This window comes from Tachypleus tridentatus, chromosome 13 (assembly GCF_004210375.1).
Source record: "Tachypleus tridentatus isolate NWPU-2018 chromosome 13, ASM421037v1, whole genome shotgun sequence".
In the NCBI taxonomy this organism is placed as follows: Eukaryota; Metazoa; Arthropoda; class Merostomata; order Xiphosura; family Limulidae; genus Tachypleus; species Tachypleus tridentatus.
The window spans coordinates 215111699-215183787 of NC_134837.1; the positions used below are offsets into that span (position 1 = coordinate 215111699).

The 72089-nt window shown below is 33.8% G+C and overlaps 1 protein-coding gene and 2 long non-coding RNA genes across 3 annotated transcripts; all 3 read right to left on the reverse strand.

Moving 5' to 3' along the window:
* Window positions 1-3361: 3361 nt before the first annotated feature.
* LOC143238262 (uncharacterized) lies at window positions 3362-47216 on the reverse strand. Its single transcript, XM_076478349.1, has 6 exons — window positions 47132-47216; window positions 44867-44945; window positions 44111-44476; window positions 42976-43347; window positions 4376-4544; window positions 3362-3678 (listed from the first exon to the last, which is right to left on the reverse strand). Exons 1-5 carry the CDS (start codon window positions 47156-47158, stop codon window positions 4384-4386), a joined length of 1005 nt encoding a protein of 334 aa, XP_076334464.1. The 5' UTR covers window positions 47159-47216; the 3' UTR covers window positions 3362-3678; window positions 4376-4383.
* Window positions 6165-9746, reverse strand: LOC143237155 (uncharacterized). The gene is made up of 3 exons (XR_013019891.1): window positions 9676-9746; window positions 6808-6880; window positions 6165-6519 (listed from the first exon to the last, which is right to left on the reverse strand). It is a non-coding gene; the product is annotated as an uncharacterized LOC143237155 (long non-coding RNA).
* Window positions 47217-57648: 10432 nt separating the features above from the next.
* Window positions 57649-71419, reverse strand: LOC143240813 (uncharacterized). The gene is made up of 3 exons (XR_013021969.1): window positions 71351-71419; window positions 66774-66904; window positions 57649-58046 (listed from the first exon to the last, which is right to left on the reverse strand). It is a non-coding gene; the product is annotated as an uncharacterized LOC143240813 (long non-coding RNA).
* Window positions 71420-72089: the final 670 nt, after the last annotated feature.

Consider the following 72089-nt stretch of genomic DNA (forward strand, 5'->3'; position numbering starts at 1 on the left):
TAATTTTTAAATTACACTTTGTTTTTAACATGATTCCTTTTAAGAATTAAAGAACAATTAGTTCGATACGAAATTAGAAAATTATTTTTATATGTTATTATTTTTCATGTAAGACTAACAAGTGGAGGTTTAGACTGATAGATAGTGTATGCCCATCAAAATGTGCGCCCCATTTCTTCAATCACCTCCAAAACTTAGGGTACATTTTATGTCCCAAGATAAAGCTTGTATCCAATCTTTTCAATTGGTGGAGCGTTTTTTACATTTCTTTGTACTTGTTTATGTTTAGTACAAACTGATATTAGTCACAGCTTTGGATTTGCTTTTTTAATGTAGTCGTTCTATTTGATTTTGTTTTAGTTTATTTCACTAAACTCTTCAGTATTAAGGTTCTATATATGTTCCACGAATATGAATTGTTGAACGTTATGTCAACAAATATTAAAATATTTATAAAATAAATTTTCTATACAAGAATACCTTTTTCGTCACAATAGCAGTATTTCCCAAACAATGTCCCACACAACAAGGATGTTTAATTTCATTTAAATAGTTAAGTTGATACTTTTTGTATTGTAACTTATTATGAAATATTTTCCTATGTATTATAATTAAATAATAATGATTTTACATTAAAGAACAATTATAGATGATGCTGTATCTATTACATATCTTGGTGTTTATTTTTTGAATTTCTCGCAAAGCTAGTCATCACAACTCACCGCCAACTCTTGGGATACTCTTTTACCAACGAATAGCGGGATTGATAGTCACAATTGTAACGTCCCCATAGCTGAAAGGGCGAGCATGTTTAGTGCGAGGGGGATTTGAACCCGCGACTTTTAGATTACGAGTCGAACGCCTAAGTCCACCTGACCATGCCTGGCGTTCCTGAACTGAGGTGTTTACTGAAAAACAACAACTTGTGTTACAATATATTCTATTTAAGAAGCAGTACATGATGTGCAGGCATACAGAAACAACTACACTGGATTTTGATCAACAAATATATATTAAAATTACGGAACAGATACTGTAAGTATATTAAACGTTAATTATTAACATTCACGTAAGTATGCCAGAAAGTTATTTACAAACTCCAATTCTGAGATAAAAGACAGCAAGATGATTATTAGAGAATACTCTAGTTACAAGACCTTGAAAACCAAGAGCAAAACCAGAACTAACAGAATTTAGTAGATGGAAGTAAAACCACAGTTTCTTTTGGTTTGCAAACGTACGTTGTGAGATGATTTGTATTTAGTTTTTGATGGAGAAATGTAAATTGTGACAAAAGGTATAAGGTTGTGCACAAAATGGTCAGTTGCGTTGAAGGTTCTGTTATAAATTGACATCTTTGTTGTCGTTGGACTTCACACACATTCTCAACTTTCCGGTACCATGTCTATACCAATTTGCATTGTTTGAACATCAAGTCCACATCCCTATGTTTACTTTAATTTTTTTCTCAGAACAAGAAACAAGTATGAATTAGTGCTGAAAGTGTGTTTACCTTTTTTGAGACACCCTTTTATGTTGGAATTGATTTTGGGGGTTAGTTTTCACAATTTAAAGCTAGTAATGATTATCTTGTTTGATAACATCACTGAAATTCTGCTCCTGATAAAAGCTCAAAATTGTGTTTTTCTTTCACTAGAGTTTCATTTCGTGGAATAATGTCAATGTCTAAGCTGCAGCAGAGTTTCTAAAGTTTAAACTTCTTATGAGTTAAATCTTCTTGTGTACAACTGATACCAATTGTTAGTTACTGGAATATTGTTCTCATGCATCTATTACAAAGATAGAAGTCTGAGGCAGAAGAAATCTCTTTATACAATTGTGGCACAGTGGCTGGAATGGAACCTGTGAAACGTAAAGAGAGCCTTAACAACGAAGGCAACTAAGTTGTTCTATAAATCTCTCATCTGAGATCTTCAAGAAGGTGTAGTCTTTTTTCTGTGGATGATTGTTCTTCGTGGTATTTGCATGTGAAGTTGTTGTGTGAGACGACGCTTCTGTGAGTGTATCTCGTGATTCAGAAGGTTGTTTGCTGTAAGAAATCATGGTGTTAGTGAGCTTACCTTTTTTTTTTTGTAAAAACATGCAGTAAAGGTTTATGAGGTTTGGTATAGCTTTGCACGTGGCACAGATAGCACTAAAATGCTATAACTGGTCATGACAATTTGACCATCTCAATGGGATATTTTGTGAATCTGAGGGAGAACTGTTGGTCACCAGGTTATCCACTTGGTTCGAGTCCTAAAGGGAAAGTGTAAGGAAGTGTATATACCTGTTTTATAAAACCTTGTTCATTCAGTTAGGCCGGATGTATGACCAGATTAAGCTAGTGCGGGGCCTGTAACATATTATAAAGGGGCCCTAAATTCAAAGAACAAACATAAATATTAAAATATAAATTTTTTAACTTGCATAAAGAATTGTATTTTTTCATTTGTTATATAGCCAGATAATACCAGAAAAATAGCTGACATTTCAGTAATAGAATTACTTACATGTAGAAAACAGTTTCAAACGTCAAAAGTAACAAAATTGCAATAACGTGGATAATGTTTCTCCAACAATCGGTAAACCGACTGTTTTTACTATTATACTATAGCTACGTTATTTATTATGAAGGCCTAAACTGCAGTTTCAACAACAAGTCTCCTTTTTAAATATGTTTTTGCCTGTACGTCCTATCGGAAATTTTTTGAAGTTCCTAATCGATCTATGGTTCATAATAAATCGCGTTTCGTTTGGAGATGTGATATAGTTATATGAATAACTGTTAATACTCAACACCCAATTAGAATGTATCAAAAGCTGGCGTTGTATGTTGTTGATTAGTTGCTTTTTTCTATAATCTTTGACTTAACAATTACGTACCATTAGTGCTGCATTCCAGTAGTCTTGTACTAAATTCAATAAATATTAACAACTCTGCCCCTAGTGTTAAATCACGTACACTTTTTACGAAGTGTTAATCTTGTAAAAATTAACAAAAATAAATCGTTATTTATATGGGTTCTGACAATAGCAACATACAAACTGAACCTTTGTATATTTTCTTCTGAAAATTTTGTGACGATCTAGATTTTTTTAATATAATTTGTTTATGTCTGTAGTGAAGTGTGTACCACCAAATATACCAATAGGAATTGAGTGAAAGATGGTGCTAATAGATTGCGTTTTATTTTTAAAATAAAGGTGAATTTTAGAAAATCATAATTGAACTGATATTCATTATGTTAAATTACAAAATAATATTATCAAAGTTAGGGTTAAAATATACAATTCAAACTTTAAGTGAAACTAAAAGCAAAAGGATTTATTTGATTAAAAACTGGTTTTACAATACCTTAGCTCTTTAAAATTTCGTGGTTTTCTGACCAAACAGAAAAGTATTGATATATAATTGCGATTAAAACGCAAATATGTTCCATAAAAAATAATAAACAGTTATTGATAACAATAAAACAAATATATTCATGAACAAATAATCATTTTTAAAATTCTTTTATTTAACACTAAAAGTTGACAAATAAATTCCCGCCTCCAGAGAAGAAGAATAGATTTTTACGATATCTGTGAGCTATCTTTCCTCACTTGGGTTGATAGGTTATTGTCCGAAGACGAAAGTATAAAGGTTACAGTTTTCCATTTTTGGCATGCAAGACACTATGAAAAATAAATAGGCTGATAAATAGAATATGTCGTTATCATGAAAGAATAAATTTTCTATTGTTAACATTAACCATGCTATTATGGTTATGAAATATTATTATAACATTAACAACAACAACAACAAATTTAATACCTCAATAAATTATATTTACTATTAACAACACTCAACTTTCATGCTATTTCTAACAACTAATACTGAAATGTATTTGTAAAATAAGTGCTTCAAATTTCAAGAACCGACATTTTTTTATGTTTATATAACTCTTAAACATTGAATTATACAGTAATAATCATCCTAAAAATATCGAAAACTATAATTAACGCTCTAATGTCTTTATAATACAGATTGCCTTACCTACTTTAGAAGTGTAATATTAATGAAACAGAAAGTAGTTATTATTTTACAATCTTAGGGATAACTTGGAGTTGATTGACGAACCAAATAAAACTGACGAAGCTGTTTGCTTCTTGTTAAGCCCGAAGCTACACAATAAGCAATCTGTGGTGTGTCCATCACGGCGATATCGAACATTTAGTTTATAAGTACTTGAGTTTATCATTGTATTATCCAGAGAAGATGTGTTTCCTTTAGCAATAACGAAAAGTTCACCTGTTAAGCACTTTTTTTTAAAGTTCAAATGCAATCTCTACTTTCAAATATCTCTTTAGAATACAAAACAAAAAATCTTACCAAATGTCTCAACTCCTATATTTCGTCTGGAGATTCTGAACATAACTGACGAATTTCTTCCACCAACCTTTGCGATATCTACGTAACCAGCCCTTCCGGCCTTTACGTTTTCCACGACAACCTTTGTGTTTTTTACAACTTTCTTTATCATTATTTTCAGTCGGTTCATCTGGTGTGATGTAATATGAAATGGATAATAATTCGTTATATCCGGTCTCTAGTTTTACATTCAACCAGCTTCGAAATATACAACTTCGTATCAAAATTCTTAGAGAAACGAAACAATATACTTTAAAATATGAACGCTTCCTCATGAGCACTTGAATAAAGGGTCAGGTGTCTGTTTATTTATTTTAGCGCAAATCTAAATTTCTGACAAAAAATCAAGTAAACTGCAGGTAGCTTGTAGGAGACAAAATGATTATGTTATATTCCATTTTTACACGTTTTATATCGAATCTCAGATGGAAAAATTTTTAGAAATGTATTATTGATCATTTTTTATAAATACCAAATCAAACTTCTAATAAATTTACTTTACCTTAACTTAACAATGATATTGTTTGTTTTCTATTTTTTCTGCCTTATTCTTCTATTCTACTGGTTTTCTTTTCAACCATGTATTTACATATTTTATTGTTGATTGTATAAAGTATATGTTATTTTCAGGTTATTTTATTTTATTTTCACACACATACACTTATTGAAACAACAAGCCTCCTCAGAAAAATTGTCCTACTTCAAAGGGATTTAAAATAATTTCAATTACTAACATAATATTTAATTATAATTCCAAAGTAAGAGATAGTGACCAAGTTTAATGTGTGTTTAAATAAACTGTATCACTAAAATAGCAGTACTGTCGAACATTATATAGTTTAAACTAACTTTAACCAGGGGTTGAGCTCACACACAGAAGATTTTGTAGTTCATACCGACCTTATATGAATATCTCACACAGAGGATACTGTAGTTCAAACTAACTCTTTCCTGAAAATGGATTTTTATAAAAGCCACTCATCACGATTACCGATTACATTCCGGTCTCTGGCCATTAGAACTGTACCACATTATATCAGTTACATTTAGGAGAATTGTGTTATTATTAGAACCTGAAGCCTACATTTTAGATCTAAATTGTAGTAATATTTAATAACAAATTGATTGGATTAAGTTTGAAACATAATTCTTTACACTCACGTGAATCTCAAACCTCAAGATAACAAGAAAGTAAGAGTTAACGAATGTTGAAACGATCCTGTTTATAGGCCCGGCATGGTCAAGCATATTTAGGCGTTCGACTCATAATTCGAGAGTCGCGGGTTCGACTCTCGGTCGCACCAAACATGCTCGTCCTCTCAATCGTGGGTGCGTTATAATGTGATGGTCAATCCCTCTATTCGTTGGTAAAAAGTAGCTCAAGAGTTGGCGGTGGGTGGTGATGACTAGCTGCCTTTCCTCTAGTATTACACTACTAAATTAGAGACGGCGAGCCCAGATAGCCCCCTAGTAGCTTTGCGTGAAATTAAAACAAACAAACAAACAAACAAAACAATCCTATTTATAACTTATAAACACAGTGTAAACACTACAGGTATATGATTAGCATAAATCTCGTGTATAAAACTAACAGTGCAATTTAATACAATACTCTATGTAACAAAAATATTGATTAAACAATGAACTAAACTAAAGACTGTCTAGAATTATCTAAGTATGTTATCAGGTCTGTTTCCACTCGAATCACGTAAAGATACCTTAAGTATATCAGGAGATAATACCTCTGGGAATTTCGCAGAGCGTCCCACTATTGGTTTCCGCATCGGCTATTTCCCATCTGAAACCGTATTCATTGCTCATTCTGACCACTCCACGTTTTACTGTTTGTGGTTGGGACTCACGCCAAAGATTACTAAAAGCTGAGGAATTTACTGTCTCTTCTTGAGACAGACCAAGCCATATTTAGTTGTTATTCGTTATCGTCCTGTTGGCGAAGTCCATTAGAAACTTCGCTGTTTCTTCGTCTGACGGTTTGGCTTTTGTCATTCCATAACGAAAACATGAATTTATATATTCATACCACGACACTAAATCATCTTCATCAGTTTTTATGTTGTAGCATGTAGTGTTGATACAGTCCAAAGCTGCAATGGGAACAGTTGAAGGAAAAAAACATAAGTCTGTAGTATTGATGTAATATTTAATTTGTAACTACTTCAAATATTCCTGTAAGTCTCTTGTTCTTTCTTTCACTTTGAGAAAATATTATCACAAATTACTATCATTTTATTTGTTTGTTTATTGTTAAGCACAAAGCATCACAATGGGTAATATATAAAACAACTGTTCTAATTCATGGACAGAAATCAGTTTACTGTGTATCTAAACCAGTATAAATATTTATAGTTGTTTTTGAAAACAGACAGACCTACCTTTTAATCGTTCTTTGATAACTGCATTATCCGGCAACTCCAATATCACATTTAGGATCGGACACAATAGTAACTATGGAAAATATCAAGAATTAGGTATTTGTACAAATTGTGTGTATGTATACATATATATATATATATCCGACGTGGTTCATTTGAAATATTATTGCTAGTTAGTACAAAGGAATCATATAATGTACCACACACTTAACAGGATTAAAGATGCAATGTCAATGTCTCTTAAGTTGTTGAAGTATCTTGGTCAAGACGAATACAAGGATATAACCTTTTGTCGAATGTCTGATGTAAAAACAAAATTAATTATAATTTCTTATTAAGGGCAGCTGTGTATGAGCCAAGCCTAAAACTTTCAAAATCTATACTATTCTTCTTTAACTATAGGCAGTTGAAGGTCAGAAACCAGTGCGCATGACCATAATAAGAAGTAGATTTAATATCTCGTAACCAAGATAGATTTTTTTTGGCAATAGTTTAACAGTAGAAGACTGAATGATAAAAGTAAATATTCCCAACTCTTTTACCAATGAAAATGGGATTGATCGAAACATTATAACTCCTGCACGGCAGAAAAAGCAAGATTGTTTGATTTTAACGGGTAATCGAACTCATGACCCTCAGATAACGAATGAAGTGCTCTAATTTCCCCTAGTAATGCCGGATGTAACCTGCAGAAAGATGTTTAACTCAGTATTTAACTTATCAAAACAAATCCTTACCAAAACATATGTATATGTATAAATTTATATTAGTCCGTATTATATATTTAGTTCCTCGTTTGTCCTCTTCAGACATTAATAATCTCTACAAGGCAACTTGGTACGCTTTCGACAAAATTATTCATATAACATGCCGAAATAGCATTCCATCTAAAAGGCGATGCAACTCAGTTGCAATAGTTTGTTTTTGGACGTGGTTAGCAAGTATCTGGGTCAGTCCTGCCCAATAATCCTCAAATGTACTGCATTCTGAAGTTATATCTGTCAGTGGCAATCTTGTAATATCTTCCTAGTTACAATAATCCTGTACAATACACGGACTGTGTGCAGTGGTATTGTTTTGGTTTTGTTTGTTTGTTTTTAATTTCGCGCAAAGCTACTCGAGAGCTATCTGCGCTAGCCGTCCCTAATTTAGCAGTGTAAGATGAGAGGGAAGGCAAATAGTTATCACCACCCACCGCTATCTCTTGGGTTTCTCTTTCACCAACGAATAGTGGAACTGACTGTCACATTATAATGCCCCCCGGCTGGGAGGGCGAGCATGTTTGGTTTGATTAGGATTCGAACCCCCGACCCTCGGCTTATGAGTCTAACGCCTTAACACGCTTGGCCATGCCAGGCCTATTGACGTTTTCTACGAGTACATAAATAACAGTTATTTTCATCATTATTAATAGCTACACAGATGCGTATTGCACCACCTTTTAATAAACATAATAATGAAAAAGTCAATTTTTACTTCTGGCTTCAGACAGACAAAGTTGATAAAGAGGTGGGACGTTGTAGGCCTTTTTGATTTTAAATAATCAAGGCCAAAGTAATTGAGATAAAGCCAGGTGGATGGTGTGGCCCTTGTGAAAATTGTGATCTACTTTCGCCGTTACCTAAAAAAAAAAACAGGGAATTTTATTTTGTAAATTAATTTTTGTTGGCAAAAGAAAACTGTAGTTAGCAATAGATTAATGCATCCTATTTTTATGCCACGATGTTGAAAGTTTGTTTTATTGCTGCGTTTTCACTGACTTGGGTTTATCTTGTCAACAAAAGTAAATTAAACTAGATTTTAAACTGTAATCACTTGTACATACTATTAAAAATCCCAATATTCAAAACATTAGTACTTCCACTCGAAGTTCGAAATCACATTTTTTTCTATCAATGTTAGCACAATAGAAAAAGAAATTTCTCCGTGTGTTTTTTATAATAATTGCACGTGCATGGACTGCATGAAGTTGTTACTAACTGAAAAATCAGAACTTATCTACTGATATCTAGTAATATAGTATATCACCCAATCCCGTACATCACAAGTTATAGAATGTCACAACTTGATATCAGACATGCATGAGTTAGGATAACAAAAAAGACCAACAAACTAGAAACCATGTAATATTGTTTCAAAGAATAACAAAACAAAACAAAAAATTAAATATGATTTTCTTATTTTAGGGGGAAAGTGAGGTAAGACAGTCTTTGGTAAACCTATATATGAGTTGTTTAGTTTCTCAGGTGAATAGCCATAAATTTTCTCTTTTAAGTGTTTTTATTCATTTTGGTGTTAATGATTTCTGATCTATTTGGAGAGATTGTATTATAGGATGGGACAGAAGGTACTGTACATGTGCACTTACTTCATTGAGAACAGGTTTAATTACGTACAACTTTCTTTGAAAAGCTCAATAGTTAAGTTACTTTCACTTGCCCTAGTAATAGTTCATTTGGTATCATCCAGTACTATACTAACCATTTCAAGTATATAGTAAGATGTAACCAACCTGTATAATTTACGTTTTGGTTTGAAGTTAAATAAGACAATACAAATACGTACAAAAGGGTGACAGGAACCAGACTGCAAGACCACCAATGTAACTAACAACACTATACAATATCGGTTTAACATTTTTATTTCAACAATATAAAATATTGACACAATATTGAAACTTTAACTGGCGACAGTTACCCAATTGCCACAATTGTTGTCTTATATGGAACGTTTAAAAAGAAGAGATTTACTGACATTGTAATGTTTACTCTAGATACTATAGTGAGAAGTACTTTAATATTATGTCACATGTGCAAGACATTTCCCAAAATCCTACATAAATATCAAAACTTTCAGTGGTATACTTACACATAAAGTCACACCGTAACGCATCATGTGCACCAGCTTAATCGAGGTTGGAGTTTCTTTCCTAAAGAAGTTCAGTCGGCTTCTTAGAGCGAAATAATATTCTAACCTCACGTATATTTATATACTGTTGAAATATGTATTGATAATTATCAACAGATGGGCCCTGTTAATTGGTAACAGCTGTTCGAGGCTAATTTATCAGGGATCTTGTTCTCGGAAGTAAAACACCGCCCTAATATGATTCACTAGTGTATTTGATTGCTGAGAAGGGCCAATGATGTGGAGTGGGGTGTACCAAAACTGGCTGAGCGTTGCCAAAGGAAATGAGAACAGAAGTCATCTGGTGTTCAGCCATTGCAAAATTTCTATTAAGAAACGGCAAGTATCCTGTTCCACAGAACATAAAACCTTTTATTGTTTAACAGTAAAGTGAACAATAGTGGGAACATTGTTATTGATTATAAAATTCACATTGTTTTGAACACAATTACGAGAAGATTCTCTATCCAGTGACGTAAATAAGTGACTTTACTAAAGAAATGGTACTGTTAAACATTGAAATATTTTAAACATATGATAGTACCAAATTATATATTTAGATACGAATTTCAGTTTCGCACAAAGCTAAACGAGGGCTATCTATGCTAGCAGTGACAGACTACTACCAACTTTATAAAATTTAACAAACAAAGTCTAAAAGAGTGAGTATTTTCGACACTGGGTATTCGAATCCCCGACATTTATATTGCGAATCGAGCGCCATAAAAACAAGGGTTTGGTTGTTTTTAATTTCGCCCAAAGCGCCACTCACCGCCACCTCTTGGGCTACTCTTTTACCAACGAATAGTGGAATTAGCGTCACATTATAACGCCCTCGCAGCTGAAAGAGCTAGCATATTTGGTGTGACGAGGATTCGAACCCACTCCCTCAGATCACTAGTCGAGTTCTTTAACCACCTGGGCATGCCGGACGAAGAACAAGGGTATGGGAAGTCAATGATGGATGTTTCGTAATTACTTTAAATACTATAATTAGCGTTAAAACCTCAAAAAGGTAGCTTAGAATATTTTAACTACAAAAATAATATTAGATGTTAAACAAACAGTATATTTATGTGATCAAAAATTTATAAAGAACAGAGTTAAATGATAGCAACATCATGGAATGTAAGGTTATATGTGCAGGATATGTGTGATAACATTGTGAAATGAAACTGTTTTGAAAAAAAAGCTTAAATATAAGAATAAACACATCACCTTATAATAATAATAATAATAATAATAATAATAATAATAATAATAATAATAATAATAATAGTAATGAAGTCAAAACACTAAGAATCTGGAATGGTTTAATCCAATGACAACATGGAAGGTTTGATGTTATTATTTAGTGTTAGAAGATCATTGAAAATGTTTAGATTCATTTAATAAAATCTTCATGATCTCTGGTTCAAGAGTGTAGAATTTTAAAGTTTTCTATTAATATGGATGAAAGACTCGAATGGCATATGTTCACATCACGCTGGAATTTCCATCCTATTGGGCCCGATATAACCAAGCGTGTTAAAGCATGCGACTCGTAATCTGCGGGTCGCGGGTTCGCATCACCGTCGAGCCAAACATGCTCGCCCTTTCAGCCGTGGGGGCGTTATAATGTGAAGGTCAATACCACTATTCTTTGATAAAAGAGTAGCCGAAGAGTTGGCTGTGGGTGGTGATGACAGCTGCCTTCTCTCTTGTCTTACACTACTAAATTAGGGACGGCTAGCACAGATAGCCCTCGATTATCTTTTTGTGAAATTAAAAAAACAAAACAAATATGCTATCGTGTGTCCTTATTTGAAAATGATAAAGTTTCATAAATATAGTTAGTTTACAGATGCACAAATGATTTTGTAGCACGTGTAGCTGAAAAGATACAATAATGTACCCTTCAAAGAAAGAAACGCAAAAGGCAAAATTTGAGACAAATTGTTAACACGTTTATTCCGGGAAGTTCTGTATGACATGTGTGAAACTTTGCACATTCACTGCTAAACATCCAACGTCTGCAAAGTCGAAGTCCACGCTCACTTGTTGAAGTTTAACGTCACTCAATGTCAATAACGACTATGACCCCGTGAGCATCAATAACTACTTGGCATCTCCTGCCCATGGAAGCGATGAGATAACAAATCCCATCCTGTGGAATGGCTGTCCACTCAGCCTGCAAAGGTGCTGCAAGCTGAGGTAGAGTCTGCGGTTGAGGTTGTTGCCGTCGCAGACGTCGATCCAACTCGTCCCAAAGATGTTCTATGGGGTTTAAATCTGGTGATATGGAGGGCAAGGGAAGAACGTTGATTTTGTGGTGTCTCAAGAAGACAGTGGTGAGTCGGGATGTGTGAGGACGGGCGTTGTCATGTTGAAAAATGTCGTTGACGTTCACCATGATGGGTTGCACATGGGGCCTAAGAATCTCGTAGACGATTGCATACAGTTTGATCGGGAATCTTACGCAGCCCTGGTATGGTTGAGGCAGTAGACGTTGCAGTGGTGGTCCTATCACAAAGGTGACGAAACCGGATGTAGCAATCTTGTGCGGGCGTGGTCACACGAGGTCTGCCAGATCGTGGACAGTTACGAGTTGATCCATGTTGTTGGTGACGATTTCATAGCCTTGTGATGGTGCTTGGGTGGACATTCACAGCTCCAGCAACATCTAGTCGAGATTTGCCTGCTTCCAAGCGACCAATGGCGTTATTGCGTTGTGCTTCAGTCAGTCTTGGCGTAACTGTATTGCGTGTCGGTGGCTTAACACTGAGCTATGGAAACCGAGAACTTGTCACTTTTATAGGGATTTTGCACTTGTTGCACTTTCAGGACATGCAGATCTCTCAAACAAATTTATTGGACACGAATGCGTCTTGGCGAAAAATTCGATGTTTTCCTCCGTTTTCAAAGTGCACAACTTTTATTGTCATTTTGGTCTGACAATCAGTGCCTTAACACGTGTAGCATCACATACTCTAAGCCTGTAACGTTATTACATGCATTTCTTTTTAAAATAAAATAAAATATTCCTTTTGCGTTTCTTTTTTTGAAGAGTATAGTGAACTTTAATCTTAAAGGTTACTTTAGTGGTGGGTAATATTTCTTGATTATGTTTCCTATTTGAGATCTGAGTTTAAAACTTTGTTTTAAGAAAGTTATTAGAACATTGGATGTCTTGAGACAAATGTGTTACTTCTTGGTAGGTCCTATTTTGTTTGTTTAAAATGTTCATTTGATAGAGTGTAAGAGGGTAGCCATTAATTTGTAATATGTTAAAAAAATTAGGATTTTTTAATGAAAACACACGTAGTCAGAACAGATACCATATCATATTTTTAGAAGATTTAGAACCAGTTTATGTTTCAAGGAATCTTACATAAAAACAAAGTTATTGTTTTCTACATGTAATATCTATACATTACTGTTGTTAAGTAGCGTATTTAAGTAAGGAACTAAAGGGGGCTCATCCCCAGGGTCTATGATCATAATGAAGGCCCACTGGTAATTTTATTGTAAAATTACGCGGGATTTAGGACCCACAAGTATTATTAGTCCTTTGACCCACGCAACCAGGTGGTAAGAAAGAACGGATAACCATTACCATCGTATCACCACAAATCTGTACAATGGTCTATCTGTGCTCTACCAACCTCAAGTATCTCAACCCGGTTTATAGTAGCGTGAGTCCCCAGACATGGTGCGTGCCAAAGGTGGGGGGAGAAGGCTTTAAATAGTCCAAGCTACTTGAGTTACATACATGTAGTTAAAACAATGAGACATTCTTATCAAAAATACTTTTATCCATACATATATACAGGTTCAGCTGAGGGTTTAGTCCACATCTCTTGCACAACCTTTATTTGATCAACAAAACGTACATTGTTGGCCAAAATCTTAAGGCCAATAAACATAAAGATGAAATATGCATTTTGCGTTGTTAGATTCAACCACTTATTTGAGTAGAGCTCCGAAAGATGAAATAAAAAAAGGGAAAATAAAAATAAAAACTTTTTTAGCATTTAATAGGGAAAATGTGAACAATATGAAGTTAGCCTAAATACTAGTTGTTCAAAAATTTAAGACCATACTGAAACGAAGCGTTAATCGGTAAACACGTAACGACATTTAGTCATTGGTGTTCTTTTATCAACGAATAGTGGGAATGACCGTCTCATTATAAAGTTCCCACGGCTAAAAGATCAAGCATATTTGGTGCGACCGGGAATCGAACCCGCTCCCCTGAAATTACGAGTCAAACACTTTAACCCACCTAGCAAAGCCTGGTCCGTAAGTGTTGTATACACTACATTATATTATTAGCTGACATTAGTTACTTGAAAATAAACAACTCGATGTACGTAGTTTAGAATTAAACATACTAAAACTTTTAACTTTAGCAGCTGTATGAATACACAATCCACCTGTTTCAAATGTTACAAGCTTTTCGTACATTGGTCTTATGGTTCTTCTGAATGTTTCATACATATCTACTTTACAGATGAAATACACAGCTGGACAAAATATTAAGGGCAATGCATTTTTGCGTTGCCAAAAGTTAGCGGTGGGTGGTGATGACTAGTTGCTTTCCCTCTAGTCTTACACTGCTAAATTAAGGACGGCTAGCGCAGATAGCTCTCGAGTAGCTTTGCGCAAAATTCACAACAAACAAACAATAGTTATCGGTTTCTTGGTAGAGCCCTGCTAGATGTTAACGTAACCATCTGACTGCACGTGTATTTCAGGTGGTTCTGAATGATGCTTCCTACATTTGCCTTACTTTTGTCTACTCTATAATGTCCCACTTTGTACCTCTGTTTTCTCTTATTTTAATACTTGTTTCGTCATGCACGACCACGGATCTGCCGAAATAAAACCAACATTCTAGTAAGAAGAATTTCCGCTATTCATGGGTGGTGATTTAAAAAAAATAAAAAACAAGTACACTTACTCTGATACTAATTTAAATAAACCAATACAGTTAAAAAGACATTTATTTTATTTCTCCCAGTGAAGTTCTTCACAGGGTCAAAGGTAAATTTGTGGACTTACAGTGTTAAAATCCGTGGTTCGATTACTCTCAGTGAACTCAACGCAGAAAATTCATGGTTGTGATTTACGCTCGAGCCATAATAATTTCTCTCACGGTATCATCGCTAAGTCTGTTGTGCTTAGAACAATGAAAATCGGTTTTCTCTACCCACTGTGGACTGAACTTAGATAAACCATTTATACAGCTTTAAGATGAACAACAAACACGCAAAAAAAATTTAAAACTGCTAATATAAAGAACCATTAACGTTTAATGTATGACAAAGACATACAGCTTGTTTGTATTACGTTCTTGATCGTAAGGAACAAAACACTGCTTGAATGGCTTTAGTGTCTGGTCAACTGTTACAGCAATATCATTGTCTTTCATTGCACTGCTAATGTTATTTCCTTCCAAATTATACTTATAATTCCATTTATTAAGCCCTATTTTCATACCTATTACTGCTGGTCAGAAAATTTAACAAAGTTTGAATGTGCATACAGGATACCTGTGGTACCATGGTTAAAAGAGCTTTTTTAACAGGACACGTAATTTAGTATTACTAGTAGTGATTTTAAATGTATTTGATCGGAATGACTGTTTCACTGTTTAGGCTCGTTATAATTGTGGTAGAGACGCAATATAATCTACCTTGTGTAAAATAATTGAAACAAATGGTGATTTTACAATATTTTAAGCTTGGCGGCCGGTGTAGGCTCGCTGGACCCGTTCATTTCCTTTAATAGCCATTTCTTTCACACAGATGGAGTCATTAGCTGTATTTTGCAGTACGGTCGATCTATTTTTGGAATATATGACGAAATTTTGAGGAATATTACGTCATTCGAAATTGCGTTAGAAGAGCAAGGAGACCAGTCAGAAAACAACTTCTTAACAACTCAATGAAGAAAAAACGGTATCAATGGGGTCTGAAATACAAGAACTGGATGCATGAACAATGGAAGAAGGTGTTATTCAATGACGAGACTAATTTCTTCGTACAGGGTCAAAGACGTCTGCATGTTCGCAGATCTCCAGCTGAGAACCTTTGAGAATCTCACATCAATCAGTTTGTAAAACATCCCTTGAAGAAGATGTTTTGGGGCTTTTTCAGCAACTATGACGTCGAAGGCTTACACATCGTAGAAGGAATAATGCGAGAACCACAGTACATCGAAGTTTTGCAAAGAAGAGTCGTTCTAGAATTGAAAAAGAGATTTCCAAATGGATCTGACAATTTCCAGCAAGATCTGGATTTGTGCCACACTTTAAAATTTGTGAAGAATTTTATGACTACAACTCGAATAAAGGTGATGGACTGGCCTGGAAACTCTTCGGGCTTAAATCTTATTGAAAATCTTTGGGCAATTTGTAAAGAAAGACTTCGAGAAAAAGACTGTACTACGAAAGATAAGCTAATTGAGGCCATAATTGAGGTGTGGTACCGCGATCCGAAAATTAGTAAAGATTGCAGTCAACTACTGAACTCGATGCCAAAGCGGATTAATGATTTTCTGAAAAATAAAGGCGGTCATACCATGTGTTAATTTGTGAGTAATTTTTGGACTCCCAGAAAGAAAACGCAAAAAAATTGAAAGAATCGCAATTTTCCGTCTTGTTTCAATTAATTTGCACAATAATGTACGAGCTGAGGTCTGCTGCCTCATTCATTGGATGTATAAGTGTCAGGACGTGATGGTTTGAAGTAGAAAAACTGACAAAAACCTCAAATAAAAGAAACTAAAGATGGAATTCAAGCCGTTAGAATATAATGTTATCATTTTCAATTTTAGGTAAGTTACTTATCTATTCACTAGTAGTTTATGTGTATCATAGTACTATTAGTATTTGTGGGCCTAATTTATAGAGTCGTTGTAATAGTAGTACGCTTTATAAAACAAGAGAGAATTCTCAATAGCCAAAGTATTAATAATGTAGTGGAACTTGCCTGATGAACAATTTGCAGATCCGAGTTTTGTCTACGCTTAGTAATGAAAATTGAGTTACATACTTCACTCACTAGACCAAAGTGGACAAAAATTAAAATAAAATTCTTACATTTTCACCTGTTATCTTTGGAGGTAACAGGCGGAACCGTCCTTTTAAATTGAAAGAAATTGAAACAGCTACACCTAACCCATCTGTATCGATTATTTTACATCACCACGTCGTAACACGGCAAAAACCTCATAAGAAAACACGACTGTAAAACAGGTCTTTAACACAGCCACACACCCTTTAGATTAGGTTATAATTTAAAGTAATGTAGCTCGTACAACAAGGAAAGTAAGCGTTAATAACGAAATATATATATATATACCACTCTCTAAGTGGTAATTAAGTCCACTCTCGTTTTGGTCACTTCCGTGAACCTTGACGTCAAGAGAGAGGTCTACGAATGACATTACAGGTAATACCATAGGTGAAATCTTGACCAACGTGAGCTACGTTTAACGTATCTGAATTTTCTTTCTGTGAAAATTTAAGCTTGTAAACACATTCTAGATTACTTTCATTTAATAATTAGAGTTTTAGCACTATATATTCTGTAGAGGGTGTTTTTTTTCTTGTTTCTTTTAACTTATTTTACTATTTGGACGTTATAACGTTATATAAAAATAACTTTTAGCTAGAACGTGTTTCTGCACTAATATTTCTATCAGTGTTCCCTCAGTGGAAGATTGATAAATATGTGGATATATTAGCTATAAAACAGGGTTTCGATACTTGTAGTTAGCATACCACAGATGGCCTGTTGTGTAGCTTTGTGCTTAAATAAAAATAAACAAACCATTACAGATTTTGTTCCATAGTGGGTTAGCAGTTGTTTTCAGCATTTCTTACACTAAAATACAGGAGTAAATTCCTCTTGAACGGAACGCATACGGCCATTATGCAGCTTTGTGTTAACATAAGTACAATTTCACATTTTAAATATTGTGAATTTTTTAAAGAATCATGTTTATTTTGTAATTTAATGTTTTGTTAAAGGTTTTTATTAAACTTGTATTAATAATGTATTATTATTATTATAACTGCTTGTGTAAAATATACTTAGGTTATCATTTGTTTAATATCTTCCACTTAACCAGTATGACGTTGTTCTTTTTAAAATTTTTCTATATTGTAATATTTTTGTTTGTTATTTAAATATGTTTACTTGATTTATATTGAAGTTTATATTCAAAACATGTTGTTTCATTATAGAGAAGCTACACAATAAAATGTTTGTAATAATTCCATCGACGGATGTCGAACTGTAGATTTTTAGACTTTACGTCTGTAAAGTTTGCTTATTTTTTAATTTTGCGCAAAGCTACAAGAAGGCTATCAAACGTAGCCGTCCATAATTTAACAGTGTAAGACTAGAGGGAAAGCAGCTAGTCATCACCACTCACCGCCAACTTTTGGGCTACTCTTTTACCAAAGAGTAATGGGGTTGACGGTCACAATGGAGTGGTCCCACGACTGAAAGACCGAGCATATTTGGTGGATAGGGGTTCGAATCCGCAACCCTCAGATTACGAGTCGTGCGTCTTGATCACTTGGCAATGCCGAGCCGTCTCTAAAGTTTGAACTGACTCACGCGTAATGAAAGTTGTTATAGTCAACTTGACTTAATAGTAAACTACAAATATATAAAGTACATTCCAGAAAACAAACGTTCAGTAGAATATCTTAGATTTGCGAATAGATAGGTTCATTTAAGACTTTTAAAAATATGGGGATTTCCTCCTTCCGTGGGAAAATCCTGAATAAAAAACAACATGAAAACCTGATATTTTATGGAAGTGATCCTTTGTTTGCAAACTTGTATAATATTTGTAGTGAGAAAAAAGACGTCTGTATCAGTATTAGTTGTGGAACTACATGGTTTCTAGAGAAACCATAGACCTAGAGCAGAGAATTAACCATCTTTAAATATTGCATCTTCTAAGTTTTGTTACAACATTTTTGTGGAATAGAGAAATAACGATCTCACACATGGGACCCCAAGAACATCCATTCCAGGTGTCGACCATACGTAATATCGTTTAACAACTTACAAGTAACACGCCTGCAGTGTTTAAGAAATTGGATAATGCATTCTTTATCTCATTTTTCTCGATGTATTAATTGCTCGATACCTGTTTGAATGTGAGAGGTTAAATATTTAGTGATATATTTCCTCCGGATATATCCTTTCAAGTTTTGATAAGAATCCTATTTATGTGAACTACTACAGTTTGTTTCTTTTCTTAACAAAACAGCATTTCCGTCGGTTCTGTGAACATTGATATATGTGTGACGTCGTGTTTATCGCTAGTGGATACAGCAGCATCTATCAACAGAGATTCAGTAGTTATTACAAAACTCTACATGTTTCGGCGAATTAAATTAACTTTGAGAAATGTTTCCCTATAAATCTAAATTATTTAAAGTACTGTTACGTACAACAAATACTGCAGAATAATATAGACCCTAAACAATAAACTTCTAAATAAGTGCGATATACGTGAATTTCATAAAACTTCAGAGTTAATCAGAAGTAAAAATAAACCAGTACAGCGAACTCAACAAAAAAAGTTCCAGTTTTAAAAAAAGTACATTGCGTCTTTCTCACCTAATGTATTATTAAACAAGTAAGCATTAATATTTCTGTGTATATAAGTTTACTTACTTCTCATGAAGCATACAATGTGAATATATACAGACTGTTATTGACTTCTATTGCAACATTGTGAAAATATTGTTTTTGGAATTTCGCACAAAGCTACTCGAGGGCTATCTGTGAAGCCGTCCTTAATTTTGCAATGTAAGACTAGAGGGAAGGCAGCTAGTCATCACCACCCACCGCCAACTCTTGGGCTACTCTGCTACCAAAGAATAGTGGGATTGATCGTGACATTATAACGCCCCCACGGCTGGGAGGGCGAGCATGTTTGGCACGACTCGGGCGCGAACTTGAGACCCTCACATTACGAAGCGCACGCCTTAAGGCGCTAGGCCATGCCAGGCCCTCAACATTGTGAAACATGATAAGATGATATTTTTCTTTCGTGGAGGGAAAAATTCTTGGGGCCCTGAGTCTGAGATCGTCACTTCTCGGTTCCATTAAAATGTTATAACAAGAAGACTACTCAGAAGAAGCAACATTATACGATATCTAAGCCTTTGATATAGATGTTTGTTTTTCCTAGACGGGACATGAATCTATAACTAATAGTTTGGTATGTACGTGATGAGCACATTATTTTATTAACTGAAACAATTCAACATCCGACGTGTGGTTTTTTAAAACAAAAATTACAGAAGTTTTTAACATCAAATATTACTCTTTCATGTCCTTTAGTCGTGATTTTCCAACCTTTATAGACCTTTCTGTAATATACGTCTCAGATCTGTTTTCTCTAATGTTCTTTATATCTCTGTGGTTTACTGTTTAAATCAAATTGACAATAACCAGTTACATGTTGGACAGGCCAGTGGTAAATTTACGGGCATAAAGTGTTAAAATTTAGGGTTTAATTCCTGCCATTGGAAAAATTACAAACCCATCATTGTGTATCTTTCCTCTAACACTTTTGAACAACAAATAAAATGAGACAATATAGAAACGTTTAATTTGAGCAGTGTAATACTGACTGGAAGTTTATATATAAATAGATATCTAATAATCCTTTGCATAAGCAATTACAGTACTAAATAAATAAAATCCTTAGAAACATATCAACTATAAAACAACTAAAACCCTTTAATCCATTATTGTTACAAGCCAAGAGGAAACCTTGAACAAAATATCAAATTACAAATAAACCCGATCCTTTCAACAATCAACATTGTTTCAAAATGAAACTGCTGTCTATGGTACTACAAAATTATATAATGACCACCTGCACACTGTTCACTATGAGAAACAGAACTCCATATTTTAGTACTTGAAGTCATTATGATGACCGTAAAGCGACAAGAGAGAAAAGTTTCTAATGATTTCTTTATTTTTAATTGAGCACAGCCAACACGATAATCATATGTAGTATCTGCTACGGATACCGTCATCTGGTTTATAGCTTATAAATCCACAGATTTACCTCTGGCCCACTGAGTGGTGGGAAAGGTTGAGTAACTGTAATATAAAAATTCATACTTTTACAGAAACAGATTCCAGTAATAGGCTTTTATATACAAATACGCAAAGAGCAAATTAAGAAAAACAGTAAGAAATTTAAAACTTTACAGATATTGTTATATAAAAACTATAATTGTAAGATGAACGTGCTTATGAATTTTCAATATTTTCATAAAAAGAAAAGTCAGATACCTCGCTTATGTAGGTCACCGTTTCACCTGACTAGTTTAAACGTCGCTTGTTGATCTTTCTCTTGCCGTTAGGGGTCACGGTATTCGGGATCTGAACTTGATTTCTTAAGCACACATACATTGTTTTTTTGTTTGTTTTTGAATTTCGCACAAAGCTATTCACGGGCTATCTGTGCTAGCCGTCCCTGATTTAGCAGTGTATAACTCAAGTACAGTCATGTACAGTCCGTTCCAATACCAATTTATTTAATCTATAATTGTAAAATGTAAGCCAAATAGTTAATATCGTTTTCTTTTGATCCTTTGCATTACAACAAGAGGAAAATCAATTTTGTACCCGATAGAAACAACCGCGCACACTACATACAAAATAAAAGATGGCGCCACCAGTCTGTGTCTTCTTATGACATATTTTGCTTTGAAATAATGTGTGAGTTTTAGAAAGTCATAATTCAACAATTAAATAAGAATGTAAAATTATTCAAGTTAGGGCTAAGGTATAAAATTTAACGTTTAAGTGAAACTAGAACCAAAAAGAGGTTATTTAATTAAAAACTGGTTTTACAATACTTTTTTAACTTGACGGTTCCCTGACCACACACAAAAACTGTTCAAATATAATTGTTATTAAAGCACGAACATGTTGTACAATGAAAAAGGTGAGCAATCATGTATAAAAATGGAAAATAGATATTCATGGCCATACAAAGTAATCATTTTCTATTTGCTTTTATTACACATTGATAGCTAACAGATAATTTCCCGCTTCCAGAGATAAAGAATAGATTTCTGCGACATCTTTAAATCATCTCACCTCAGTTCAGTTGATCGATTATAACCTCAAGACGAAAGTTTGAAGGTTATAGTTTAGCGATTCCTTTACCAGCGTAGTAAACTATGTAAGAAATAAATAGACTGATTAAACAAAATATGTTGTTATGGTGAAAATATTTAAGAGGACTTTTATTTTTTCATTTTTTTCATAACAATATTTGTAAAATGACATCAAAACATCAATATAAATCTTTAAATATTATAATGTTAACATTCAATACGCTATAATGTTTATGAAATGCTATTACAACATTACAAAAAAAAAACATTTTTAATACCCAGTAAATTATGTTTACTATAAACAACACTTTGCTTTCATGCTATTTCTAACAACTAATTGCGTTAATTATGAAATGAGCTTCTTTTCACTCACATGAACCTCAAACCTCAAGGTAACCACAAACTAACATACAGACATTATTGGAACGGTCCTGTTTCTTAGTTAGGAACACATTGTAAACATTACGGATATGTGATTACCATAAAACTCATTTATAAAACTAACAGTGTAATCAATACACTATGCAACAAAATTATTAAAGAAACAATGAATTACACCAAAATCTGTATAAAATTATCTCAATATGTTATCAGGTTTGTTTCTAGTTAGAACTTGCTAAGATACCAGAAATATATTAGGAGATTTTGAACATAATGCCATTGGGAATTTCGCAAAGCGTCCAACCAACGGTACACAGATCGGTTATTTCCCACTGTCTTCATCGCTCATTCTAACCACTCCACGTTCTACTGTGTGTGGTTGGAACTCACGCCAAAGATTACTTAAAGCTGCCAAACTTACTGTTTCTTCTGAAGACAGACCAAGCCACACTGGGAAGTTATTCGTTATCGTCCTGTTGGCCAAGTCCTTTAGGAACTTCGCTGTTTCTTTCTTTGATGGTTTGAGTGGTGTCATTCCATTAAAACGACAGGAGAAAAATATATATTAATACCACTACATTGTATCATTTCCATCAGCTTTTATGTTGTAACACGAAGTGTTCGTACAGTCCAAAGCTGCAATACACTTGAAGGAGAAGAAATAAGTCTGTACCCCTGGCGTTATGTTTTCAGTTAAGTATTTTTAAAAGTTTATTAACACCCCAGAAGAATTTGAATACAGATATGTTGATTTTACAAATAATTATATTTGAATAATAATATAATAGTGATAATAGTTTATAAGTCATCAGTTATATGGTTGAAACATGGAGGGGAATGTTCTTGGGGTTCTCAGTCTGAGATCGTCACTTCTGGCTTTCATAAAAATGTTATAACAGGAAGACAGTGCAAAAGAACCAATATTTAACTATGCCTAATTCTCTAATCTATGTCTATCGTTTTTTCGGAAAAGCACTTGGTCCCACAACAAATAGTTTGCGATAACACATGATTAACACGTTATTAACAGGAAAAAATGCAGCATGGGATGATTACAGACATTTTGTTTCTCAAAACAAAAATTATACAGTGATGTCGAGAAAACCCACTTCTAGAGAAATATATATGTAAAATCGGCTCCTTTGGTTTGAGAAAATATTTTACATAGAAGAGCGAACAACGTTTCGACTTTCTTCAGTCATCGTCAGGTTCACGTTGTTCGCTCTTCTACGTAAAATATTTTCTCAACCCAAACGAGCCGATTTTGCACATATAAAAATTATACACGTTTGCCAACAAAGGGTCACACCCGTAAAACATTACAATTTTATGGGTTTTTTCATTCGTGCTTTTACTTCTGAGAAGGGCAATCCCCACATCTATAGAAGTGATTTATGGTCCTTTTTGCTCATAAATCTCAGATTTTCTACGGAACATTTATTTTCTGCAATTTTCTATGTATGTTTATAATTTATTATTTATTCAAGTTGACAATAACAACTTACCTGCCGAGTGGATCAGTTCTTTAGTGTACACGAACCTCGGATGTGCTAACTGATCATCAGGCATGTTCTGTTACAGGGAAGACTTCAATTACTTTACTGGTACTGTGTTAACCAGTTGTTGTTTTTCTCGGTAAATGTGATAACGGTCCAGAACTTCAATATCCCCTAGGCTCAAACAAACATGTATGTCTGTCACACGTGCGAATTTTACTTTTTTTTAGTTTACAAGGATAGGAGATCACACTGAATTGTTAAAAAGATCTGTTTAAAACGTTTTCCATTTTGGTAAGAAAGATATATTAAATGTTTTCCCATACTCTTCTTTACAGTCACATTCGTACACAATAAAATCTTACACTTGTGTTATGATTGTATATTATAATTTTTTTTCTCTAAAGCAGCATGAAAGAATTACATGTACTGCAGCTATTGAGAGTTCCCTCTTGTTTTATAAAGCGTACTACTATTACAACGACTTTATAAATTAGGCCTACAAATACCAAGAGTAATATAATACATATAAACTCTTAATGAATAGATAAGTAACTTACCTAAAATGAAAAAAAAAATTATTGTCTTTTATCAGCTTGAATATAGCGGACACGGTTATGGAGGCTACTGTGTGTACGGGGGACATGGTGGTGGCTATGGTTATCACTAAAGAACCAATAGATTTAATCGGGTATTAAAAATACAAACGTATAAGGTAAGACATGTACGGACACGTCACTTTATCTCTTCCAGTTTTACTCACAAAGGTTTTGTATACAGGCGCCAACATTACTATTTGTAAATCAGTATATTATCTGTTATTTTGAAATAACTTCAAGTACTACCGTTTTTGTAAGAAGTGGTACAATCGATTTTCAATATATATATGTCAGAGAAAGCGTGAATGTACAAAGATAATACAGTTAATTTTACAACACTATCATGCCATAGTTATTCATGTTAAAGTTTAATAACATTGTTTATCTTCTTGTTGTCATTTCATCAACTATTGTTTGTTAACCATACATTGTTCTTGGTTAATAGAGGTTTTCATGTTTTTTTCTTCAAGGTTCCGTTCACGAGTGAAGAACAGTGCAGGCTGCCTTTGAACTTTACGTCACGTGAGAGAGACAAAATACGTGTTTCTTAATAGAGATGAATTTTACTTACAAATATTGTTCTTATAAGGACAAATATCTCTGTATTTTTTTTCAGATTTTCAATAAATTTTAATTGCTTGTGTATTATCTTTACCTTTTCTGATATTAACATACATACTGTATTCAAATGGATATTCTTAGTTTAACTCCAAAATTACATTACATTAGGTTTAAGTTATTTATTCTAACAACACTCAATACAAATAACAAACAAACCGAAGAAAAAAACAAATTTGGTTGTTTTTGTTAACGTTCAAAAACCTGGTTAGGCCAAAAAAAACGTCCCCAGTATCATGGCGGTAGGTCTTATGACAACGCTGAAAACTGTGGTACGATTCTCTTGGTGGGCAGAGCATAGATGGCCCATTGTGTAACTTTATGCTTAAACAAACTTTATGTCCTATAAGCAAGATAAACAGTGAACTTTGGTTGTTTTGTGGTAATATCTTGTTTTCGGATTAGACCAAAAATAACAGATAAGTCTGGTTGCTATTTGGTAAAGTGTTGTATGTAATGATATTCCTTTCTCTGCTTTCAAGCTTTGATAATAATTAGATTCATGTGAACTACTATAGTTTGTGTCTTTTGTTGACTAAACAGCATTTCAGTCAGTTCTGTGGACATTAATATATGTGTGACGTGTTTATCTCTAGTTGATACAGCAGCATCTAACAATAAATCACAAAAATCGACATGTCTCCGTTAGTTAACTTTGAGAAACGTTTCTTTGTACATCTCTATTATTTGAAGTACTGTTACGTACTACAGGATAATGGAGACCCTAAACAATAGTCAGCGTTAAACTTCGAAAGAAGTACGATATACGTGAATACCATAAAACTTGAGTGTTAATCACAATAATAATCCAGAACAGTACACTAAACAACAAAATTTTGAGTTAAACAATGTACATTGATTCATTGTCACATTTTTTAATGTATTATTCAACAAGTAATTAATAATATTACTGTGTATACAAGTTTCAGTACTCGTAAGAAACGTACGGTGAAAACATATAAAGATTATTAGTTTAATTCTTCTATTTGTGTTATGAACCTGGTACTTAAGGAACTCGATTCTGGTGTGAAGGTAAGGCCTAATATTCGTTGATTAAATGGTAGTTCAAGAGATGGTGTTGGGTAATGTTTACCAGCTATCGCAGATAGTCATCGAGTATATTTTGTGAAGTCCAAGTAACAAACAAACACACAAACGTAGTTTCAGTGCTCTCTGATCATCATATTCGTGTAAAATATTTCAAAAAGGAAGATAAAATATTATATTAAGTATAGTTTGTAATACTTTATAATATTTATGGCACATGTGATATCTGAAACAATTGTTATATATTTATCTAAATGTAATCATGATTATAGGTTTCATACCGCTGGCGCCATCAGGAAAGACTAAAATACGTCATTCAAGAACAGATATATAAAACATCTTGACGATTACAATCAGAAATGTAGATACAAACTAACAGTATGTTTTTATTGTATATAAAAAGTTAATGGTTCTTAATGTTTGATGTATTGTGTATAGTTTGTTTGTTTGTTGTTAATTTAAAAGCCGCAAAAATTGCTAATCCATGCTCTTTCCATAACGTGTAGCGAAAACTGATTTTCACTGTTCTTAGCACAAGAGACTGAGCGATGATCCTCCAGAAGCAATTGTTATGGCTCAAGCGCAAATCCCTATTGTTAATTAACTCTTCACCAAGAGAAATCTAACCCAGGATTTTAACTGCGCAAACCTACCGCTGACCCATCGGAAGACTTGAATGAAAGAAATAGAACAAATGTATTTTTAAATGTGATAGATATTTAATTAATATCAGAATAAGTGTACTACATTCCAGTGACAAGTGTTTTCAGTTTGAAGCTTGTAACAATCTAAGCTATCAGAATGTAGGTTTTAATTCTGCAGAACCGTAATCGTGCATATCGAAACAGGTATTGAAAAAGAAAAAACCTCAACAGTAAAGTTGAACAGTATACAGTAGAAAAATGTTAAGGCAAATGCAAGAAGCATCGTTCAGAACCACTTGAAAAACACGTGCAGTTAGATGGTTACGTTAATACCTAGCAGAGCTCTAGCAAGAGATGTGTGTGTTTTCTCATAGCGGTGGGTGGTGATGACAAGCTGCCTTCCCTCTAATCTTACACTGCTAAATTAGGGACGGCTAGCGCAGATAGCTTGGCCATGCCGGGCCCTACGTATTAGATACTTGAGAGCCATGACGTTCATGAAGTAGCACCAGAAGGCTTGTTACAACGTAACGTCATTACTTCGCGAGCTAACATTAGAGGACGTTGCTATAATCAGGGAAGTAGTTTCAGTGTTTCCTGACATGTTGTCATGTCATTAATATGTAGATTTACTTACGTGTCCTACAAAGCTACAAGTAAACCCATTATTTTAAAAGATAACTATTATAGCATAGGGTATTACATACGTCTCACATACTGTCTTAATTTGTTCACTATTTGAATAAGGCATATTGGTGCAGAGCCAGTAATTTACTGTTAATACTTTTAATACTTTTATCTGTTCTGAAAGGATTTATTCATATTCAATCTTTAGTTTGTATAAATACTGAAGAAGAGAACAGTTATATTATTATTCTACAGAAGATTATTTTATAATTTAGTACACACTTAACATACTGCAACATAGATTCCTATACTTAATTTGTATAACTTGCTTTTTATTAATATCGTCTGAAAAATATGGAAATTTCACCGTGATATCTCATATTATATCAATCAATTTAATGTACAATTTACTGTTTCACTTTATTTATACAGTTCTGGCCGAAATGATTCCAAATTGTTCTATGTTAACGTTATTGTGTAAGTGTCTAAAGTGTTGTTGAGTAAGCGCTCGTGTGGTTAATGAGATGGTTGCGTATGTACGAGCTGTTATTCTGATTTGTATAAGTTGTTTTGGACCTTTGTTCGTCAAACACACGTAAACATCACTTCAATCACTTGTCTGGAAAACAGCTAAAGACAGGCTGTCTCTATATTAGAGAACAAATAAAAGGTGGGGAAGTACATGCTTGGTCAGATATTTGTCATGTTGGAAAAACTTTTATTTCGAAAAATGGTTTAGATATACAGCAAACTAATTTCTATCCATGAATAAGAAAGGTTGTTTTATCTTCCAAACACTTAATTATTTACATTTTATTATCAATAAAATATATTTATTCTTATTCAAATCCTTCTAGTGATGTTTAAAAATTTGTACTACGAACTTATTTCTTTTCCTCCAACAGCCTTGGACTGTACAAACACTACGTGCTACAACATAAAAACTGATAGAGATGATTTTGTATCGTGGCATCAGTACATATAATCCTCATGTCTTCGTAATGGAATGACACCAACCAAACCGTCAGTGCGATAACGAACAACTACCCAGTGTGACTTGGTTTGTCTAGGGAAGAGACAGTAACTTCGTCAGCTTTAAGTAACGTTTGGCGTAAGTCCCAACCACACACAGTAGAACGTAGAGTGGTCAGAGTGAACGATGAGAAAAGTTTAATTTGGGATATAACTAAGAAATGTGTTATAATTATCATTAAAACCCGAATACGTTCTATAAAAACCAAAAAGAGAAAAACGTAAACAGAAAATCACAATAAATAAAAACATGATTACGTGTTCGTATCGATTTATTTTGTGTTTTCTGAGTTTGTGCAAGATAACAATGTATTATTTTCTTCGTTTGTTTTCTTATGAGCATAATATGCACATGCATATATATATACACAAGGAAAAAGAAAAACTAAAACTTTAAAAACCTGCAAATAGCAATCGTAAATAGGATAATGACACGATGCTGGAGATACTGTAGACATTATTATTTACTATTTATGTTTACTTTTACAAGTCCTTATTTTGGCTCCATACTGTTACTTTGTAGCTAATACCTAAATTATCTCTAGTATCGTTTCCTTACGTTTTTTACAATCTCTTTTTCAATTTTTAATTAATCTTGTTTCAAGGGTTTTCTGTGCTCCTATTATTATGAATCAATATCGTGATTAGTGAGATAAGGGTTAACTCCCTAAAGACACCTATTGTATAGTGTACAAAACATCAAGTATATCTTTGTTATAGTCACCTAATGATCGTTTATTATTGACTGTCTAATACTGTACTTAAGTTCTTTAAAAAAATTCATAATTTGTAAAAAAAGCAACTATAAGGGGTAATGATAAAAGTTAAAAATAGAATTCTAATATTTTCTAGCTTATGAAACAGAATGAACCAATCAATACCACCACAACTTTCCCAGTACCTTGTGTAGTATTCTACAAGAGGTTTGTTCGTGTGCAAGTTACCAAGCTTCAGGCTCGAATGGCTTGTAAGAGAAATTTGACAATAAAAAACCGATAAGATCACTCCTTCTCCTTCAAGAAATAATATAAAAATAGATATATGACATGCGCAAGTATGATTTGTGTAGGTTTAAGGAAAATAACATAACAGTTTTTTCCTGCAGGCTTGTGAAATAAGAATAACATGAATTACAATAATGATAATATGAAGAACACGTGGATGACATTTGTCTAATAATCGGTAAACCGGCTGTTTTTGCTGTTATCAATACTATAACTACGTTATTTATTATGAAGGTCTAGAGTGTTGTTTCAATAACAAGTCTTCTTTTTAAATATGTTTTTGCTCCTAAGTCCAACTGGAAATTTTGTGAAGTTCTTAAGTGATCTTTGGTTCATAATTAATGGCGTTCCGTATTTTGGGACGAAAGATCGTTAAATGAGTAACTATGAAAACCCACTATCCGATTAAAATATATCAAGAACTGGCATTGCATCATGTTGATTGGTCTCTTTTTCTATAATGTTTGACATAACAATTAAGTACCTTTAGGTTTGCCATCCAATAGTCTTGTGCGAAACTCTATAAATATTAACAACTCTGCCCAAATACCTTCTATCTAGTAGTAATATTGTAAAAATTATCAGAAAAAAATAGTTATTTATGTGGCTTCTAAAAATAGTAACATACAAAGTGAACTTTTATGTTCAAAAAAATTTTCAAAATTTTGTAGGGACCTAATTTTTTCTTTTCGAAATATAATTTGTAAGTTTAAGCTTCTAGTGACGTGTATACCCAAGTACGTACAAATACCAGTTTATTTAATTTGTAATTGTAAAATGTATGTCAACAACAAGAGGAAATAATTTTGTACCCAGTGGAAACAAAATCATATTCGACTTACTAAATACAAGATGGCGCTACCATATTGTGTTTTCTTAGGCTGCCATTTTATATAGAAATAAGATGTGTGAAGTTTAGAAAATCATAATTGATCTGATATTGATGATATTAATTATCCAAGTCACAAAAGTAAAGTTTGAAGAAAAAAATAAATATTTTCTGTTAACTTTAGGCATAAACAATTGGGAAATAACACTTTCTTCTCAGTTACAAAAAAAGTAAAAAATTTCATATATAGTGTAATTGGTCACAGATCACGATTACCGCTTACATTTTGGTCTCTGTGTGTTTTCTTATAGCAAAGCCACATTGAAATATCTGCTGAGTCCACGGAGAGGAATCGACCCCTTGCTTTTAGCGTTGTAAATCCCGAGACATACCGCTATACTAGCGGATGACTTGTGGTTTCTCCCCATGAGAATTGTATCCTTTAAATAAATTCCACTCCTGTTGTATAAAAAAATCTACTACACAAAACGTAACCAACTGTTTAGCCACTTCAAGGTTTTTAAGAACAGCGATCTTCTCCCCTGCCTGTTCACAAAATTTATGAACTGCGTTATCGTCCTGAATTCTTGTGGATAGCAGGTGTCGCTATTGCATTACGTAAGGTTGGCTGTAAAAACAAAATGAATTAATTAATTAAGTTACATTTAGCAAACCTATGTTATTATCAGAATCTGAAGACTACATTTTAGGTCTAAACTGTAGAAACAGATAATAATAAATGGCTTTCACTGGGTTAATTATGAAATAAGCTTCTTTTCACTCACGTGAACCTCAAACCTCAAAGTAACGGGAAATTAAAATACAGACATTATTGTAACGGTCCTGTTTCTTCGTTGGGAACACATTGTAAACATTACGGATAAGTGATAACCATAAAGCTCATTTTTAAAACTAAGAGTGTAATTTAGTGCAATGCAACACACTGCGCAACAAAATTATTGAAGAAACGATGAATTACACCAAAGTCTGTGTAAAATTATCTCAATATGTTATCAGATTTGTTTCTAGTTAGATCTTGCAAAGATACCATAAATATGTCAGGAGATTTTGAACATAATGCCATTGGGAATTTCGCAAAGCGTCCAACCAACGGTACCCGGATCGGTTATCTCCCAACGTATTCATCGCTTATTCTAACCACTCCACGTTCTACTGTTTTTGATTGGGACTTACATCAAAGATTACTAAAAGGTGACGAATTTACTGTCTCTTCTTGAGACAGACCAAGCCACACTTTGTAATCGTCCACTTGGGCAAGTCTATAAGGAACTTTGCTGTTTCTTTGTTTGATGGTTTGACTAGTGTCATTTCGTTTAAGAGTATATGAGGTATATACATATTTATAACACGACCGTAAAGCATCTCTATCAGATTTTATGTTGAAGCACGTAGTGTCGGTAAAATCGAAAGCTGTTGGAAGAAAAGAAATAAGTCTGTGGTGCATACGTCACGTTCTCAGTTAAGTATTTAAAAAAATTTTCAAACATACAGGATTTGAATACAGACAAACTGGTTTTATTAATAATCATATTTAAATAATGTAGTTCTTTGGAGTTTTCGTTATAAAACACTGTAAATATTCTTAAATATTTGTAACTACTTCATAATATCACTGTACGTCTCTCGTTCTTTTTTTTACTTTAAGAAAATATTGTCACAAAATACTAACATTTTGTATGTTGTTGAGCACAAAACATCATAATGGGTAATATATAAAACAACCGTTCTTACTCATGGATAGAATTTAGTTTACTGTATATCTAAACCATTATAAATACTTGTTTTTGAAAACAGACAGACCTACCTTCTAATCGTTCTTTGATAATTGCATCACAATCTTCCAACGGGGATTTGCGACGCTACAATCAGTGATTCGTTTCACCTTGGTGGACTCAGCAGATAGCTCAATGTGGTTTTGCTATTCGAAAGCACACACACATCTTCGGGCGGCCTCGATATCCCTTATACAAGCGAAAACAATAATAACTATTGAAATATGCTTCAAATAGGTATTTCTAAAAATCGTGTGTGTACATGTGCGGAGTGTTTCATCACTGTTGAAAGTTCGAGCACGTTCGATGTGAGGGAAATTCGAACTCGCAAATCCAAGATTATGAAACAAGCTATATAACCTCTCTGACATGCTAGACTTCATTCGTAGAAAGATGCCCAACTCACAATTCAACTTATCACAAATCCTTACAAAAACATATATATATATGTATACACTGCAGGCCAAAATCTTAAGGCTAATGAATATAAAGAAAAAAATATGCATTATGCGTTTTTAGACTCAACCACTTATTGAAGTCGACGTTGAGCAGGAGGATTCAACGGGTTGTTCGGCAAGACACCAGCCGATCGTCGAACCAAATTAAGACCCTTCCGGACGCCAAATGAAGCTCAAGAAAAATAAGACGGTATCTAAGAGATACCGTAATTTTTTAAGGCTTTAAAAAACGTAAACTTCACCAAAGGCCACGTCTTCTTCCACACCACGAAACAGCTCGATAAAACTTTGATGAGAAGCACAAAACATGGGACGTAGAAAAGTGGACGAAGGTTTTCTGATAAGAAAAACTTTAACCTGGATGGTTAACATTGCTTGCAATGTTACTGGCACGAAAAGGATATTCCACCGGAGACATTTTCTATACGACAAAATGGAGGAGGCTCCATCATGATCTAGGGTGCTTTTTCCTTCCATGGAACAATGGAGCTTTAGGTTATACGGGGGCGTCAAACAGCAGCTGCAGCTGGCTACATTAGCATGTTGGAGAGAGCATCCTTATTGACTGTAGGCACTCGCTCGTGTTGAAATGACTTTGTCTTCCCGAAGGACAAGGTTGCAATCCACTATGCCTGCAGAACAAAGGACTTTTTCATGGCGAATATCGTGATTCTCTTGGATCATCCAGCGTGTTCGCACGAACTGAACCTCATTGAAAATTGTTTGGGGAGAATGGCAAGGGGATTATCGAAATGGACTTCAATTTCAAATAGTGCATGATCTTCGTGAAGCCATCTTCACCACTTGGAATAATATTCCAGCCAGCCTTCTGCAAACGCTTATATCGACCATGCCAAACCGAATGTTTGCAGTTATTCACAATTATGGCCGTGCAACTCGCTACTGAGACCTCTTGTTGGGCATTTTCTACCTTATTTAAGTCTTCTTTTTCGTATGGTTTTAAACTTTTGACCAGCTAATATTTCGGCTAATTTCATTGTTCTCACATTTTCCCTATTGAATACTAAAAGAGTTCATTGGCCTTGAGATTTTGGCCAGCAGTGTATATATAGCTTTATATTAGTCCGTATTACATATGCAGGGCCCGGCATGGCCAGGTGGTTAAGGCACTCGGCTCGTAATATAAAGGTTGCGGGTTCGAATCCCTGTCGCACCAATCATATTCCCCTTTAAACCCTGAAGGCGTTACAATGTGAAGGTCAGTCCCATTATTCGTTGGTAAAAGAGTAGCCCAAGAGATGGCGGTTGGTGGTGAAGAATAGCTACCTTCCCTCTAGTCTCACATTGCTAAATTAGCGACGGCAAGCGAAATTCAAAAACAAACAAATTATTTTTATTAACTTTCGGTCTTACACTTTTAGCCTATCGTCGAAAACTATTTATCTCGGTTACCAGTCATTAATTCTATTTCTTATTATGGTCATGCGCATTAGTTACTGGCCTTCAACTGGCTATGGTTGGTGAATAATAGTGATGTGTGTGTGTGTGGTTATGTGTGCAAAGCTAAATCGGGCTATCTGCCGAGTCCAACGAGAGGAATCGAACTCCTGATTTTAGCGTTGTAAATCCATAGACTTACCGTTATACCAACGGTGGATGAAAGATAATGAAGGATGTGACATTTGATAAAGGGTATATCCTCGTTGTCGTGTTGATGCAACCAAACAGACACCTCTATATCTTAAGATACATTCTACTTTTAATCCTATTATGCAGCTTGTAGTAAATTATAGCATTTCTTTGTATTACCGATAATATTTCAAATGAACCATTTCTCACATATACATACACTATTTGCCTAAATACCTAATTCTTGATATTTTCTATAGTTACTATTGAGTCCGTCGGAGGCGTGTGTGTGTTTTTCTTACAGCAACGCCACATTGAGCCGTCTACTGAGCCCACCGAGAGGAATCGAACTCCTAATTTTAGTGTTGTACACCCGTACACGTACCGGAGGCATCAAAAGATGGTAATGCAGTTATCAAAAAAGGTTTCGAATGCAGGCCTCACCAAAGGGGAGTCAGAAAAGCTACAGTCACGGAGCACGGGGTCAATTAGGGGGCACGGGAAAATATGGGATAAATGACAGCGTTGGCCAGGGAAGGCCAGGTGGGTTAAGACGTTCGACTCGTAATCTGAGGGTCACGGGTTCGAATCCACGTCATACCAATCATATTCGCTCTTTCAGCAGTGGAGGCACTATATTGTGACTGTCAATCCCACTTTCCTTTGGTAAAACAGCAGCCCAAGAGTTGGCGGTGGGTAGTGATGACTAGTTACCTTCCCTCCAGTCTTACACTACTAAATTAGGAACGTCTAGCTTGTGTAGTTTTGCGCGAAATTAAAAAATAATAATAATGTATTTTCATTTTCATAATATGCTTAAGGAAAAATCGCAGCTCTGCAGAAAATCGCTTTGCGTCAAAAATATACCTTTTTATCCAAAAAAATATAAATTCTCAACACATTTGGCCTCCACCCATAACTATCCCCGGGTCCGACTTGTCTTTTCACGACCCTGTTTGAAGGTAGGTTGTATGTTCTCAAAGACAAATACAAATATTTATGTATAGATTAGGTTTAGATGTACAGTAATCTTATTTCTATCATACGTAAGAACAATTGTTTTATTTTCTAATCGTTACGGTGAGTGCTTTACTTCAATAGTTATGTTAGATTCTTTGTTTCTAACCAGAAACCTACAGTTGGTTATCTGTGTATTGTACGAAATATCCCTGTTAGTTTTATACATGAAATTTATGGTAATCACATACATGTACTGTTTACATTGTGCTCGTAACGTAGAAACAGGACCAGTCCAACATGGCAGTCTTTTAGTTTCTTGTTACCTTAAAGTTAATGTGACTGAAAAGAAACTTGCGTCAGAAGCAATCGAATCAAAGCCATTTATTATTACCTGTTAATACAGCTTAGATCTGAGATGTAGGATTCAGATTCTAATAATAACACACTTTCTCTAAAAGTAACTTAATAATATGTTAATTTCCTGAACATTGAGTTAATTGTTTGTTTTTTTAAATTTTCACAGACAAACTTTCGTGCTTCCTTAACGACACCTTTAATTCCATAGTTTTGAATTAGAGTTTGTATGTGAAAATAAAATGAATTTTGTTGAATAATATTGTTAAAAATAAACCAATAGAATACAAGAGTAAAGTAGAAGAATTAAAAAACAAACAATGCCATTGTTAAATAAAACCAAAGTACATTGTTAGAAGTTTGTTTTGATATTTATAAAATAAATTCATCAAGAATCCATCTGGGATTCCAAATAAGACATGTGTAAAAGTAGAATATCAGACATACATTTTGTATACTTTAAACTGCAGCTTAGTTTATTTTTATCACAAGTTTAGATTTGTGTTAAAAAAATAAACAAAAATCTGTCTCTTTAACCAAGTACTCATGAGCAGCCGTTCATATTTTAAATTATAATGCTTTGTTTTGTAAGGATTCTAATAGGAAGTTGTATATTTTGAAGCTGGTTGAATGTAAAACTACAGACTAGACCTAATAACTAATTATCCACTTCATCATCACATTTCATCAGAGGAGTCTGTCAAAGATGATGACAAAGAAAATTGTAAAAAGTCCAAGAGTAATTATGGAAAAAGGAAAGTCCGGAAGAACTGGGGCCTAAATGTTTGTTTACGTAATTCGTCAATAGTGTTTTGAATCTGCAAAAGAAAAAAAAGATGATGTAGATTGAAACAATTGTTTGTTTGATAGGAAATTTTGTTTTATATTCTAAACAGATGTTTGAAATTAAAGACTTTTCTGGACTTCAGAAAAATAAGGTTGCAGTTAAACTTTGTGTTGTGTTATTGGAAACCATATTAAGGAGCACTTTCCCCACTCTGTACCCTTCGGGTGATACAGTGATAATCTTGAATCTTCTAAACTCTAAATATTCGTTATGGCTATCATGGGCACATCACAGATTTCCTTAAGTGTAGCATCGAGCTTAACAAGAATCATACAGCTTCGTCAGTATTATTTTGTTTGTCAACTAACTTTATGTTATTGATGAGATTCTAAAAGAATAGTTACTTTCTGTTTAATTTGTGTTACAATTAAGGGTAGACGTGCACCGAATATCCAGAAATAAAATATGTTAAACGTTCTGTGTTCCAACATGACTAGAGTTTTAATTATACTTTTTTGTACATTAGCACGATCATTTCTCTAAATTTCAGTATTGAACAGTTCTAGAAAACAAAATAAAAACTTTAATTCATTAAATTTGAAGCACTTATTTTATAAAAAAGTTAGTTTTATATGTTGAAAATGTTATTGTTAATAGTAAACATCATTTATTCAGGTATTAAAAAGTGTTTTTTTCTACTAATTAATAATATTTTTTTTACAAATAATGCAGCATGTTTGATGCTGAAATGAGAAAAATCAAAAATTAATATTAAGGTTTTGATGAAATGTGGTAAAATCCATCTAATATCTTGCACATTAAAAACACATTGAGTTTTTCAACTTCAACTTATTTTCTTCAGTGTTTTATACAAGCCAGCAATGTTATCACTAAACTAGAACCTTCATAGATTCGTCTGGAGACAAAAAACTCTCAACCAATGGTTCAAAGGTGTCATAGAAATCTGTTGTTCTTCTCTGGAAAAATTTACATGTTTAACAACAGGCTTTATTGCATGGACGATGTCATTTATTTTTGTGTGAACAAGGATATCTTTTAGAGTTCTGTTTGTTTTTTTTTCGGAAAGAAACAACGGGAACTTCAGGAAATATCTGTTTAAGACGACTGTAAAGCTGTAGTAGATGAAAATGTTTTTTTCAGGATTCATGAAACATTTGTGAGTTTAAAATGGTAGGTAATAACAAGAGGAATTGTAGTTGAAAGTTTACTATAACTCTGGTTTATAATGTGTTGGGTTTTTTTTTTTGCCGAATGTTGTTAGCCTTCTCAATTTGTTTGTTGATTTCGGTATCTTTGTAATATGGTTAGTTTTAGATCCTTAGTATGTTTTCTGTAATTTGTTCTATCTGAGCATATTTTCTGTATTCTAAGAGTTTGACTGCAGATAATGTTTCGTTTATTGTGAGAGGGGTGACAGCTTTCATAGTGAAGATACTGTGGTCTGTCTGTAGGCTTTTTGTACAAGTCTCTTTCTAAAATGCCGTTTTTTAGAGAAACTATTACATCAAGGAAATTAATCAATGTAGGCGAACAATCACAAGTAAACTTAATTATTTTGTGAAAGGAGTTTGCAAGTGTGATAAATTCTTTCAGTTATTGAAGATCGGCTGTCCAAATGAAAAAGTCCCGGCATTGCCAGGTGGGTTCAGGCGTTTAATCTGAGGGTCGAGGGTTCGAATCCCCGTCGCACCAAATATACTCGCCTTTTCAACCGTGTAGCCTTTTTTAAATTGACAGTCAATTCAACTATTCATTGCTAAAAGAGTAGCCCAAGAATTGACGGTGGGTAATGATGACTAGCTGCCTTCCCACTGCTAAATTAGGGATGGCTAGCGCAGATAGCCCTCGTGTAGTTTTGTGCAAAATTCAAAAAACAAAACAACAAACCAAATGAAAAATATGTCGCCTATGTAACGTCTCCAAGTATGAGGTTTTACAGGGCAGAGTTGTAAAAGCTAGTTTTCAATATGAACCATAAAGATATTGGCATAATTGGGAGCCATTCTGGTACCTATTGCACTACGATTAACTTGAATTTAGTGTTCGTTAATAAATTCGAAATTGTTCAGAGTTAGAACTAGAATGGCAAGATCGATTAGTGTTTGAGATTCTGATGGGTTTGACATGTTTAATGTGGACTTTAGTGTTTCTTGCCCTTCATCATGTGGGATGTTGGTGTAATTGGAAGAAACGATCATTGTGCAAAGAAGATATTTTGTGGTAACTGTCCGTCAGTGTTAAAATATTCTGTGATGTTGAGAAAGTGGGTAGTATCCTTTATGCAACAGGGGAGGTAACAGAGGATTATTTTAATGTGTTGGTCAACAAAAGCAGACAGTTTTGCAGTAGCCATGTTTATATTAGAAATTATGGGTGGACCAGGATTGTTTGGTTTGTGTATTTCGGGTAAAAGATAAAATTTACCTGAAGAAGCTTATCTGGGCATCAAATACTGAAAGTTGTATTTGTTGATTTTATTGTATTTGAGAAGTTATTTAAGTTTATCAGTTATGGTTTTAATAAACTGAATTGTAGGATCATGTGAGAAATTAAAGTTCTCTAGTTGGTGGTTAGCTTCCGTGATAGTCATTTTTATCAAGGATAACAATGGCTCCACCTTTGTCTGCTGGCTTTACTGTGATATTGTTATTCGATTTAAGATTGTTTAACACATTTCTTTTGTAGTGGTTAATGTTATTAGGACATTACTTGGAAAATTTTAAGGACTGTATTTTGTGAATTATTATAATTCATTGATATAGATTTCTAGAAGTGGTTCTATGTTTGGTAGAGGTGTCCATAAACCTTTTCTTTAAAGTTAGGTGTATATTGATTTACAATTGTGCGAGATTTGTTGTAAGAAAAATTCATGAAGTCTTAATTTACTGGAGAATTCATGGAGGTTAGAAAGAAGTTCAGACTCATTAATATAGATGTTATTTGGGCAGAAGTTGAGATCTTTACTAAGAAGACTGAGTTTGCTTCAGAGAGAGTTATGTTTGAGAGATTAACAACATTAGAAATATTTAGTGATTGTTTATTGTTATTTGCACGTTTTTAGTGGTTGCTGTTATTTTTAATAGATTTGTTAGTTTGAGAATGTTCATGCGTATTAGATTACAGAGTGTTTTTAGTTTGTTCGGTTGGAGATAGAGGGAGTTTTGCGTATTTACAAGACTATTTAATATCGTGGTAGTTTCTTTATGATTAGAAGGGATTCTGTTAGAAACGATTTCTGTATTGGCGTTGTCAGTAGAAAGCTGTTTTTTGTTATTCCTTTTGAGAAGAAATGTATTAGTTTTATTTGTGAATATTTTCAGTTCTTCTTTCACCTCCTCCAAAGAGTTGTATAGATGATAATAATGGAAAATTTCTATGTCAAGAATATCGACAGTTTTGACACAATGTTTCAGTGATATTCACGAGTTCTAAGGAGGTGTTTTCAAGGATCTGTTGTCAATTGTTCCAGAAGTTATCATGTGCTCCTATTGTTATCGGTGCTTTTTATGTGAGAAATTCAGGTATGTTTGTTTTTTATCTTATGTGCTAGCGACTTGACATGTTGATAATGTTTTGTGTGTTTCTCAGTGAGTTTTCTAAGTTTTTAAAATAGTTGTTTTCTAGCTTATGAAAATACAGAATGAAACAGTCAATACCCCCACAACTTTTACAGTACCTTGTGTAGTATTCTACAAGAGGTTTCTTTGGGTGTAAGACACCAAGCTGTTTTTGTTCTAAGTTTCAGTACTTGAAAGAGAAATATTATTATCAGAACTAATAAAATCACCCATTTTCTTTGAATAATTATCGTATAAATAGTTCTATGACTAGTGTAGGAGTTATTTCAGTAGGTTTAACTAAACTGATTAGACCAGTTTGTTTGTAAACTTGCATTAATTAATTAATATGAATTACAATAATAAAAATAAGAAAAACACGTGGATAACGTTTGTCCAACAATCGGTAAAGCGACTATTTTTTACTATTATACTAAAGCTACGTTATTTATTATGAAGGCCAAAAGTGTTGTTTCAACAACAAGTCTCCTTTTTAAATATGTTTTTGCCTGTACGTCCTATCGGAAATTTTTTGAAGTTCCTAAGCGATCTATGGTTCATGATAAATCGAGTTTCGTTTGGAGATGTGATATCGTTATGTGAGTAACTGTTAATACTCAACACCCAATTAGAATGTATCAAAAGCTAACGTTGTATGTTATTGATTAGTTGCTTTTTTCTATAATCTTCGACTTAACAATTACGTACCTTTAGTGCTGCTGTCCAGTAGTCTTGTACTAAACTCAATAAATATTAACAACTCTGCCCTCTAGAGTTAAATCACGTACACTTTCTACGTAGTGTTAATCTTGTAAAAATAAACAAAAATAAATCGTTATTTTCTGGGTTCTGACAATAGAAACATACAAACGGAACCTTTGTATATTTTCTTCTCAAAATTTTGTGACGATCTAGATTTTTTTACCATAATTTGTTTATGTCTGTAGTGAAGTGTGTACCACCAAATATACCAATAGGAATTGAGTTAATCTCCGATTGTTAAATGTAAGGGAAATAATTATATGGTTTCATTCAAAAAACGTTTTTACCTAGTGGAAACAAAAGCTACTCTGCATATTAAATGAAAGATAGTGCTACTAGATTGTGTTTTATTTTTGAAATAATGGTGAATTTTAGAAAACCATAATTGAACTGATATTCATTATGTTAAATAAAATAATATTATCAAAGTCAGGGTTAAAATATACAATTCAAACTTTAAATGAAACTAAAAGCAAAGGAATTTATTTGATTAAAAACTGGTTTTACAATACCTTAGCTCTTTAAAATGTCGTGGTTCTCTGACCAAACAAAAAAAGTATTGATATATAATTGCGATTAAAACGCAAATATGTTCCATAAAAATAATAAACAGTTATTGATAACAATAAAACAAATATATTCATGAAAAAATAACCATTTTTTTTTTTTTTTAATTTAACACTTAAAGTTGACAAATAAATTCCCGCCTCCAGAGAAGAAGAAAGATTTTTACGAATGCTTTGAGCTATCTTTCCTCACTTGGGTTGATAGATTATTATCACAAGACGACAATATGAAGGTTACAGTTTACTGATTCCATTTTTAGCATGCAAAACGCTATAAGAAATAAATAGGATGATAAACAAAATATGTCGTTATCATGAAAGAATTAAGATGACCTTTGTTGTCATATTTTGTAATATTACATCAAAACCTTAAAATTAATATTTAAATTTTCTATTGTTAACATTAATCATGCTATTATGGTTATGAAATATTATTATAACATTAACAACGAAAAAAGATTTAATACCTTAATAAATCATGTTTACAATTAACAACACTCTACTTTCATGATATTTCTAACAACTAATACTGAAATGTATTTGTAAAATAAGTGCTTCAAATTTCAAAAACCGACATTTCTTTATGTTTATATTACTCTTAAACATTGAACTATACAGTAATAATCATCTTAAATATATCGAAAACTACAATTAACGCTCTAATGTCTTTATAATACAGGTTGCTTTACCTACTTTAGAAGTGTAATATTAATGAAACAGAAAGTAGTTATTATTTTACAATCTTAGGGATAACTTGGAGTTGATTCAGGAACCAAATAAAACTGACGAAGCTGTTTGCTTCTTGTTAAACCCGAAGCTTCACAATGAGCAATCTGTGGTGAGTCCATCACAGATATATCGAACATTTAGTTTATAAGTACTCTATGCAATCTCTAGTTTCAAATATTTCTATAGAATACAAAACAAAAAATCTTACCAAATGTCAACTCCACAATTTCGTCTTGAGATACTGAATATATGTGACGAATTTCTTCGACAAACCTTTGCGATATCTACGTAACCAGCGCTTCTGTCCTTTACGTTTTCCACGACAACCTTTGGGTTTTTCACAACTTTCTTTATCGTTATTTTCAGTCGCGTAATCTGGTGTGATGTAATATGAAACGGATAATAATTCGTTATATCTGGTCTCTAGTTTTACATTCAACCAGCTTTAAAATATAAAATTTCGTATCGAAATTCTTAGAGAAACGATACAATATACTTTAATATGTAAACGCTTCCTCATGAGCACTTGAATAAAGAGTCAGGTGTCTGTTTATTTATTTTAGCGCAAATCTAAATTTGTGACAAAAATTCAAGTAAACTGCAGGTAGTTTGTAGGAGACAAAATGATTATGTTATATTCCATTTTTACAAGTTTTATATCAAATCTCAGATGGAAAAATTAATAGAAATGTGTTATTGATCATTTTTTATAAATACTAAATCAAACTTCTAATAAATTTAATATACCTTAACTTAACAATGGTATTGTTTGTTTTCTATTTTTTTCTACCTAATTTTCCTACTCTATTGGTTTACTTTTCAACCATGTTTTTACATATCTTATTGTTGATTGTATAAAGTTCATGTTATTTTCAGGTTATTTTATTTTATTTCCACACATATACACTTATTGAAACAACAAGCCTCCTCAAAAATTGTCCTACTTCAAAGAGATTTAAAGCAATTTCAATTACTAACATAATGTTTAATTATAATTCCAAAGTAATAGATAGTGACCAAGTTTAATGCATGTTTAAATAAACTGTATCATTAAAATAGCATTACAATCGAAAATTATATAGTTTAAACTAACTTTAATCTGGGGCTGAGCTCACACACAAAAGATTTTGTAGTTCATACCGATATTAACTGAATATCTCACACAGAGGACACTGTAGTTCAAACTAACTCTTTCCTGAAAATGGACTTTTATACGGGGGTTACGGTAGATCAAACTGGGATCTTACCTGGGACTGGACTCTCACACAGAGGATACTGGAACTTTATATCACAGTATCCTGGGTAAAGTTCACCTGATTTTAACATAACACACGTCTCATAGATGCTAAAACGTCCTTTCCTGAAAGGCCACTCATCACGATTACCGATTACATTCCGGTCTCTGTCCATTAGAACTGTGCCGTTCAAATAAATCCCGGTCCTGATGTATAAATAATCCATTGAAAGAAACGTAGCCAACTGTTTAGCAAGTTCAGGTGTGTTGGGAACAGCGATCTTTTCCCCTGCAAGTTCACAGAATTTATAAACGGCGTTTTCACCCTGGATTCTTGTTGGATATAGAGTGTAGCATGTGTCGTTAACGCAGTACGTAAGGTTGGCTGTAAAAAGAAAATAAATTATTTCTTTTACCTCTATGTTTAAGTTGTTACCACATTATATCAGTTACATTTAGAAGAATTGTGTTATTATTAGAACCTGAATCCTACATTTTAGATCTAAATTGTAGTAATATTTAATAACAAATTTATTCGATTAATTTAGAAACATACTTCTTCACACTCACATGAATCTCAAACCTCAAGATAACAAGAAAGTAAGAGTTAACTAATGTTGAAATGATCCTGTTTATAGGCCCGGCATGGCCAAGCGTATTAAGGCGATCGATTCATAATCCGAGAGTCGCGGGTTCGAATCCCGGTCGCACTAAACATGCTCGCCCTCTCAGCCGTGGGTGCGTTATAAAGTGATGGACAATCCCACTATTCGTTGGTAAAAAAGTAGCCCAAGAGTTGGTGGTGGGTGGTGATGACTAGCTGCCATCCCTCTAGTCTTACATGACTAAATTAGGGACAGCGAGCCCAGATAGCCCTCCAGTAGCTTTGTGCGAAATTAAAAAAACAAACAAACAAAACAATCCTATTTATAAGTTATAAAAACAGTGTAAACACTACAGGTATATGACTAGCATAAATCTCGTGTATAAAACTAACAGTGTAATTTAATACAATACCCTATGTAACAAAAAATATTAATTAAACAATGAACTAAACTAAAGACTGTCTAGAATTATCTAAGTATGTTATCAGGTCTGTTTACACTCGAACCACGTAAAAATACCTTAAGTATATCAGGAGATAATACCTTTAGGAATTTCGCAGAGCGTCCAACCATTGGTTTCCGGATCGGCTATTTCCCATCTGAAACCGTCATCGTTGCTCATTCTGACCACTCCACGTTTTACTGTTTGTGGTTGGAAATCACGCCAAATATTGCTGAAAGCTGACGAATTTACTGTATCTTCTTGAGACAGACCAAGCCATACTGGGTTGTCATTCGTTATCGACCTGTTGGCCAAATCCATTAGGAACTTCGCTGTTTCTTCGTCTGACGGTTTGGCTGGTGTCATTCCATAACGAAAACAGGTGGAGTGTGCATACTGATTCCACGACATTAAATAGGTTCCTTCAGTTTTTATATTGTAGCACGTTGTTTCCGTACAGTCCAAAGCTGCAATAGAAACAATTGAAGGAAAAGAAGTAAGTCTGTAGTATTGATGTAATATTCTCAGTGAAGTATTTTTAAAAGCATATAAATACCACCAGAATAATTTAAATACGGAGATATTGATCTTATCAATAATCATGTTTACATGATGTAGTTTTTTAAATTTTTGTAACTACTTCAAATATTCCTGTAAGTCTCTTGTTCTTTCTTTCACTTTGAGAAAATATTATCACAAATTACTATCATTTTATTTGTTTCTTTATTGTTAAGCACAAAGCATCACGATGGGTAATACACAAAACAACTGTTCTTATTCATGAATAGAAACCAGTTTACTGTGTATCTAAACCATTATAAATATTTATACTTGTTTTTGAAAACAGACAGACCTACCTTCCAATCGTTCTTTGATAACTGCATCACTATCTTCCGACAACCCCAATACCACATTTAGGATTGGACACAATAGTAACTATGGAAAATATCAAGAATTAGGTATTTGTACAAATTGTGTGTGTATATATATATATATATATGCGGCGTGGTTCATTTGAAATATTATTGCTAGTTAAAACAAAAAAATCCTATAATGTACTACACACTTAACAGGATTAAAGGTACAATGTCAATGTCTCTTAAGCTGTTGAAGTATGTTGGTCAAGACGAATACGAGGATATAACCTTTTGTCGAATCTCCGATGTAAAACACAAATTAATTATAATTTCATATTAAGGGCAGATTCGTATGAGCCGAGCCTAAAACTTTCAAAATCTATATTCTTCTTCTTTAACTATAGCCGGTTGAAGGTCAGTAACCAGTGCGCATGTCCATAATATGAAGTAGATTTAATAACTCGAAACCAAGATGGATATTTTTGGTGATAGTCTAAAAGTAGAAGACTGAAAGATAAAAGTAAATATTTTAATTTCACGCAAAGCTACTAGGGGGCTATCTGCGCTAGCCGTCCCTAATTTAGCAGTGTAAGATGAGAGGGAAAGCAGATAATCATCATCACCTACCGCCAACTTTTGGGCTACTCTTTCACCAACGAATAGTGGGACTGACTGTCAAATTATAATGCCCCGCCCCAGGCTGGGAGGGCGAGCATGTTTGGTGCGACCAGGATTTGAACCCTCAACCCTCTACTTTTGAGTCTTACGCCTTAATACGCTTGGCCATGCCAGGCCTATTGACGTTTTCTACGAGTACATAAATAACAGTTATTTTCATCATTATTAATATTTACTCAGACTTATACTGCACCACCTTTTAATGAACATAATAATGAAAAAGTCCCTTTTTACTTCTGGCTTCAGACAGACAAAGTTGATAAAGAGGTGGGACATTGTAGGTCTTTTGGTTTTTAAATAATCAAGGCCAAAATGAAAATTGTGATCTACTTTCGCCATTACCTGAAAAAAACAGGGAATTTTATTTTGTAATTTAGTTTTTGTTGGCAAAAAAAACTGTAGTTAGCAACACTAGATTGATACATCCTCATTTTATGCCACGATGTTGAAAGTTTGTTTTGTTGCTGCGTTTTCACTGACTTGGGTTTATTTTGTCAACAAAAGTAAATTAAACTAGATTTTAAACTGTAATCACTTGTACATACTATAAAAAATCCCAATATTCAAAACATTAGTACTTCCACTCAAAGTTCGAAATCACATTTTCTTTATCAATGTTAGTACAATAGAAAAAGAAATTTCGTCGTGTGTTTTTTTAGAATAATTGCACGTGCATGGACTGCATGAAGTTGTTACTAACTAAAAAGTTAGAACTTATCTACTGATATCTGGTAATATAGTATATCACCCAATCCCGTACATCACAAGTTATAGAATGTCATCACAACTTGACATCAGACATGCATGAGTTAGGATCACAAAAAAGACCAATAAACTAGAAACCATGTAATATTGTTTCAAAGAATAACAAAACAAAACAAAAAATTAAATATGATTTTCTTATTTTAGGGGGAAGTGAGGTAAGACAGTGTTTGGTAACCTATATATGAGTTGTTAATTTCTCAGGTGAATAGACATAAATTTTCTCTTTTTGGAGTTTTTATTCATTTTGGTGTTAATGATTTCTGATCTATTTGGAGAGATTGTATTATAGGATGGGACAGAAGTTACTGTACGTGTGCACTTACTTCATTGAGAACAGGTTTAATTCCGTACAACTTTCTTTGAAAAGCTCAATAGTTAAGTTACTTTCACTTGCCCTAGTAATAGTTCATTTGGTATCATCCAGTACTATACTAACCATTTCAAGTATATAGTAAGATGTAACCAACCTGTATAATTTACGTTTTGGTTTGAAGTTAAATAAGACAATACAAATACGTAGAAAAGGGTGACAGGACCAAACTGCAAGACCACCAATGTAACTAACAACACTATACAGTATCGGTTTAACATTTTTATTACAACAATATAAAATAATGACACAATATTGAAACTTTAACTGGCGACAGTTACCCAATTGCCACCATTGTTGTCTTATACAGAACGTTTAAAAAGAAGAGATTTACTGACATTGTAATGTTTACTTTCGATACTATAGTGAGAAGTACTTTAATATCATGTCACATGTGCAAGACATTTCCCAAAATCCTACATAAATATCAAAACTTTCAGTGGTATACTTACACATAAAGTCACACCGTAACGCATCATGTGCACCAGCTTAATCGAGGTTGGAGTTTCTTTCCTAAAGAAGTTCAGTCGGCTTCTTAGAGCTAAATAATATTCTAACCTCACGTATATTTATATACTGTTGAAATATGTATTGATAATTATCAACAGATGGGCCCTGTTAATTGGTAACAGCTGTTGGGGCTAATTTATCCGGAATCTTCTTCTCTGAAGTAAAGCACCGCCCTAATATGATTCACTAGTGTATTGTTTGCTGAGAAGGGCCAATGATGTGGAGTGGGGTGAACCCAAACTGGCTGAGCGTTGCCAAAGGAAATGAAAACAGAAGTCATCTGGCGTTCAGCCATTGCAGAATTTCTATCAAAAAAAAGGCAAAAATCCTGTTCGACAGAACATAAAACCTATTATTGTTTAACAGTAAAGTGAACAATAGTGGGAACATTGTTATTGAATATAAAATTCACATTGTTTTGAACACAATTACGAGAAGATTCTCTATCCAGTGACGTATATAACTGACTTTACTAAAGAAATGGTACTGTTAAACATTGAAATATTTTAAACATATGGTAGTACCAAACTATATATTTAGATACGAATTTCAGTTTCGCACAAAGCTAAACGAGGGCTATCTTTGCTAGCAGTGACAGACTACTATCAACTTTATAAAATTTAACACTCAAAGTCTAAAAGAGTGAGTATTTTCGACACTGGGTATTCGAATCCTCGACTTTTATATTGCGAATCGAGCGCCATAAAAACAAGTGTTTGGTTGTTTTTAATTTCGCCCAAAGCGCCACTCGCCGCCAACTCTTGGGCTACTCTTTTACCAACGAATAGTGGGATTAGCGTCACATTATAACGCCTTCGCAGCTGAAAGAGCTAGCATATTTGGTGTGACGAGGATTTGAACCCTACTCCCTCAGATTACTAGTCGAGTTCCTTAACCACCTGGTCATGCCGGACGAAGAACAAGGGTATGGGAAGTCAATGATGGATGTTTCGTAATTACTTTAAATACTATAATTAGCGTTAAAACCTCAAAAAGGTAGCTTAGAATATTTTAACTACAAAAATAATATTAGATGTTAAACAAACAGTATATTTATGTGATCAAAAATTTATAAAGAACAGAGTTAAATGATAGCAATATCATGGAATGGAATGTTATATGTGCAGGATATGTGTGATAACATTGTGAAATGAAACTGTTTTGAAAAAAAGCTTAAATAAAAGAATAAACACATCATATTTAAAAAATAATAATAATGAAGTCAAAACACTAAGAATCTGGAATTGTTTAATCCAATGACAACATGGAAGGTTTGATGTTATTATTTAGTGTTAGGTGATCATTGAAAATGTTTAAATTCATTTAATAAAATCTTCAACATTTCTGGTTCAAGAGTATATAATTTTAAAGTTTTCTATTAATATGGATGAAATACTCGAATGGTATAATTAGCATATGTTCACATCTCGCTGGAATTTCCTTGCTGTTGGGCCCGGCATGGCCAAGCGTGTTAAGGTGTGCGACTCGTAATCTAAGGGTCGCGGGTTCGCATCTCCGTCGCGCCAAACATGCTCGCTCTTTCAGCCGTGGGGCGTTACAGCGTGATGGTCAATACCACTATTCGTTGATAAAAAGAGTAGCCGAAGAGTTGGCTGTGGGTGGTGAAGACAGCTGCCTTCCCTCTTGTCTTACACTACAAAATTAGGGACGGCTAGCACAGATAGCCCTCGATTATCTTTTTGTGAAATTAAAAAAACAAAACAAATATGCTATCGTGTGTCCGTATTTGAAAATGATACAGTTTCATAAATATAGTTAGTTTACAGATGCACAAATGATTTTGTAGCACGTGTAGCTGAAAAGAGACAATAATGTACTCTTCAAAAAAAGAAACGCAAAAGGCAAATATGAGACAAATTGTTAACAAGTTTATTCCGGGTAGTTCGGTATGACATGTGTGAAACTTTGCACATTCACTGCTAAACATCCAAAGTCTGCAAAGGCGAAGTCCACGCTCACTTGTTGAAGTTTAACGTCACTCAACGTCAATAACGAGTATGCCCCCCGTGAGCATCAATAACTGCTTGGCATCTCCTGCCCATGGAATTGATGAGATAACAAATCCCATCCTGTGGAATGGCTGTCCACTCAGCCTGCAAAGGTGCTGCAAGCTGAGGTAGAGTCTGCGGTTGAGGTTGTCGCCGTCGTAGACGTCGGTCCAACTCGTCCCAAAGATGTTCGATGGGGTTTAAATCTGGTGATCTGGAGGGCCAGATAAGGACGTTGATGTTGTGGTGTCTCAAGAAGACAATGGTGAGTTGGGATGTGTGAGGACGGGCGTTGTCATGTTGAAAAACCTCGTTGACGTTCACAATGATGGGTTGCACATGGGGCCTAAGAATCTCGTAGACGGTTGCACACAGTCTGATCGGAAATCCTACGCAGCCCTGGTATGGTTGAGACAGTAGACGTTGCAGTGGTGGTCCTATCCCAAAGGTGACGTAACCGGATATTGCGATCTTAGGCGGGCGTAATCACACGAGGTCTGCCAGATCGTGGACGGTCACGAGTTGATCCATGTTGTTGGTGACGATTCCATAGCCTTGTGATGGTGCATGGGTGGACATTCACAGCTCTAGTAACATCTGATCGAGATTTGCCTGCTTCCAAGCAACCAATGGCGTTGTTGCGTTGTGCTTCAGTCAGTCTTGGCGTAACTGTATTGCGTGTCTGTGGCTTAACACTGAGCAATGGAAACCGAGAACTTGTCACTTTTATAGGGATTTTGCATATGTTGCACTTGCAGAACATGCAGATCTTTCAAACAAATTTATTGGACACGGATGCGTTTTGGCGAAAAATCTGATGTTTTCCTCCGTTTTCAAAGTGCACAACTTTTATTGTTATTTTGGTCTGACAATCAGTGCCTTAACACGTGTAACATCACATACTCTGAGCTTGTAATGTTATTACATGCATTTCTTTTTAAAATAAAATAAAATATTCCTTTGCGTTTCGTTTTTTGAAGAGTATAGTTAACTTTAATCTTAAAGGTTACTTTAGTGGTGGGTACTATTTCTTGATTATGTTTCCAATTTGAGATCTGAGTTTAAAACTTTGTTTTAAAAAAGTGATTAGAACATTGGATGTCTTGAGACAATTGTGTCACTTCTTGGTAGGTCCTATTTTGTTTGTTCAAAATGTTCATTTGATAGAGTGTAAGAGGGTAGCCATTAATTTGTAATATGTTAAAAAATTTAGAATTTCTGAATGAAAATACACGTAGTCAGAACAGATACCATATCCTATTTTTAGAAGATTTAGAACCAGTTTATGTTTGAAGGAATCTGATATGAAACAAACGAAATGAGTGTAAAAGTCAATAAATGTTATCTTACAGTAAACAAAGATGAAGAAGGGATTGTTTATTTTGTTGATTTGAACGTCTAAATACTACTTGAGTTACATACATGTAGTTAAAACAATGAGACATTTTTATCAAAAATACTTTTATCCATACATATATACAGGTTCAGCTGAGGGTTTAGTCTACATCTCTAGCAAAACCTTTCATTTGATCAACAAAACGTACACTGTTGGCCAAAATCTTAAGGCCAATGAACATAAAGACGAAATATGCATTTTACGCTGTTAGACTCAACCATTTATTTGAGTAGAGCTTCGAAAGACGAAATAAAAAAAGCGAAAATAAAAACAAAAACTTTTATGGCATTTAATAGGGAAAATGTGAACAGTATGAAGTTAGCCAAAATAAAAGTTGTTCAAAAATTTAAGACCATACTGAAATGAAGTGTTAATCGGTAAACACGTAACGACATTTAGTAATTTGTGTTCTTTTATCAACGAATAGTGGGAATGACCGTCTCATTACAAAGTTCCCACGGCTAAAAGGGCAAGCATATGTGGTGCGACCGAGAATCGAACCCGCTGCCCTGCGATTACGAGTCAAACGCTTTAACCCACCTGGCAATGCCTGGTCCGTAAGTGTTGTATAAACTGCATTATATAATTAACTGACATTAGTTACCTGAAAGTAAACAACCCGATGTACGTGGTTTAGAATTAAACATTCTGAAACTTTTAACTTTACCAGCTGTATGAATACACATTCCACCTGTTTCAAATGTTACAAGCTTTCCGTACATTGGTCTCATGGTTCTTCTGAATGTTTCATACATATCTACTTTACAGATGAAATACACAGCTGGACAAAATATTAAGGGCAATGCATTTTTGCGTTGCCAAAAGTTAGCGGTGGGTGGTGATGACTAGTTGCTTTCCCTCTAGTCTTACACTGCTAAATTAAGGACGGCTAGCGTAGATAGCCCTCGAGTAGCTTTGCGCAAAATTCTCAACAAACAAACAATAGTTACCTGTTTCTTGCTGGAGCCCTGCTAGATGTTAACGTAATCATCTGACTGCACGTGTATTTCAGATGGTTTTGAATGATGCTTCCTACATTTCCCTTGATTTTTATCTACTCTATAATGTTCCACTTTGTACCTCTGTTTTTGTACCTCTGTTTTCTCTTATTTTAATACTTGTTTCGTCATGCACGACCACGGATCTGCAGAAATAAAACCAACATTCTGGTAAGAAGAATTTCCGTTATCAATGGGTGCTGATTTAAAAAGCCCCCCAAAAAAACAAGTACACTTACTCTGATACAAATTTAAATAAACCAATACAGTTAAAAAGACATTTATTTTATTTCTCCCAGTGAAGTTCTTCACAGGGTCAAAGGTAAATTTGTGGACTTACAGCGCTAAAATCCGTGGTTCGATTTCTCGCAGTGAACTCAACGCAGAAAATTCATGGGAATTCAACGCTCGAGCCATAATAATTTTTCTCACGGTATCATCGCGAAGTCTGTTGTGCTTAGAACAATGAAAATCGGATTTCTCTACCCACTGTGGACTGAACTTAGATAAACCATTTATACAGCTTTAAGATGAACAACAAACAAGCAAAAGAAATTGAAAACTGCTGATATAAAGAACCATTAACGTTTAATGTATGATAAAGACATACAGCTTGTTTGTATTACGTTCTTGATCGTAAGGAACAAAACACTGCTTGAATAGCTTTAGTGTCTGGTCAACTGTTACAGCAATATCATTGTCTTTCATGGCACTGCTAATGTTATTTCCTTCCAAATTATACTTATAATTCCATTTATTAAGCCCTTTTTTCATACCTATTACTGCTGGTCAGAAAATTTAACAAAGTTTGAATGTGCTTACAGGATACCTGTGGTATCATGGTTAAAAGAGCTTTTTTAACAGGACACGTAATTTAGTATTACTAGTAGTGATTTTAGGTGTATTTGATCGGAGTGACTGTTTCACTGTTTAGGCTCGTTATAACTGTGGTAGAGACGCAATATAACCTACCTGAGCCACACCCTTGTGTAAAATAATTGAAACAAATGGTCATTTTACAATATTTTAAGCTTGGCGGCCGGTGTAGGCTCGCTGGACCCGTTCATTTCCTTTAATAGCCATTTTTTTCACACAGATGGCGTCATTAGCTGTGTTTTGCAGTACGGTCGATCTATTTTTGGAATATATGACGAAATTTTGAGGAATATTACGTCATTCGAAATTGCGTTAGAAGAGCAAGGAGACCAGTCAGAAAACAACTTCTTAACAACTCAATGAAGAAAAAACGGTATCAATGGGGTCTGAAATACAAGAACTGGATGCATGAACAATGGAAGAAGGTGTTATTCAATGACGAGACTAATTTCTTCGTACAGGGTCAAAGAAGTCTGCATGTTCGCAGATCTCCAGCTGAGAACCTTTGAGAATCTCACATCAATCAGTTTGTAAAACATCCCTTGAAGAAGATGTTTTGCGGCTTTTTCAGCTACTATGGCGTCGAAGGCTTACACATCGTAGAAGGAATAATGCGAGAACCACAGTACATCGAAGTTTTGCAAAGAAGAGTCGTTCTAGAATTGAAAAAGAGATTTCCAAGTGGATCTGACAATTTCCAGCAAGATCTGGATTTGTGCCACACTTTAAAATGTGTGAAGAATTTTATGACTACAACTCGAATAAAGGTGATGGACTGGCCTGGAAAATCTCCGGGCTTAAATCTTATTGAAAATCTTTGGGCAATTTGTGAAGAAAGACTTCGAGGAAAAGACTGTACTACGAAAGATAAGCTAATTGAGGCCATAATTGAGGTGTGGTACCGCGATCCGAAAATTAGTAAAGATTGCAGTCAACTTGTGGACTCGATGTCAAAGGGGATTAATGATCTTCTGAAAATTAAAGGCGGTCATATCATGTGTTAATTTATGAGTAATTTTTAGACTCCCAGAAAGAAAACGCAAAAAAATGGAAAGAATCGTAATTTTCCGTCTTGTTTCAATTAATTTGCACAATAATGTACGAGCTGAGGTCTGCTGCCTCATTCATTGGATGTATAAGTGTCAGGACGTGATGGTTTGAAGTAGAAAAACTGACAAAAACCTCAAATAAAAGAAACTAAAGATGGAATTCAAGCCGTTAAAATATAATGTTATCATTTTCAATTTTAGGTAAGATACTTATTTATTCACTAGTAGTTTATGTGTATCATAGTACTATTAGTATTTGTGGGCCTAATTTATAGAGTCGTTGTGATAGTTGTACGCTTTATAAAACAAGAGGGAACTCTCAATAGCCAAAGTATTAAAAATGTAATAGAAGTCTTCCTTGTAGGGGAACATGCCTGATGAACAATTAGCAGATCCGAGTTTCGTGTACGCTAAAGTAATGAAAATTGAGTTACATACTTCACTCACTAGACCAAAGTGAACAAAAATTAAAATAAAATTCTAACATTTTCACCTGTTATCTTTGGAGGTAACAGGCGGAACCGTCCTTTTAAATTGAAAGAAATTGAAACAGCTACACCTAACCCATCTGTATCGATTATTTTACATCACCACGTCGTAACACGGCAAAAACGTCATAAGAAAACACGACTGTAAAACAGGTCTTTAACTCAGCCACACACCCTTTAGATTAGGTTATAATTTAAAGTAATGTAGCTCGTACAACAAGGAAAGTAAGCGTTAATAACGAAATATATATATATAATGATTTCTTTCGAAATTTTTCAATGTGTTTGACTGTTTGCTTTGTTTTTTAACCATATTTTTACTACAATAGATGGCACTGCAGCATGTTGAATAAATTAGCTTTTTAAGTTCGGCATAGAAAGAACCTGACTATGGTTTACCACATTTATATCCTCTATTAAGCAAATCACATACAGTATTTTATTTATTCTTCGATGAAAATGTAACAGTTTAAAAATTTTACAGCCAAAAATTTAAATTATCTTGCCTTGAGTAAAAAACACAAACAAACTATAGAGATTTACCTTAATGCAAAACTCTGACATGTGTATATTCAGTTTACTCTCGTTCGGGTCACTTCCGTTAAACGTAGCTCACGTTGGTCAAGATTTCACCTATAGTATTACCTGAAATGACATTCGTAGACCTTTCTCTTGACGCATTCTAGATTACTTTCATTTAATAATCAGAGTTTTAGCACTATATATTCTGTAGAGGGTGTTTTTTTCTTGTTTTTTTAAACTTATTTTGCTATTTGGACGTTATATAAAAATAACTTTTAGCTAGAACGTGTTTCTGCACTAAGATTTCTGTCAGATGTTCCCTCAGTGAAAGATTGATAAATATGTGGATATATTAGCTATAAAACAGGGTTTCGATACTTGTAGTTAGCATACCACAGATTGCCTGTTGTGTAGCTTTGTGCTTAAATAAAAATAAACAAACATATTTATTTTGTTCCATAGTAGGTTAGCAGTAGTTTTCAGCATTTCTAACACTAAAATACATGAGTATATTCCTCGTGAACAAAACGCAGGCGGCCATTATATAGCTTTGTGTTAACATAAACGCAATTTCATATTTTAAATATTGTGAATTTTTTAAAGAATCATGTTTAATTTGTAATTTAATGTTTTGTTTAAGGTTTTTATTGGACTTGTATTAATAATGTATTATTATTATTATTTTAGATGTTTTGTAGTTTAATTTTTTTTAAATATTTGTTTATTTAGTATTTTAATTGCTTGTGTAAAATGTTCTTAGGTTTTTATTTGTTTAATGTCTTCCACTTAATCAGAAAGACGTTGTTCTATTTAAAACATTTCTATATTGTAATATTTTTGTTCGTTTTTTAAATATGTTTACTTGATTTATATTGAAGTTTATATTCAAAACCTGTTGTTTCATTATAGAAAAGCTACATAATAAAATGTTTGTAATAATTCTATCGACGAGTGTCGAACTGTAGATTTTTACACTTTACGTCTGTAAAGTTTGTTTATTTTTAATTTTGCTCAAAGCTACAAGAAGGCTATCTACACTAGCCGTCCCTAATTTAACAGTGTAAGACTAGAGTGAAAGGAGCTAGTCATCACCACCCACCGCCAACTTTTGGGCTACTCTTTTACCAAAGAGTAATGGGGTTGACGGCCACATTGGAGTGGCCCCACGACTGAAAGACCGAGCATATTTGGTGGATAGGGGTTCGTATCCGCAACCCTCAGATTACGAGTCGTGCGTCTTGATCACTTGGCCATGCCGAGCCGTCTCTAAAGTTTAAACTGACTCACGCGTAATGAAAGTTGTTATTGTCAACTTGACTAAATAGTAAACTACAAATATATAAAGTACATTCCAGAAAACAAACGTTCAGTAGAATATCTTAGATTTGTGAATAGATAGGTTCATTAAAGACTTTTAAAGATATGGCGATTTCCTCCTTTCGTGGGAAAATCCTGAATAAAAAACATCATGAAAACCTGATATTTTATGGGTGTGATCCTTTGTTTACAAACCTATATAATATTTGTAGTGAGAAACAAGACGTCTGTATTAGTATTAGTTGTGGAACTACATGGTTTCTAGAAAAACCATAGACCTAGAGCAGAGAATTAACCATCTTTAAATATTGCATCTTCTAAGTTTTGTTACAACATTTTTATGGAATAGAGAAATAACGATTTCCCACAAGGGACCCCAAGAACATCCATTCTAGGTGTCGACCATACGTAATATCGTTTAATAACTTACAAGTAACTTGCCTGCAGTGTTTAAAAAATTGGATTATGCATTCTTTATCTTATTGTTGTCGATGTGTTAATTGCTCGAGACCTGTTTGAATGTGAGAGGTTAAATATTTAGTGACATATTACCTCCGGATATATCCTTTCAAGTTTTGATAAGAATCCTATTTATGTGAACTACTAAAGTTTGTTTCTTTTCTTAAGGAAACAGCATTTCAGTCAGTTCTGTGAACATTAATATATGTGTGACGTCGTGTTTATCGCTAGTTGATACAGCAGCATCTATCAACAGAGATTCAGTAGTTATTACAAAATTCTACATGTTTCGGCGAATTAAATTAACTTTGAGAAACGTTTCCCTATAAATCTAAATTATTTAAAGTACTGTTACGTACAACAAATACTGCAGAATAATATAGACCCTAAACAATAAACTTCTAAATAAGTGCCATATACGTGAATGTCATAAAACTTCAGTTAATCAGAAGCAATAATAAACCAGTACAGCGAACTAAACAACAAAAGTTTCAATTAAAAAGAAAGTACATTGCGTCTTTGTCACCTGGTGTATTATTAAACAAGTGAGCATTAATATTTCTGTTTATATAAGTTTACTTACTTCTGATGAAACATACGGAGAGAATATATACAGACTGTTATATGACTTCTATTGCAACATTGTGAAACATGGTAAGATAATATTTTTTCGTAAAGGGAAAAATTCTTGGGGTCCTGAATCTGAGATCGTCACTTCTCGGTTCCATTAAAATGTTATAACAAGAAGACTACTCAGAAGAAGCAACATTATACGATATCTAAACCTTTGATAAAGATGTTTGTTTTTCCTAGACGGAACATGAATCTATAACTAATAGTTTGGTATGTACGTCATAAACACATTATTTTATTAACTGAAACAATTCAACATCCGACGTGTTGTTTTTTAAAACAAAAATTACAGATGTTTTTAAACATCAAATATCACTCTTTCATGTCCTTTAGTCGTGATTTTCCAACCTTTATAGACCTTTCTATAATATACGTCTCAGATCTGTTTTCTCAAATGTTCTTTATATCTCTGTGGTTTACTGTTTAAATCAAATTGACAATAACCAGTTACATGTTGGACAGGCGATTGGTAAATTTACGGGCATAAAGTGTTAAAATTTAGGGTTTAATTCCTGTCATTGGAAAGATTACACTCACCTCATTGTGTAGCTTTCCTCTAAGAAACACTTTTGAACAACAAATAAAATAACAATATAAAAATGTTTAATTTGAGCAGTGTAATACTGACTGGAAGATTATATATAAATAGAAATCTAATAATCCTTTGCATAAGCAATTACACTACTAAATAAATAAAATCCGTAGAAACATATCAACTATAAAACAACTAAAACCCTTTAATCCATTATTGTTACAAGCCATGAGAAAACCTTGAACAAAATATCAAATTACAAAGTAAATAAGATCCCTTCAACAATCAACATTGTTTAAAAATGAAACTGCTGTTTATGGTACTACAAAGCTATATAATGACCACCTGCACTCTGTTCACTATGAGAAACAGAACTCCGTATTTTAGTGCTTGAAGTCATTATGATTACACTTAACCGATGAGAGAGCAAAGTTTCAAATTATTTGTTTAATTTTAGTGAAGCACAGCCAACACGATAGTCATATGTTGTATCTGCTACGGATATTGTCATCTGGTTTATAGCTTATAAATCCACAGATTTACCTCTGGCCCACTGAGTGGTGGGAAAGGTTGAGTAACTGTAATATAAAAATTAATACTTGTACAGAAACACATTCCAATAATAGGTTTTTATATACAGAGACCTGAAGAGCAAATTAAGGAAAACAGTGAGAAATTTAAAACTTTACAGGTATTGTTATATAAAAACTATAATTGTAAGATTAACGTGGTTATGAATTTTCAATATATTCATAAAAAGAAAAGTCAGATACCTGGCTCATGTAGGTCACGGTTTCACCCATATTAATACCTGACTAGTTGAAATGTCACTTGTCGATCTTTCTCTTGCCGTAAGGGGACACGGTAGTCGGGATCTGAACTTGATTTCTTAAGCACACATACACTATTTGTTTGTTTGTTTTTGAATTTCGCACAAAGCTATCCGAGGGCTATCTGTGCTAGCCGTCCCTAATTTAGCAGTGTATACCCCATGTATAGTCATGTATACCCCAGTCCGTTCCAATACCAATTTATTTAATCTATAATTGTAAAATGTAAGCCAAATAGTTAATATGGTTTTCTATTGATCTTTTGCATTACAACAACAAGAGGAAAATCAATTTTGTACCTGATAGAAACAACCGCGCACAGTACATAAAAAATTAAAGATGGCGCCACCAGTCTAAGTCTTCTTATGTCATATTTTGCCTTGAAATAAAGTGTGAATTTTAGAAAGTCATAATTCAACTATTAAATAAGAATGCAAAATTATTCAAGTTAGGGTTAAGGTATACAATTCAACGTTTAAGTGAAACTAGAACCAAAAAGAGGTTATTTAATTAAAAACCGGTATTACGATACTTTATACAACTTGACGGTTCCCTGAGCACACACAAAAACTCTTCAAATATAATTGTGATTAAAGCACGAACATGTTGCATGATAAAAAGTGACCAATCATGTATAACAAATGGAAAATAGATATTCATGCCCAAACAAAGTAATAATTTTGTATTTGCTTTTTTTACACATTGAAAGCTGACAGATAATTTCCCGCTTCCAGAGAAGAAAAATAGATTTCTGCGACATCTTTAAATCATCTTTCCTCAGTTCAGTTGATCGATTAACTCCAGACGAAAGTTTGAAGGTTATACTTTAACGATTCCTTTATCAGCGTAGTAAACTCTGTAAGAAATAAATAGACTGATTAAACAAAATATGTTGTTATCGTGAAAAAATTTTAAAGGACTTTTATTTTTTCATTTTTTTCATAACAATATTTGTAATATGACATCAAAACCTCAATATTTATCTTTAAATGTTAACATATATTGTTAACATTCAATACGTTATAATGTTAATGAAATGCTTTTACGACACTACAAGAAAAAAGAAACATTTTTAATACCCCAGTAAATTATGTTTACTATAAACAACACTTTGCTTTCATGCTATTTCTAACAACTAATTGCGTTAATTATGAAATGAGCTTCTTTTCACTCACATGAACCTCAAACCTCAAGGTAACCACAAACTAACATACAGACATTATTGGAACGGTCCTGTTTCTTAGTTAGGAACACATTGTAAACATTACGGATATGTGATTACCATAAAACTCATTTATAAAACTAACAGTGTAATTTAGTGCAAATCAATACACTATGAAACAAAACTATTAAAGAAACAATGAATTAACCAAAGTTTGTATAAAATAATCTCAATATATTATCTGATTTGTTTCTAGTTAGATCTTGCAAAGATAACGTAAATATGTCAGGAGATTTTGAACATAATGCCACTGGGAATTTAGCAAAGTGTCTAACCAACGGTACCCGAATCGGTTATCTCACAACGTATTCATCGCTTATTCTAACCACTCCACGTTCTACTGTTTGTGACTGGAACTCACGTCAAAGATTACTAAAAGCTGCTGAACTTACTGTCTCTTCTTGAGACAGACCAACCACACTGCGAAGTTATTCGTTGTCGTCCTGTTGGCCAAGTCCTTCAGGAACTTCGCTGTTTCTTTCTTTGATGGTTTTGGTGGTGTCATTCCATTAAAACGACATGAGGAAAATATATATTAATACCACTACATTGTATCATTTCCATCAGCTTTTATGTTGTAACACGAAGTGTTCGTACAGTCCAAAGCTGCAATACACTTGAAGGAAAAGAAATAAGTCTGTACCCCTGGCGTAATGTTTTCAGTTAAATATTTTTAAAAGTTTATTAACACCCCAGAAGAATTTGAATATAGATATATTGATTTTACAAATAATTATATTTGAATAATAATATAAGAGCAATAATAGTTCTTTGAAGTTTTGAATCGCTGTAAGTCTCTTGTTCTTTCTTTCACTTTAAGAAAATATTGTCACAAATTACTAACATTTTGTATGTTTTTAAGCACAAACATCATAATGGGTATTATATAAAAGAACTATTCTTACTCATGGATAGAATTTAGATTACTGTGTATCTAAATCATTATAAATATTTATGTTTTTGAAATCAGACAGACCTACCATGTAGACTTTCTTTGATAACCGCATCACTATCTTCCGGCCTCTCCGTTATCCCATACACAAGCGGACACAATAGTAACTTTGGAAAATTGAAGGAAATTGCTACTATTATGTATTTCTTAAAACATTTCAGGATAAAAGAATACCTAACGGGTACATTATTGGAACAAAGATATGGCCATCATGGATGTAGAACCAGAAACAGTGACTTTTCTTTAAATACGAGGACCTACTAGAACTAAGATCACAAAGACGTTAACATGAATGCCAAGTGATGAATAAGAAAAGTCAACAAAATCTACTGTGTCAGTATATAGGAAGATCACTCAATAGGTACCTCATACAACACTGGGTCTAGATGTTAGTATACAGGTAGATCAGTCAATATGTACTTCATGCAACATAGGGTCTAGATGTCAGTATATAGATAGATCAGTCAATAGGTACTTCATGCATATAGGGCAAAGATGTCAGTATACGCGTAGATCAGTAAGTTTGTACTTCATGCAAAATAAGGTCCAGATGAAGACAAGGATGAACCGTTCTGGAGGTAAGGAGGGACAGACGAACTGTTGGTATGGACTACATAAAAAGAACAGTCTTTGTTTATGGTAAAAATATTGTAAACATTTTTCTTGAGGAGGGTTTAATGTCATGATATAAAATAGATTTAAATTAGATATTAACAAATAAAAGCAGATGATTATTGGAAGTTGTGTTTGTAACTCATTGATGTCGAGAACAGATGATTTAATAATAAATATATAAACAGTGCGAAATGAACGAAAAACAGGAGACAGAAAAATACAATAGTAGAAGAGAATAAGGTCACGGCCAACGAAAAATAAGTGTCAATTTAACTTCGTTATAAGTGATAAATCTAACATTTAATATATCAGAGTAAGGCTAACAGTATAAAATTATATAGCAAAAACAATATATTCTGTCAAAGAGTAATTTTAGAGTAACTGATTCAGCCTGATTCAACTTTGACACAAGGAACAGTGATAGTTTTAAGAAAGAAGATGAAACGATCACTGGAAGAACAGAATACGACTGTGATAAGTAAGTGAATTATACAGAGAATACTAGTAAAAAATAAATGTGGAAAAGTAATTCGACTTGTCAACTAATAAACTAAAAGCATAAGTTGACTTTTGGCAAGAATAAGCAAACCATATAGTTTCTATGGTATAGCTGTAATAGTTAGAATATATAGAATGTCGTACAAACGTTAAATTAGTTTCGAATATATATATATATATATAGATAGATAGATAATTTTGAAAAAAAGGGGAGTGCATGCTGTTCATTTATTGTTGAATTTATCGTCAACAAGTCACAGACACCTACTGTAGGATAATCCTAAGCCCAAACGACAGCATATCTTATATTACTATTAAGAAGTAAAATCCTTTAACTGACAATTGGCAAACACAACATTTAACATCTGAAATACTAACATATTGATATACTTCCTTTTCGTAAGCATTGACTTATTGATAATTGCTGACTTTTTCATAACCACAAACATGTTGATAAATACTGACTTGTTTTCCAATTTAAACTTTTAAACAATCTATTGCTGGTATCCTTGCGTTGTATTCACGTAACCATCTGACAGTATTTATTTTTCAGGTGGTTCCGAACGATGCTTCCTACATTTGCCTTGAAGTTTATCTACAGTATACTGTTCAACTTTGCAGTAATGGTTTCTGTTTTCTTAATACCTGTTTCGTTATGCACGACTACGGTTCTGTAGAATTAAAACCTACATTCTGGTAGCTTAGTTTCTTGCTAGCTTCATACTACAAACTCTTGTTACAAAATGGTTCCAGTTGTATGAAACCTATAACCATGATTACAGTTAGATAAATACATAGCAATTGTTTCAGATATCACATGTACCATAAATGTTATAAAGTATAACAAACTAACCTTAATATAATATTTTATCTTTACGAAATATTCTACACGAATATGATAACCATAAAGCACATTGTTTGTTTGTTACTTGAACTTTACGCAAAGCTATTCGATGGTTATACTTCATAAATATCACCCACAGCAAATTCTTGGGCTACTCTTTAATCAACGAATATTACAACATACCTTCACACTGGAATCGAGATACTTAACACAGAATAGAGGAATTAATGTAATAATCTGTACATGTTCTAACCGTATGTTTCTTATAAGTAGTGAAACTTGTATATACAGTAATATTATTGCTCACTTCTTTAATAATACATTAAATAACAAAGGTGACAATGATTCAATGTACATTTTTGTTGTTTAGTGTACTGTACTGGTTTATTATTACTTTTGATTAACTCTGAAGCTTTATTACATTCTCTTATATTGTACTCATTGAGAAGATTAACGCTGACTATTGTTTAGGGTCTTCATTATCCTGCAATATTTGTTGTACGTAACAGTACAGTACGTCACATAATTTGGGTTTAAAAGGTTTGCTTTGTTTTGAATTTCGCACAAGCTACACGAGGGCTATCTGCGCTCACCGTCCCTAATTTAGGAGTGTAAGACTAGAGGGAAGAAAGCTCGTCATCACCACCCCCACCCACCGCCAACTCTTTGACTTCTCTTTTACCAACGAATGGTGGGATAGACAGTCACATTATAACGCCCCCATGGCTGAAAGGGCGAGCATGTTTGGTGCAATAGATAATTCGAACTCGAGACTCTCAGATTACAAGTCGAGTACCTTAACCATTGGCCATGGCAGACCATATTTAAAGTAAATATATTTTAAAGTTAACAATTATCGCAAACATGTCGAGTTTTGTGATAACTACTGAATCTTTATTGTTAGATGTTGCTGTATCAACTAGTGATAAACTCGACGTCACATATATTAATGTTCACAGAACTGACTGAAATGCTGTTTCGTTAAGAAAAGACACAAACTGTAGCAGTTCACATGAATAGAAATATTATCAAAACTTGAAAGGTTATACCCAAAGAAAATATATCACTTTAATATTCAACTTCTCACATTCAAACATGCCTCGAGCAATTAACACATCAAGAGCGATAAAATAAAGGATGCATAATCCAATTTTTCAGACCCTGCGGGTGTATTGTTTTTTAGTCATTAGTTATATGGTTGACAAATGGAGGGGGATGTTCTTGGGGTTCTAAGTCTGAGATCGTCACTTCTGGGTTTCATTAAAATGTTATAACACGAAGACAGGGTAAAAGAACCAATATTTAACAATGCCTAATTCCCTAATTTATATCTATACTTTTCCTGAAAAGCACTTGGTCCCACAACAAATAGTTTGCGATAACACATGATTAACACGTTATTAACAGGAAAAAATACGGCATGGGATGATTACAGACATTTTATTTCTCAAAACAAAAATTATTCAGTGATGTCCAAAAAACTTACTTGTAGAGAAATATATATTTAAAATCGGCTCGTTTGGGTTAAGAAAATATTTTACGTGGAAGAGCGAACAACGTCAAGACTTTCTTCAGTCATCATCAGGTTCACCGAAGAAGGTGGAAACGTTGTTCGCTCTTCTACGTAAAATACTTTCTCAAACCAAACGAGCCGATTTTACTCATAAAAAAAATATACAACTTTGCCAACAAAGGGTCACACCCGTAAAACATTACATTTTTATGGTTTTTTTATTCGTGCTTTTACTACGGAGAAGGGCAATCTCCACATCTATAGAAGTGATTTATGGTTCTTTTTGCTCATAAATCTCAGATTTTCTACGGAACGTTTGCTTTCTGGAATTTTCTTTATATGTTTATAATTTATTATTTATTCAATTTGACAATAACAACTTAACTGCCGGGTGGATCACTTCTTTAGTCTAAATGAACCTCGGATGTGCAAACTGGTCATCAGGCATGTTCTGTTAAAGGGAACACTTCAATTACTTTACTGGTACTGTGTTAAGACAGACAGTTGTTGTTTCTCTCGGTAAATGTGATAACGGTCCAGAACTTCAATATTCCCTAGGCTGAAACAAACATGTATGCCTGTCACACGTGCGAATTGTACTTTATTTTCTTTTAGTTTACAAGGATAGGAGATCACACTGAATTGTTAAAAAGATCTGTTTAAAACGTTTTCCATTTTGGTAAGAAAGATATATTAAATGTTTTCCCATACTCTTCTTTACAGTCAAATTCGTACATAATAAAATCTTACCCTTGTGTTATGATTGTTATGATTAATGTATTATTAAACAAGTGACCAATAATATTTCCGTGTATACAAGCTTCACTACTTCTAATACGGTGAGAACATACGCAGACTATTAGATCAATTCTTCTATACTGTGTTAAGAACCTGGTGGTTAAGGAAGTCGACTATAGTGTGATGATAAGGACTAATATTCGTTGATTAAAGCGTAGCCTAAGAGTTGGCGGTTGGTATTGTTTATCAGTTATCGCACATAGTCATCGAGTACCTTTGTATTAAGTTCAACAACCAAATTTAGTTCCAGTGCTCTCTTGTTATTATGAAAGAAGATAAATTATTATCTTCAGTATACTTTGTAATACTGTATAATATTTATGGTACATGTGATATCTGAAACATTTGTTATATATTGATCTAAATGTAATCATGATTATAGGTCTCATACCGTTGGAGCCATTAGGTTTAACTTTGTTATGTTATTAGAAACCATATTAATGACCCTTGTCACCCCCTCTCTCCTATGTGGAAGTTACAGTGGTAAAATTGAGTGCTTACAAACTCTATATATTTGATATAGCTGTGATGGACACACCACACGTTTCCCATAGTGCAGCTTTAAGCTTAACAAGAAGCATACAGCTTCATCGGTTTTATTTTGCTCGTCAATCAACTGTAAGTTATCTATAAGAGTGTAAAATAATAACTATTACCTGTTTCATTAATATTACAGTTCTAAAGTAGGTAAAGCAATTTGTATTATAAAGACATTACAGCTTTGATTATAGTTTTCGATATTTTTAGGATGATTATTACTGTATAGTTCAAGGTTCAAGAGTTATATAAACAAAAAAAATGTCTGTTCTTCAAATTTGATGCACTTATTTTACAAATAAATTTCAGTGTTAGTTGTTATAAATAGCATGAAAGTAGAGTGTTGTTAATAGTAAACATAACTTATTAGGATATTAAAAAATTTGTTTTTTTCTGTTGATGTCATAATAATATTTCATAACCATTATAGCAAGGTTAATGTTAACAATGGAAAATTTAGAGATTTATATTAAGATTTTGATGTAATGTTACAAAATGTGATAACAACGGTCATCTTAATTTTTTTCACGATAACAACATGTGCAATCGGTGACATTGTTATCCTGGAATACAAAGCTATTGCCATATCTCGCCCCAGCATGTGGTACAAATATTATCTACGTGTGATGTCTATAGGAGACGCCGTTGTCGTTTCCTTGAAGTATGTAAAAAAGTAGCGTTCCACCATGAGAAATAGCTGCCCAAATACGTACTGCACCGTCTCCTGTATTTTCTCTGTTGCAAAGACTGTCTTTCCTCATCTTTTCTCCAGGCAAACGACGAATCACAAATCCTACCATCAGCTTTAACAACCCGAAAACACGACTCATCTGATAAATAAGACATATCGTCAGTGTCCTAAATATAAGATGGTTTCTTTTCTTTGTTGCCCAAGTAATACGGTAATAGCGATGACTTCTGGTTAATATCAGTTTACAGACGGCCCTTTCCTTGATGACGAGAAACCCACTTAAAGTAAAAATGTATCTCACAACAGTTGGTATGGATGTTAATGCTTTTACTAATAAAGCAGTGAACGACATTTCGACCTTCGTAGGTCATATTTGAACACTTTGGAAAACTTATCTCCTTCATGGTTAGACTCTACCATTTCTCAAACTATAGGCCTAAAATTAAAATCAATCATAATTATGAACAGCTGATATATTTGTCTCATTGTAAATTTCCTCACTAAATTCAAGAGAATCATTTGACGGTTTGCCAAAAAATTCACACTAAAAGTCTTTTCTCTTTATATCCACTAATAGAACCTCATGTATTAAATCTCTTTCCTATTTGCTTTCTCATACTTTATCATGCTTTCTCAACATAATGTAACTCAAATATTACATTTTAAGCCACACTCCCAGTTTTATTTAGTGCTTTATTTCCACTAAATCGTCTGTAACCCTGTATTTCACAGGCATTTCTGTCAATAAAATCATTTACATTTCACCGTGTTTCAGGTATTTCCATAATATCAAAATCATACTTACCTACCAGTACTCTAGATTTATCATTTACTCTCAACGGTCCTCTTGTCAATTTACTATAAACAGCCCTCTTGTCTATTTGCCATCAATAGCCTTCTTGTATATTTACCATCAACGGCACTCGTGTCTTCCTTCTGAGAAAATAACAACGATTTTAAATAGACGTTTTAACGCATAAATTGAATAAGACGCCTTTAAGTAGCAAATAAAATAATATTACAATACAAAACGTTTTAAGTAGAACAATGTCATATTAATTACAATTTAGGCTTTCAACAAATGGAAGTTTAATAACCCTTTAAATTGAACATTAAAATACACGATAAACAAATCCTATTTAATATACCTACGAAATACAACACAATTAAAATCATATAGTGTGTGTGTGTTTTTTTTTTATAGCAAAGTCACATCGGGCTATCTGCTGAGCCCACCGAGGAGAATCGAACCTCTCATTTTAGCGTTAGAAATCCGAAGACATACCCCTGTACAAGCGGGAGACTAAAATCATATGAAAATTTAATAACGCAAGTCAAACAAAAACCCTGAAACGATTCACAATATTTATAAATAAACTGTAATATTGTTGTTTTTGTTTATCCAAACCCACAGAATGGCCATCTGCTCTTTGTTCACCACGATGAATCGAACACAGTACTTCACCGTTAGATTTCTGTTTGTTTCTTTTGGAATTTCGCACAAAGCTACTCGAGGGCTCTCTGTGCTAGCCGTCCCTAATTGAGCAGTGTAAGACTAAAGGGAAGGCATCTAGTCATCACCACCCACCCCCAACTCTTGGGCAACTCTTTTACCAACGAATAGTGGGATTGACTGTTACATTACAGCGCCCCCACGGCTGGGAGAGCGAGCATGTTTGGGGCGACTTGGGCCCGATCCCGCGACCCTTAGATTACGAAGCGCACGCCTTAACGCGCTTGGCCATGCCGGGCCCCACCGTTAGCAGTCAGTAAATTACCACTAGTCCACCAGGAAACAAAATCGCTAATGATTTGCTTTTCATTGTTTTTAATTAAGCACAAAACTACACATTAGACTATCTAACCTAGTTGCGGGTTCGAATCCCCGTCACACCAAACATACTCGCCCTTTCAGCCGTGAGTGCGTTATAATGTGATGGTCAATTCCACCATTCGTTGGTAGAAGAATAGTCCAAGAGTTGGCGATAGGTGGTGATAACTAGCTGCTTTCCCTCTAGTCCTACACTGCTAAATTAGGGAGGGCTAACGCGGATAGCCATTGTGTAGCTTTGCGCGAAATTCAAAACAAAACAAATAGGCCGCTGTACAAGTACGGATGTCCCGTCACTTATGACATACATATCTAATATTATCTGGGATAAAATTCGCCAGCAACAACACACAGCAATTAAAGCAGAATTTTCGCTGCCGAAATATTCCATGTCCCTTGATAAAGATGGGCATATTTTTAAATATAATCAACGCTGCGTAATAGAGGTATTCTTTCTCATAACTCCCGAGAATTATATTAGTTTTTCATAACTCCCAAGTATATGTCAGTAATATCAAAGAGCGCATGTATTAACAAAACATTTTACAATAAGTTATATACATACACTAGCTAGACAAAAGCCTAACTAGCACTAGCAGTCACGTGGCAAACACACATATCACCTCAACACTTCATGAAACTGTAATCAGTATACTCTAACATTAATATAACAGTGATTCAAAACAGTAATTATATACGCTAACAAAGTATTTTGTTTATCATTACAACATCTCGAGCCTGGCCCGAGAAAGCGGGTTTTCTCCAAGTACTCCGTCTGTTCCATGCAAATGAGTCGTTTATCGTCTAAGTCCAAGAGACTTTTTTATTGTTTTATTATAATTAATTTAATATAATTATAAGAAGTTTGTATTTATCAACAACTGCAGAAACATAAACTTTAGAACTTTGTTCTGACTTTCTTTTCCTAGCTTTTTCTCGACCCCGCTGGTATAGCGATAAGTTTAGGGATTTACAACACTAAAATTAGGGATTCGATTTCCCTCGATGATCTCAGCAAACAGCTCGATGCGGCTTTGCACTGCGAATAAAACAGAATCGCTTTCTCTCATCTAGGATTCTGACTACTGCCTAATGTCATCTCTAAGTGTGTCAAGAAATATACGGCTTCCATCCAGAGTTTTTCACAGCTTGAGTCGGCATCTGTCACGCAGTCATGCGCTTCGAACATCGTGCTCTACGTAACGTATGTCCACTTCCCATCCAAATTAGTGTGACTTTAATCAACAATATATTTCGCGCTCGGTGGAAAGGAACTAAAGTTTTTGAACACTAATTTTGAGGTTTGAAAAGTATCAAACCCGAATTCCTGCCACGAATCTGTTTTTTATTTGTTTTGATGCTATCTTTGTTCCGCCAGCTAGAGGAATCGAAACCAAATTTTAAGCGTATAAGTCCACAAAACTTTAAATGAGGCATCTGGGTCGATATAACTATTGAAATTTATAATCAGCTCTTTTCGTTACAAAATGTGGTCGATCGCTTATATTCACTATTTATACTGCCGTTGTGTCTCAACTTTTGAGCCACTTGCAAGAAATGTAATTATAGTTATATATATATAAAGAGACACCTGATGTTCATATATTACTGGCTTACAATTCTGTTTCACCACGTACTTAAGCTTTTTAAATGAACACCAGGTGTTATGATAGCCATAATGAATATTTAGAGTTTAAAAGATCGAAGATTATCACTGTATCACCCGAAGGGTACGGAGTGAGGAAAGTGCTCCATAATGTGGTTTCCAATAATACAACACAAAGTTTAACTATAACCTTTTTTTTAAGTCCAGAAAAAAATCTTAATTTCAAACATCTGTTTAGAATATAAAACAAAATTTTCTATCAAACAAACAATTGTTTTAATCTACATAATCTTTTTCTCTTCTGCAGATTCTAGACACCACTGACGAATTACTTAAACAAACATTTAGGCCTCAGTTCTTCCGGACTTTACTTTTTCCTTGATTACCCATGGAATTTTTACAACTTTCTTCATCATCATCTTTGATAGACTCCTCTGAAGAAATGGATAATTAGTTATTAAGTCTAGTCTGTAGCTTTACATCAACCAGCTTGAAAATATAAAACTTCCTATTAGAATCCTTATACAACAAAACACTATAATTTACAACATTAAGGGTTGCTTATAAGTACTTGGTTAAAGAGTCAGGTTTTTGTTTATTAGTTTTTAAAGAAATCTAAATTTGTGATAAAAATCACGTAACCTGCAGTTAGTTTGAAGGAGACAAGATGTATATTTGATATTCTGTTTTACACATGTTTTATTATCTGTTTTTGCACATGTTTTATGTAGAATCCCAGATGGACAAATTAAAAGGAATATGTTCTTCTTTTGAATTAAGCACAAAGTTACACAATGGGCTATCCGTACTCTGCCCACCACGGGTATTCAAACCCGGTTTTCAGCGTTGTAAGTCCGCAGATATATCGCTGAGCCCCTGGAAGGTCGTACGTTACAAATGAATTTCATTTATAAATATCAAAATAAACTTCTAACAATGTAATTTGGTTTTCCTTAACAATCGTCATGCTAATTTTTAATTTCTCTACCTTACTCTTGTGTTCTGGCCTCGGCATGGCCAAGCGTATTAATGCGCGCGACTCGTAATCTGAAGGGCGCAGGTTCGCATCCCCGTCGCGCCAAACATGATCCCCCTTTCAGCCGTGGGGGAGTTATAATGTGACGGTCAATCCCACTATTCGTTGGTAAAAGAGTAGCATAAGAGTTGGCAGAGGGTGGTGATGACCAGCTGCCTTCCCTCTAGTCTCACACTGCTAAATTAGGGACGGCTAGCACAGATAGCCCTCGAGTAGCTTTGAGCGAAATTCAAAATACAATACAATACTTGTGTTCTATTGGTTTTCTTTTCAACAGTGTTATTACATGTCTTGTTTCATTGTATAAAGCATACTATATTTTAAGGGTAATTCATTTTATTCTCACATACAAATACTAATTAAAAATATGGAATTAAAAGTGTCGTTAAGAAAGCACGAAAATTAGGCTGTTAAAATTTGAAAATAAAATAATTCAATATTCAGGTAAATAACATATTATTAAGTTACTCTTAGATAAAGTGTGTTATTATTAGAATCTGAATTCTACATTTTAGATCTAAACTGTATTAACAGGTAATAACAAATGGCTTTGATTCGATTACTTCTGACGCAAGTTTCTTTTCAGTTACATTAACTTTAAAGTAACAAGAAACTAAAAGACAGCCATTGTTGGAATGGTCCTGTTTCTACGTTACGAACACAATGTAAACAGTACATATACGTGATTACCATAAACCTCATGCAAAACTAATATCGTACAATACACAGATAACCAACTGTAGGTTTGTGGTTAGAAACAAAGAATCTAACATAACTATTGAAGTAGAGCACTCACCGTAACGATTAGAAAATAAAACAATTGTTCTTACGCATGGGCTGAAATTAGATTACTGTATATCTAAACCATCATAAATATTTCTATTTGCCTCTGAGAACACATAGACCTACCTTCGAAACTTTCTTTGATAACTGCATCACTATCTTCTGGTGCCTCCGAGCGGACACAATAATAACTATAGAAAATTGCAAGAATTAGGTGTTTATATAAATTGTGTATGTATATGTGCGAAATTTACAGAAGATCTTGAAAAGCATTTTCTTCAGTTTTAATTGTTTAGTTATATTCCTATAATCTCTCAGTATTGTTGAAATTGAGATTATATATCTATATATCCAAGGATGTTACAAAAATGCACAGGATTTCATCGGGTGTCATAACTTTTTCACATGTGCGAAATGTTCATTTAAATATTATCACTAATACAAAAAAATACTATAATTTAGTACACACAACTTAATAGGATTAAAGATAGAATGTATCTGGTACAGTTGGATGAACACGACAGTGAGGATATACACCTTTATAAAATATCACATCCTTCACCATCTTTCTTCCCCCGCTGGTACACCGGTAAGTCTATGGATTTACAATGCTAAAATAAGGGGTTCGATTTCTCTAGGTAGACTCAGCAGACACTTCATTGTGTCTTTGCTATAAGAAAAGAAAAAACAACACACATCAATTTAATTTTGATTTTCTAAAACATATTTTTTTTATCTTAATAGAGAACGACAGAATACGTGAACCACATGTTGGCACCAAGTATCGCATCTTTGTTTTTACAGAGTACAAAAGGGTTTTTCTCTTAAATAAATTGATATATAATCTAAAATCATAAAATTGTTA

What these genes read in the sequence shown, in the direction of transcription:
- LOC143238262 (XM_076478349.1), bottom strand. Translation starts at nt 47,158, where the DNA reads ATGATGCGTTACGGTGTGACTTTATGT. An exon ending in TATCAAAGAACGATTGGAAG is followed by an intron (nt 44,477 to 44,866) that starts GTAGGTCTGTCT and finishes TTTCTATTGCAG; the next exon opens with CTTTGGACTGTACGGAAACA. An exon ending in GTGTGAGAGTCCAGTCCCAG is followed by an intron (nt 4,545 to 42,975) that starts GTAAGATCCCAG and finishes ACATCACACCAG; the next exon opens with ATGAACCGACTGAAAATAAT.